The following is a 58,207-nucleotide window of genomic DNA, read 5'->3' as shown; positions in this document are numbered from 1 at the left end:
GCCTCCACTAATGTATGACAGTGATGCTGGGTGACACCCAAGGCTAGGTCATAAAAAGCAATATTGATTCCCCTTAGCTCTCTATCTCAGAATAATGCCCTTGGAGCCCTAGTCCTCCTTGTAAGAAGGCTGGCTACCCTGAACCCCCGTGCTGGAGAGACCACAAGGAGAGACCAGAGAGAGAAAGAGACTGTAGCTGTTCTGGACTCCACCTGCTTGAGTGTTCCCAGCCTCGGTGGCAGACATGTGAAGAAGACTTTGAGACCCCCGATCCAAACCTTGTCAGACTGCAACAGCATGAGACTGAGGGAAAATCACCTGGTGGAACCCAGTCAATCCCCAAAACCAAAAGCAGTCATTGCTGTTTTAAGTCACTGAGTATAGATAGTCGATGAATACACACATACCTATACATGCTTATTTACATAAATAGCCTATTCTATAGATTGCACTGAGAATTACTTTTTTCTTTTCTTTTTTTTTTTCTGAGACAGAGTCTCGCCCTGTCGCCCAGGCTGGAACGCAGTGGCACGAACTCGGCTCACTGCAAGCTCTGCCTCCCGGGTTCATGCCATTCTCCTGTCTAGGCCTCCTGAGTAGCTGGGACTACAAGCGCCCGCCACCACGACCGGCTAATTTTTTGTATTTTTTAGTAGAGACGGGGTTTCACCGTGTTAGCCAGGATGGTCTCAATCTCCTGACCTCTGATCTGCCCGCCTTGGCCTCCCAAAGTGCTGGGATTACAGGCATGAGCCACCGCGCCCGGCCTTTTTTTTTTTTTTTTTTTTTTTTTTGAGACGGAGTTTCGCTCTTGTTGCCCAGGCTGGAGTGCAGTGGCGTGATCTCGGCTCACCGAAATCTCCACCTCCCGGGTCCAAGCGAGTCTCCTGCCTCAGCCTCCTGAGTAGCTGGGATTACAGGCATGTGCTACCATGCCTGGCTAATTTTGTTTTTGTTTTTCTGTTTTTTTTTTTTTTTTTTTTTTTTTTTTTTAAGACGAAGTCTTGCTCTGTTGCCCAGGCTGGAGTGCAGTGGCTCGATCTCTGCTCACTGCAACCTCTGCCTCCTGGGCTCAAGCAATTCTTCTGCCTCAGCCTCCCAAGTAGCTGGGATTACAGGCGCCCGCCACCATGCCCAGCTAATTTTTTTTTTTTTTTTTTTTTGTATTTTTAGCAGAGACAGGGTTTCACCATGTTGGTCAAGCTGGTCTCGAACTCCTGACCTCAGGTGATCCACCCACCTCAGCCTCCCAAAATGCTGGGATTATAGGCGTGAACCACCACGCCCAGCCCTAATTTTGTATTTTTAGTAGAGACGCGGTTTCTCCATGTTGGTTGGGCTGGTCTTGAACTTCCGACCTCAGGTAATCCACCCGACTTGACCTCCCAAAATGCTAAGATTACAGGCGTGAGCCACTGCACCTGGCGGCTGCTTTTTGCTTTCTTTCTCTCTTTTTTTTCTTTTTTGAGACGGAGTTTCACTCTGTCACCCAGGCTGGAGTGCAGTGGTGTGATCTCAGCTCACTGCAACTTCCACCTTCCTGGTTCAAGCAATTCTTGTGTCTCAGCCATCCAAGTAGCTGGAATTACAGGCACCTGCCACCACACTCAACTAATTTTTGTATTTTTAGTAGAGACAGGGTTTCACCATGTTGGCCAGGATGGTCTCGAACTCCTGACCTCAGGTGACCTGCCCGCCTTGGCCTCCCAAAGCGCTGGGATTACAGGTGTGAGCCACCATGCCTGGCCTGAGACTTGCTTTTTTCACTAAATAATTTGTCTCTGGGACCATTCTGTCACTGGGCCCAGATCCAGTTCATGCCTCATAAGGCTGTGCAGCATTCCATAGCACAGATGTTCCATAACACAGCACAGATGATTTTCAAACATCTTTGGCTGTGGCCCGGCTCTTCAAAGGAAAGCTTAGTTAGAAGCCCACTGTGTAAACCAAGTGAACGAAACCATGGGGCAAAGGAGGCAGAACCCCTCCCTACACAGTGCCCCTCCAATCCTCTCCTGGAGGAAGAGGTTCCTGAAGGAACTCTTAGCTTTCCATGGCACCTTTACAATCACTCACCTACTGATAGTGTTCAAGAACAGATTACAGGCTGGGCACAGTGGCTCACGCCTATAATCCCAGCCCTTTGGGAGGCTGAGGCGGGCAGATCACGAGCTCAGAAGTTCGGGACTAGCCTGGTCAACATGGTGAAACCTTGTCTCTACTAAAAATACAAAAATTAGCCAGGCATGCTGATGCACCCCTGTAATTCCAGTTACTCACGAAGTGGAGGCAGGACAATCGCTTGAACCCGGGAGACAGAGGTTGCAGTGAGATGAGATCGCTCCATTGCACTCCAGCCTGGGTGACAGAGCAAGACCGTCTCAAAAACAAACAAACAAACAAAAACGAACAGGTTATGGCGTGCATCTCGGTCTTGAATGTACATGTGACTCATCTATGCCTCGTTAAGTGCAAACTGTGATTCACAGGTGCAGAGTGGAGTGGGATCCTCTTGACGTTCTGACAGTCTTCCGGGTGATGCCCATTCTCACTTGAGTAGTCGGGGATTAATTAGTGAACCCCATCTAGCTCCTGATGGTCCCTCTTTTTTTCTCTAATCTTCCACAACAGCCGTGGGAATGAAACCCCAGAATTTTGAAAATATCTTTCCCTCTTCTTAAAGATTAGAACCTCCTATTTTCATCTATAGTAGTTTTACACCTCTTCTATTCTCCAAAATTCCTCACACACCAGGGACAATGACACCACAACCATCTGGGCAAGTTCCCTTGGTGCCTCTGGTGAACTTCACAGGGTGGAGATAGGAAGCCACTGAACGAATGGGGCTGTAGATTTGATTCTCACAACTTCCGAACTCCAATTCTCTTATTTCCACTTTAAACAACTGTCTTAGGAGAGAAATGGGAAGAAAATAGGAGTTGGGAGTTCTATTCACTCTGTCATCTGTCACCATTACTCTACCTGCTTCGGCAGAGGTCCCTTTTTTGGCTTTTCTTGTTACTCTTGCTCCAAAAATGACTCCCCTCCCCCGGTGCTCTCCTTCCACCCCCCACCCCCATGCCCCCTCGAGAGAGAGAAAGGGCCTTTTGCTCTCCTTTGCCTGTTCTACAAACCTCTGCCAGGCTTTGGGCTTCCTGATACTATACCAACAGATTTGCACCCTCTTGAATTTGTTCTTGGTTACCTCTTCCTCCTTCTGTAGAGGATGGAAGGAGAGGCACCATCCATTGCTGCAAGGCAACGAAGTACATTGCACATAGTTTACATATCTATTATAATTTTGGTAGCACTTCATGAACATTGCTGTCACATCATCAGTGAGAAAACCGAGATTCAGAAAGGGTGAGTGACTCACCCAAGGTCACACAGCTGGAAATGACTGAGCTGGGATTGGATCTCAGGTCTGTTTGACGCAATCTTCTCCCCCCACCTTCTCCAAATCTGAGCAATTGAGAGGTCCCTGGGTGACCGGATCTTTCAGTGCCCTTTTCTGTCTCATTAGCACTTTATTTATTTATTTATTGAGATGGAGTCTCGCTCTGTCGCCCAGGCTGGAGTGCAGTGGCGCAATCTTGGCTCACTGCAACCTCTGCCTCCCGGGTTCAAGCGATTCTCCTGCCTCAGCCTCCCAAGTAGCTGGGACTACAGGCATGTGCCACCACGCCCGGATAATTTTATATTTTTAGTAGAGACGAGGTTTCTCCATGTTGGTCAGGCTGGTCTCAAACTCTTGACCTCAGGTGATCTGCCCGCCTTGGCCTCCCAAAGTGCTGGGATTACAGGCATGAGGCACCGCGCCTGGCCTTCATTAGCACTTTCAACATTGAATTTGTGAGGGTATTATCCTAACAGTGCTCTATGGGTTGAAATCTCAGAACCACTTTGTGCTGTATGAACATGAACATGCTCCTTCAGTTTCACCATCTGTAAAATGAGGCTGATCGTTCTTTGTCAGATGTCAGACAAAGTATTATGGGCTATTGTCTGATGATGAAAATAGTGCACACAATGCCTTTCAGAGTGCCTGGCATAAAGCAGGAATGAAAGCAAAACAAGCCTGTACCCTTCTTGTCCCCAACTTGGCATCTTTCTCTTGGGTCAGGAATAAGAAGGCCTCACATTGCCCCTGTGTCTTCTCGGCAATGCAGCCTCTGGGGTGTGTGAGATGGAAGACTCAAAACTTCCTAGCCCTTAGTGAGACAGGGAGAGGGCTGAAGCACACCCTGTTCCCTGCAGAATTTGGGGACCATGCCAGGATGGACTGCAAGAAGCTATTCACCAGTATGTGCAGAATGTGTGAGTGTAGCGTCTAATGGGAGAACGGGAGCCTGCCAAGATACCAGCAAGGAGACGGGCACTGTGGAGGAGGGGCTGGGTGTTGGCCACCACAGAACCCACCCCTCATCACTTCCCCAGCACCCTGGCTGGCACGTCACGAGTGCTTGATCCATGCTTGTTGAATGAAGGTGCGCTCTTCTGGATAGGGGTTGAGGTAATGGAGGAAGTGACAGAAAAATGGAGGCAATGGCCCTCTGTCAACCCTGAGCTGCTCCTCACGTTTACAGGCCTACAGGCCTGTTAGAGATGCAGTAAGGCGGGTGACAGGGTCAATCAACGAGTCTTTCCCTCTTGATCGTTACCTCGTTCAAACTCCAGTCCACCAAAAAACAATAATAAAAGAGAAGAAAAATAATGGCATACAGTGCAGCACTTCAGCTTTGAGGACACTGAGAATTCCAGCAGATGGCTGATGGGTGTGGGGCCCCTGCTGCCCTGCCACCTCCCTTCTGTGTAGGCTCCTTGGTAGCCTCTGTGACTGGGAGGCTGGCCCAGGGTCCAACCGGCTTCCCTTCCCATTCTGTCGCCTCCCTACTAAGTTTCCGCCTTTAAGCCTTTGCACTTCCACGGAAGTTCCTACCTTTTAGCAGACAGACAAGTCCTCGACCTTCCTCCGAGATTGGTGTGAAAGATGCTCACCCTTGTCTTTCATGCCCTAGCCCCTGCCCTCTCCAACTCTCAGTCTAGGGAACGTCACACAGGTTCTCATGCACAATTGCAGCCTCCTGGAGAATTGTGAGCTAATTCAACAGGCTTCTTGAGCAATGGGTACATCCCTCCTCTGTAACTGTCTTGGGGAGGATGGGAGAGGGAGCCTTGAGCTTGGTCAACCCTTTAATGTCTCCCTGCCTCCCCTATACCGATGGTGCCAGGGTCTCCTCCTAGGACCTCCAGGTGCACAGCCTCTTGTTGCTTAGCGACGGTGCACCTCTTCCCCATACCTCAGCAGCAACCTCCCCCAGCAGCTCAAGGAGCAGCCGTGAAAGGGAGAGCTGGGCTGGACCTCACAGGAGCTGCCACTGCTGCTGACGGAGATGTGTGGGAACAAGCCCCAAAATAGGCCTGAGTGTGAAACCCAAAGCTCTTTTTAAACACTCAGGTCCCACACTGACTCTTGGAAAGCCCTGCCATGCTCCCCTGTCCCCAGCTTCTGCCAGGCTGCTGCGTCCCCCTCCCACACTGGGCCTCTTACTCCACTTCTGTGCTCTCGGCTGTCTGCCCCTCTGTCTGCCCTGGGTCTCTGGGTCTGCTCCTGGGGTCTCTCCCTCTCTTGGGGCTCAAGTGTCACTTTTGCTGCCCCTTGTCCTTCTACCCATCCTATAACTCCTGTCCATGTGTGGGTCTCTGGGTCTCTGTGGCTGCCACAGCCTCTCTTGCCCTTCTTCCTGCCCAAGCTGTGTAACTGCCAGTCTCTCCCTCACTAGCAAGAATCCCCTCATTCTCACCCCCAAGGGCTGCTCATTGTGACAACCCCACATTTCTAGAGCCACCATGACTATAATCCTCTGTTACTACCTTTTTAGGAAAAGCCTGTGGTAGGAGGGTCACAGAAGTGGCCCTCAGGGAGACCTGCCTTTCTCACTTAGCCTGCCCTGTGCTTCTGTTTCAAGGGAAACTGACATTGGACTTCAGCCTAGTCCAATTAGAAGAGGACCAGGCCCAGAAAAGAAAAGAAGGACCGCCTTACCTCCATCCCTTTAGCTACCATGTCAGAGTTCCCAAGAGAAGCTCCTGAAGAGGCTCAGCACCCGTGACAGCCAAGAACTGCCCTACCCAGAACAGTGTTCTCCACCCCCAGCTGATGGTGATGCCACCCAAGGGCCTGGTGCCATCTCTGTGTCCACCAAACTAGTCCTCTGCCATCCCACCTCCCTCCACTGCTGATGTTTGGGTCTAACAATATTGTCTGTGGGTTAAGAATCCTGAACTAGGGGCCGGGCACGGTGGCTCACGCCTGTAATCCCAGCACTTTGGGAGGCCGAGGCGGGCGGATCATGAGGTCAGGAGATCGAGACCACGGTGAAACCCCGTCTCTACTAAAAATACAAAAAATTAGCCGGGCGTGGTGGCGGGCGCCTGTAGTCCCAGCTACTCGGAGAGGCTGAGGCAGGAGAATGGCGGGAACCCGGGAGGCGGAGCTTGCAGTGAGCCGAGATCGCGCCACTGCACTCCAGCCTGGGTGACAGCGTGAGACCCCGTCTCAAAAAAAAAAAAAAAAAAAAAAAAAAGAATCCTGAACTAGGGAGCAGGTTGGCAAAGGGACAGCTGAGAATAAGTATGGCCAGAGTCAAGCGGGGTGGGGTGGAGGACAGCTCCCAGGCAGGATAGGGGCTGGAGGGGTGCTGAAGTGAGGGCACGAGGGAGCTTTGGCAGGGAGGCCTGGGTTCTGCCTTCTAGCAGAGGAAGCAGCCAAACAGCAGAAGGAAATTTCAGGCCGGAGGCCGGACCAAGTGACCTCACCCAAACACTGTGGTCTGCTGCTATTGCAACCTGGCGAGTCTCCCAGCTCTCCTGGGTCCCCAAGTAGGAGAGCTTTTTATAGTTCACTCCCCAACTTAGGTTTGAATAATTAAACAAGATGGACAGAAATAGCAGCCGGACAGTGAAGGCAGGTTATTTTGGGGTTTTCTGGAACACAGTGCTCCCGGGTGTCACCCCACCCCTGCAGGGGGGCGGAGCTAACATCAAGGCTGATGGGAGATTCCTGTGGGGGGAAACCCACCCACACCCCCAGGGTTCCTTGTGTTGAGGAGGTTGCTCTCAGCCAGAGGAGGGTCTCACCACTTCTTCCTCCTCCTCAAGGAAAGAGAGGGCTCTCACTGCCTTCTGATCATAGCTATTCCCCTGGCAGGAAGTCCCTCCTGTTGTCTGTCAGGCCTTCTACTTCTGAGATGGTGACAGATATTGAAAATCAGATCGATTAGCAGCTGCAAGACAGGCTGAACAAGGACAAGGTGGCTACTGCTCCTCTGGCCAAGGAGCTGGAACCAGGTGATAGGAGGTCTTGTCCCCCCTCCACTATAACCACTGGGGAGCTGTGGAGGGAATGAAGGTTGGGGTAGGGAGTGGGAGCCAGAGCTAGGGACAGGAGAGGAACTGGCTTGGGGTCGGGGAGTAAGATGAGGCTCCAGAGAAGAAAAGCTCAAAGGTGGATTAGTGTTTGGATGAAAAGCTCCCCTTTTCCAGCTCTCTTTTAGTGTCCTCTGTTCTTGGCAGAAGCCCAGCCTGGGTTTCTTGGGACAGGGTTTCAGTAGCTAAGCCGGGGATGAGGAGAGGTCAGAAGCCCCCTTGCCCACCCAGGTCTTCATCGCAGACCAATCCTCTGTGACTTGTTTGCGTAATACAGTACTTTTGGTTCAACTGCAGAGATTAACCTCAACTCTACCTTGAGGTTCTACCACAGAGCCTTAAAACCTGGGGCACAGAGGGGCACAGAGGGGCACAACAGGTGGTAAGGGGGTATTTATAATGTTTTCTTCCTTTGCGTAACAACTTCAGATTTGAGTTTGGAGGTCAAATTTCAGGGAGTACTGAAATTGTTCACGTATTCATTTAATGTTTTAAATTTTTATTTAAGAGATGATGTCTCGCTATGTTACCCAGGCTGGTCTCAAACTCCTGGCCTCAAAGGATCCTCCTGCCTCTGCCCCTGAGAACCTGGGATGACAAATGAAAGCCACCCTGCCCAGCTTCACTCTTTCATTTTTATTCATTTTGAAAACTTTTCTTTTTCTCCTTGAGACGGTGTCTCGCTCTGTCGCCAGGCTGGAGTGCAGTGGCGCGATCTTGGCTCACTGCAACCTCCGCCTCCCCGGTTCAAGTGATTCCCTGCCTCAGCCTCCTGAGTAGCTGGGACTACAGGTGCGGGCCACCACACCTGGTTAGTTTTTTTGTATTTTAGTGGGGATGGGGTTTCACCATGTTGGCCAGGATGGTCTTGATCTCCTGATCTCATGATCCACCCGCCTCAGCCTCCCAAAGTGCTGGAATTACAGGTGTGAGCCACCGCACCCGGCCTTTTTTTTTTTTTTTTTAAATAGAGACAGTGTCTCACTATATTGACCAAGCTGGTCTTGAACTCCTGGCCTCAAGTGATCCTCCCATCTTGGCTTCCCAAAGTGTTGGGATTACAAGTGTGAGCCACTGCACCTGGCCAAAAACATTTTTAAAGCACCAATTACAAGTCTTTATCCCCCAGCTTGATGCTGGGGAATAATTCAGGATGGCAAGGTCCTTGTTCTCAAGTAGCTCACACTTTATTTAGTGGGGGAGAGGGCCATGTTAAAATCTACCCCTCACAATTATTGAATGCTTACTATGCAACAGGTACCATACTAGAACTTCACAGAAATGGTTGCATTTAATTCAAACAGCAAGTCTAGGTCTAAGTAGCATTAACCCCATAGGACAGTTATTACAACTAAGATGAAGAGACTTGTCTAAGGTCACTCAACTAGTAAACAGTATTAATGGAACTGGAACCCAAGTTTATATTATTCCTAGTTCTGTGCTCTTAACCACTGCTCTGCATGGTCTCTAATGCATGGAAGGAAGCAACAGGTTTATTAATTGCTGTGAGCGTTCAAAAGTTCAATTGTCTTTAGTTGAGCGTGTTTGTGCTACGCATGCTGGGTGGAGCAATCAAGGAAAGCCTCCTAAAGGAGGTGGCTTTGCATTGGACTCAATGGCTCAGTTCATTCATTCTACAAATACTGTGCATCCGTGGATTCAACCAACCTTGGATGGTGAATATTCAGAAAAAAAATTGCGTCTGAACAGACTTTTTTTTCTTGTCATTGTTCCTTAAGCAATACAGTATAACAACTATTTTCATAGCACTTCCATTGTATTAGATACTATAAGTTATCTAGAGATGATTTAAAGTGTATCGGAGGTGGTGCATAGGTCACATGCAAATGTTACATTATCTCACAGATTCAGCAGATTTTCCTATGGGAGATGTCCGGGAACCAATACCCCATCAGGTAATGAAGAAGGACTGGACTTAAATTGAGTCCCTACTACATGCTGCATTCTAGGTGCTGGCAACACAGAAGTGAACGAAGTCCTTGTGCTTATGCACATGCGGGGAAGGGATAAGGGAAAGGCTGAAATTATAACTGAGCGAGTCTTAAATGCCAAGCCTCCACTTTCACAGTGGTTCTGCTCCTCCTGCTCCTGGGTTTCTCTCCCATGAGCAAATATACTCTCCTACTCTGGGAAGTCCTTCTAAACGTCTACCCTGCATTTCCTTTTTCTTGTTTTTGAGACGGAGTCTCGCCCTGTCGTCCAGGCTGGACTGCAGTGGCGCAATCTCGGCTCACTGCAACCTCCGCCTCCCGGGCTCAAGCGATCCTTCTGCCTCAGCCTCCCGAGTAGCTAGGATTACAGGCGCGCGCCACCACGCCAGGCTGATTTTTGTATTTTTAGTAGAGACGGGGTTTCACCATATTGGCCAAGCTGGTCTTGAATTCCTGACCTCGTGATCCGCCCGCCTCGGCCTCCCAAAGTACTGGGACTGCAGGCGTGAGCCACCGCGCCCGGCTCTACCCTGCATTTCTTTCTGCTCCAAGACACTTCCTTACAACCCATTTCGTTCCTCCCAGGCCAAGTCTCATAGCCAAAACCTGGCAGGCCGCGAGCGTCTGGCCCTTTAAGTCTACCTTCTTCCCCCCACGTGCCGTCTGGTTGGGCTGGAGACGCTGACGCACGCGTGACGTCAATGGCAGCTGGTGGAGTCTGGGCACGAGGAGCGAAGTTGGGATGGGGGTGGGGGGGGGCGAGAGAGAAGGCGGTTAATTTGCATTTAAAGGGGCCACACCCTGGTTAGCGATCAGAGCTTTAAAGAAATGTGTATTCGGCAAACTTTCTGTCCTGGGTTATGAGGCAAGAAAAAGGCGTGGTACAGCTGAAGTCGGCGGCGACTGGAGTTTGCGATGACAATTATGTCCTTCCGCGGAAAGGGGGAAATAGTCCGTCGGTGCCCTGGCTGGGAGCACGTGACCGGGAGGGGGCGGATGTTGGGGGGGCAAGAGAGAAGGAGGGAGGAGCTGGGGAGACGACTGTCAGGCTGTGTTTCAGCTGCCCCCACCGCCACATCCTGCCCACTCTCCTGCAGCTGCCACCACATCCTGCCCAGCCCGGGGCAGGGAGCTTCTGTGGGGGTGATGCGCTGACCGAGGACCCGGCTTTGGCACCCCCTCCCTGCACGCTTCAGCTCCAGGGTGGGCCGTCTGCCCTTTGCCCCAGGCCTGGCCCCAGGCACACTGGCCCTGAGCTTGGGGCACAACTCTGCCAGTTCAGCCTGACACCTCTCTGCCTGACTCTGCCCTTTCCCCTCAATTCTGGCCTAAAGTGGGACTTGTGCGGGGTGGTAGGACAGGCCAGACCACAGCCCCATCCTCAGGCTAGCACAGTTATCAATGGACAAATGAAATGTTCAAGAAACGTTTTTAATAATCTGAACTCAGATACATAGCTGCACACACACGCACACACAAATACAGATTCATGTTAACACATTTGCTGAGCGCATTCTATGCCAGGTCCTGCAAGGCTCTGAAGACTCAGAGTAGAGTTAGATTGCTGCCCTCAAGGGGCCCAGGATCTGGTGAGGAGTGTGTACAGAGGAGGCAGATACACAGAGTAGAGTGCACTATACAAGCAGGTGCAGAATAATACCCAAGTCCACACAGAGCTTGTGTACACAGAACTGCTGTACACCTGCTGATGGCCTTTCCTCTCACAAGACAAGGTGGCAGATGTAGGGACTGCTGGGATCAACTGAAAACTGGGGGAAAAATGATCAGCTCAGTGGAAGGGATGAAGTGGATGGACACGGGGCTGGAGATTGTCCAGATGGCTATAGGGAAGGTGAGAGGGGGCCAACCAAGCTGCCAGACAGATTAGAGGCTGGACCAGTAGTAATGGCTTCCCAGGGCTATGGGACAGGCAGGCAGAGAAACGGCCCTTGGGGCATGAGGATGAGGAAGACTTTTACAAATTAAGTTGGATTAGGGATGCTTGGGAAGGGGTGAACAAAAGGAGTTGTCTATGTCCCTTTGCCATATAAACTTACAAAGATGATATGGTGGAGAGGAGTTTACACATACTTTTAAAAGACTTCAGTGAGCATATAAGTGTTTGATTCCTAAAGGATTTTATAGCAGCTTTGGCCTGTTAGGTAACTTTTCTCTAGAAAAGATGGATGGGTAGCCAGAGTGGGAGGAGGAAAAATGAGACCTAGGCATCTGAACTCGCTCAGGTATTTCCTACCCAGGGGATTCTGGAATGGGAAATACAGGGGCCAGAAGAAAAAGATTTAGTGAGTCACTTTCAGGAAGTCCTTATTTCAATCTAACTTCCAGCAACATTATTCCCTAGACCCTTTATTACCCCTCCATGGGAATTAAGGCCCCGTGTTTGTTACTTTTGCTCTCCCATTTAGTTTTCTCTATATTCTAAATTCTATCCCACTTGTAGTGTCTGTCTTCCCTACTCTGTTCTCTAGGGAATTATGGCAGCATCTTGGGGGTCCAGCACACTGCATCTCACCCACTGAGCTCTTCCCTCCTTTCCCTTTTCTCTCCTGCTCCTGGCCCTTTAAAACCCTCTCCAGGTGACTCACCTTCTTTCCTCATTCCTTTGTTAAGGACCCAACATTCCAAGACTGGGAGGATCAATCAGCCAATCATAGCCCTGGCAAGCCTACCTCAGGCTTGAGATTGGCTGGAGCTGTGGTTGGCGGGAGGCTCACCACGCTGATATAAAGGATGTTGGGGAGTGGGTTTCTGGGAATCGGCCCTGGGAAAGAATTTGTTCTAGGGTTAGTTTTTGGAGAGACTCCTTCAAGTAGAGCTGGAGCCAGAGGGTTCTTTGGCTTGGAGAGCCTCGAAACTGGAGGCGGCTGAGAACCCAGCTCTCTTGGTCTCCTGGGGGCTTGGCTGACCCCTGCCCACTTTCTTTTCTTTTTTTTTTTTTTTTTTTTTTTTTGTGATCTGGGACCCAGTGGTCTGACGGATGAATTCCCAGGCCTGATCCTAAGAAGTCTTTTCCAGCAGCCTTGGATCTCTTCAGTCTCAACATTCTGCTTTCCCGACGTCGGAAACAGCCGGAAAATAAACACCCTGATGACTAAACGGTTTCTCCAGCTAGAGCCTGGGGAAGCACTAAAAATAGAGGCCACAAGTGAGGGGAGGTTCCCCACTTGAGGGGGGTTGGCACTTTCCCATCCTGCTACTGCCACAGCCTCAAGCCTGGCACAGGGCTCTGTTCTTCTCTGTCCTTGGGGGAAGAGGCAGATGGGCTCCCCCTGCCTACCCTGAAGTCTTTTGGACAAACTAGCCCTGCCTGGCAGGGGTAACTCACATCTTCTGGTGTTGGGGGCCCAGCCTCCCAGATCCAATGAGGAACTGAGAAGCTATATTTGGGGACACGGTGGGACACTGTTTCCTGAAAGGGGGGGTCAGGTAGAAGGGTTGGAAACTGAGGCCAACGAAGTAGGAGCTTGCTGGCTTCCTGTCTTAGGACACACAAGATAAGTCTTCAACCTATTTGCAGAGCAATTCCACTAAACTCACCTCCTTTGAGGCTTGCGTGAGCCAATGGAGGCCTAGAGGGTTCTTTGCAGACCAGCCCTTACCCAACGGTCTGGTTTGGGTTATTACACAGCATAAGACACTGTACTAAGCAATCTGCTTAGAAGAACTAATTTAATCTTCACACTAAATTTGAGTTAGCTACTATTATCACCATCTCTAGTCTACCCATGAGGACCATGAGGTAGGGGAAAGTCAAATAATGTGCCTGTGTTCACAGTTAATGAACGGTGGAGTGAGGATCTGAACCACGGCAGCTTGACTGCAAAGTTGACATTTCTAACAACCATGAAATGTTGCCTCTCTCTATATATTGGAGTCTTTGTCTGGTAAATCAGATCCAGCCAGATAGAAACCAGGGTGTGTGTCTGGGCGCGGTGGCTCACGCCTGTAATCCTAGCACTTTGGAAGGCCAAGGCGGGCGGATTGCCTGAGCTCAGGAGTTCGAGACCAGCCTGGGCAACACGGTGAAATCCCGTCTGTACTAAAATACAAAAAATTAGCCGGGCGTGGGGGCTTGCGCCTGTCGTCCCAGCTATTCGGGAGGCGGGAGGGAAGGCGAGGCAGGAGAATCGCTTGAACCTGGGAGACGGAAGGTGCAGTGAGCCAAGATCGCGCCACTGCACTCCAGCCTAGGAGACAGAGAGAGACTCCGTCTCAAAAAAAAAAAAAAAAAAAAAAAAAAAAAAATCGGGGTGTGTGAAGAACTGAGTGAGTGCCCTTCTGTTCTGCAAGGTTCTTTGAGATCTAAGCCAGATGCCATCATTTCCTTACGCTCCTGGGAGAAAGCAGCACGACTTGGAAGTAACAGGGATGCTGAAAAGGAAGCCTGTCGGGTCAGTTGTCCAGTAGGCATGGCACCCACACTCCTGTTGTAGGGCACGTAAAGATTCACCACACCCTGGAGCAACCAGGAATTTAAAAATAAAAAATTTTAAAGAGCTACTACTGCTTCTTTAATAAGACATTTCTGGGTGTTTACTGTGCGACGGGAGGTGGGGAGGAATTAGGGTCCCGCCCCTTAAATTGCCCCCTCGGCAGTAAGTGCTGTGGGGCCCCGCAAGCACTGGAGATTAGGTCACCCAAGAACTATGAGCTGTCGCTTTAAATTGCTGGGCGTCTGCCGAGCCGAGCCCTGGGACGGGAGGGGGCCTGTCACAGGTAGAGGGAGCAACTGAGCTCCCTAGGTAACCCCCCCCAACCCCAAGAATGTCGCCCTTAAGTGGGGCTTTGTCACACACCAAGTGGGGGAGATGGGAGCTTTTCACCACTTCCAGTCTCCCCTTAATTTATCTACTTAGACTCCCACCTCTCAACTCTCCTGGGGCCCGGGGCCGCGAGGAGGAGCCGAGGTGGCGCGTGTTGAGAGTGTGCGTGCAGCTCGCACGGCCTCCCCGGAAAGGACCTCCTGGAGCACGCGGTGGCAGCAGCGCCAGGCGGGCGGGCGGTCGGCGTGCTCGGAGGGGCACCGTGGGAGCGGACGGATCCCTTTAAAGGCCTCTGGGTCTCGCCTCCCTACTTTGCCTCGCTTCGTCCCTTCCTCCCTCCCTCCCAGCAGGCGGAGGGATCCGCCGCTCGCGGTGCCGCAGCCTAGCTTGGGAGAGCGGTGGGGTGGGGGCCGACCCGGCCTGGCCCTGCCAGCCCTGGGGGAGCGAGGGGCGGGGCCGCGTCCTCGGGACCGCCCCAGCCCCGGCTCCGCCCCGCCACCCCCACAGGTGCCTCCCATTGGCCCCCACACCTGTCCGTCACCCCGTTCCCCCCACCCCTCAAGCTAGGCTGAGCTGTGCCTACGTCGGCCTCGACTCCCCGGGGCTGGAGGAGTTACCTTTGGAGCCCGAAAGGAGGAAGGAAGCAAAATATCAACAACAGTCGAGGCGGCTCGGGCGCTCGGCCCCGGTTCCTCGCTTGCCCGCCGCCCGCCTGCTGGCCCCCGCGCCCACGACGGGGGCCCAGGCCCCACGGCGCCGCCCAGGGCCCGCGCGGACGCCGGCCTCATTTATTATTCCCCCCGCCTGGAGCTGCGGCTTCCCAGTGTTGAAGATCCCCCGGACCAGGGGCGAGGGCTACCCGCTCTTTGCCGTGACAACACCGTTCCCCCAGCCGGGCTGGTAAGTAGAGAAAAATAATGCGTCTGCCACTTTAAGAGGCCCCCTCCCCCACCCGGTCCAGGGGTTGGGGTGGAGGGTGGTCTAGACCGTCCCCCTGAGGGGTGGGATGGGGCAGCCCCCGGGCCGGGAGGAACTCGCGAAGCGGGCCGTGTTTTCGTGTGGCGTTGGCGGGGATTACCTAGGGGACTGTTTGTGTCAGGGAGTCTGTCGTGGGGGACAAGTGGAGTGGGCTGCAATTCCTTTGGGTGTTGGGAGTACGGGGTGGGGACGGGCGGATCGGGGGCGCGCCCTCCTGTTCGTGTAGGGGGTTTACGACGGTCTCCGAGCGGTCTGGGACTGGGCACCATCCTCCGAGGGGGTCTCCGGTGACAGCCGGGAGCGACTGACATTTTAACAGCCGGCCCTCCCTCCCTCTCCCTCCTCTCGCCGCCTGTTCCCTCCTCCTTGGCCCGAAATGGTGCAGAAGGGGGCCTGGGAGGGCGGCGGGAGGGTGGAGGCGGGGGGAGCCGCAGCTGTTTGGGAAGCGGGGGAAGGAGGGGGGATGTTGTTCAGATGACACCGGGGTAGTGGGTTGGGGTGTGTGAGTGTGTGTGTCTCCGGGGCCCGTGTTTGCCGGGTGCCTGTGGAGTTGGGACGCGGAGTCGCCACGAGGTGGGCACGCAGGACCCTTCTTTGAGACTTCCTAGCCCCGCTTCCGAGACCGCTGATGTGGTTTTTCAGTAACCCCAGCTGGAGAACTCCCTGGCCAGAAGTTTGCAGCTGTTCAACATCTGGGCAAGAGTTCTCTAGTCCTCTCCACCTATGGCAGGCGGAGCTGGGCTGCGAGCGGGGGTTTAGGAAGTTTGGGGGGGCTTTTGGGAGGGTGGGCCAAGGAGACCAAAATGCTTTTAGTCCCCCACTCCAATGCCAGCCTCCCTCCTACCAGGTTCGGGTCTCAGGGGGTTGGGGAAAGGGGCCCCCTCCCCCTAGCAAATCACGCTGTCCTCTCAGCAGCCTTCCGAGGGCTCCTCCTGAAAGGAAGGCACTCTAGGAGCCACCGACCGGGTCATCCCAGGTTTGCCCTTCTGAGTGGGAGCCTCCCTCTGTCTCCCATTACTTGGTGCATTGTTGATGGGTTGGGGGAGGGTATAGCGGGTTGGGGGGGGGATCCTGTGTCCCTCTTTGCTGTGCCCAACCCCCATTTGAGTTTTCCTCAGAGTCCTGGTTTCTTTGCTTTGGGGTGGAGGTGGCCCTTATCCACTCCTCCTCCTATCCCTTCAGTGGGTCTCCGCAGCAATTCAGGGTCCAGCCTAGACTATGGGAAGTTTGCCGTCTGGGGCGGTGACCTTGGGCTGCTCGGGCCTGGAGATAGGAGGGGAGCGCAGGTCAGCCTGAGATTGGGTATTTTGGCGTTTGGGAGCTGTCCCCCTCCCACTCCTCTCCCAACCCCAACAGGAAGGTCTCAGTAGCTGAGGAGAGCATTGAAAAGGCACATGTCAGTGTTCACAGATGTCCACCCGCTTGTGGCCACGGGGTCACACCCGCCCCAGGACTTAGTCTGGCTCTCCCAGCTCCCACGGCCCTGCCTGGGAATGAATTTCCTTCCTGTGGTTTCCCAGTGTGTTGGGCAGAAGATGGGGGTGGGGTAGGAGTATTGTGGGAGTGGCTGAGGACCTATTTATACGGGGTGATTGGGGGACACTGGAGCTTATATGGAGCTCCTTCCCCACTTGCCCCAGCATAGGCATTTGGGCCCTTGGGTCTCAGTGATTATATTCTCTTTGTTGTAACTCCCTTGCCCCCGCCAATACACCCTGTATGTTTGCATATATGTGTATATGTATGTGTGTGCATGTACATTTGTAAAGGGAGGGGTCTCTGGTCTCTCTGGGGAGAAGTGGGGGAGGGGGGAAGGGAGGAGCTTTTACTCACTCCTGTAGGGACCCAAAAGGTTGAGTTTTTTACCTGAGATCACACAGCAAATCTGTGTCAGAGCTTTCGTCTTTCCACTCTTTTAGGCACAACTTCATAGTAGGGAGGGATTCTGGGAAGGGAGACATACAGTCCGTGTTCATGGAAGCCCCAGTCCAAGGGGAGAAGCAGGACCCAGAGAGCCTCATGATCCTTGTGTTGGGGGATGGGCATGGGGAATTGGCTAGAGCTTCTGTCTGCTGTACTCAATGCCTGAAAGATTGGTGGAGGACTTGGAGGGGTGGCAGGTGCTGTCCGTGTCCACCCCACTCTGTGCTTGGTGTCCCTGGGCTGGAGGGCCTGGGCATCCTGGCTCTGCCCCCTTGGCTCCTGGTTCTTCTCATAGGCTGGGAGATATGATAGTCTTTCTGGCTGCTGTTATATAATCTCTCTGTAGCAGGGTTTTTTTTTTTTTTTTTTTTTTTTTAATCTTTCCTGGGAGATGTGATAGGGAAGAGGAGGCAGAGGGAGACTCTTCAGGTTGGGAGGGCTAAAGGAGCAGTAGTAAGGAAGCTTGGGATGGGAGGTGCCTTGGCCCCTGAGGAGGCCTTGGGGATAGGCCCTCATTGATTATGGCCCAGCCCCTCAGACCCTTCTCCTCTACCGTGCCCTCGGAGGGTCCCTCTGCTGTGGTTGTCCCTGGCTCTTATACCCCCAGAGAGGCCTGGACCTCTCCCTATTTTGTCAACCTTCTCTTCCTGACCAGCTGGGCCCCCTGCTCTCCCTGGTTGGCACTGGATCCAGAATTTTAGGACTTACGCTGGCCTGGTGTGGGCCCTTGGTTGGACACTTTGCCACACACCTGAGTACCTTTATGGGGACAAGGGAAGTCCAGGAGCAAATGGGTGGGCCCAACATTTCCCTAGTTGTATTTGAGCCAGGCCTCCTGCTTCTTTGCCCCTCTAGTCCAGAGAGTGGTGGCCTTACTGGAAAAGAGGAGTTGAGGGCCTTGACTTAATACAGGCCTTGACCTCTTGGACACAGGTCATTGCTGGTATTCATCAGGTTCTGTAAGTGGGTATGAGGATCCGATGTGAGCCTGGAACCCTCATCAAGGGTCAGGTTCTGAGTCTCATGGCACGGTGGTGCTGGGATTCTCCCCATCCCACGGGACTGTGGCTGGGACTCTCGAGGCTCTCTCAGGCCAGCTGGTTTGAGGCAACTGTCTCTTTTTTATAGAGAAGGAGGAAATGGTGGCAGGCCGGCACAACCTCAACATCACTGTAATTGCTGGTGGCTTTTATGAGCCAGTCATGGGGCCGGAGTCCGGCCAACTGTCTGTCCTGTCCCAGTTTGGTGACTTACTCATGGAGGGAGGGGCGGTTAGGTACTAGAAGCTGTGTTCTAGAAGCTGGACGTCTGACTGTATTGTGGTTGATGTCGCTCTGTCTATCCATGATCACAGCAGGTAGGATGGAGCTTAGACTTCAGGAAGAACTTCCCAGTGGGGAAGCTGGGGGGAGAGAGATGGCTCTAATTTGGCATAGGAAGGGAGGGGAACTCAAAGCACTTTCTTTTCCAGTGGCTCTCCCGGAAGGAAAGGCCTTGACCTTTGGCTTGATGGGGTCGGTGCTGTTTGGATCTTGGAATATTTATTTTCTTTTTCCTCTCCCTGCTTATGGCTGAAAGTATTCTGAGGCGTTTGTCCTAGAGCTGTGGGAGAACTAGCCATTAGGCCCCTTTCCCCTAGTAGTGGGAGCTAGATAGGGGTCTCATGTAGACAGGCATGCCCAATGCGGTCCACAGCATTTAGTGGTACACATGCAGGAGGTGTGCAACGCATACACACTGGTATGTAGACACCCACAGAGCAGCTGCTGCACTGCGGGAGGTGGGGGGTAGTGAATGGCAAAGATGATTAAAGGATTGGAGAGTTGGGATGGGGTTGAGGGGACCAGAGGCAAGAAGGCGAAGGGCATAGCAAGAACTTTGAAGAGAGAAGGGCTGACTGGAGCAGGAGGGATTAAGGTTAGACCACAGATGGGCAGGCAGAGCCCTGTCTGCAAAATAAAGAGCATGGCTTGTGAGTCAAGGAGCCTTGGCTGACTTCCATCCTTGCCCCTTACCCCTCCCCCACGTGCCCCTCTCTGTGGTCCTGGCACAGCCTGCCTCTGCCCCTCACACTGACCTTGTATCCCCGGGTCCCTCCTCTTGGGCCCCAGCTTTCCAGATGTACAGAGTTTCGCCTTTCGGTGATTAACACCTGGGTGTTTTGGTGGTTTGTCGCTGGTCTCTGTTGCCCTCCCCACTCACCCTGATGAGCAAGGCCACTGTGAGGCATCAAGACTACATCTAAGCCCTCAGGCATCTGGGGGTAGATCCTTGGCCTAGGTGATCCCCAAGGCCCTCTTCATCTGACATTTTCCTTTTCCTGAGGCCGAGGCTACAAGCCTCTCTTTTCTGAGAGCCAAGTCATGCTTCTGGTTAGTCCTGGCTGGTGTGGAGACAGGGGAATGCATTCATTGATTCTGCACAGGACCCTGATAGCCAAGGGGGCGGGAGGCACTTATGCCTGTCTGACTTCTCTTCTTTCGGCTGTGGGCTGGGAGGGGAGGGACATGTCCGAAGCTCTGGCCTGTCACTGGCCACACCCAGGTGGGACCATATTTACTCATTTAAACTCAACCCTCCCAGGAGGCTCTGGGCTCTAGGCCTGGTCACTGACCTTGGCTTGGTGCCTCTGGCTGGGTGCTGTGGCCACTCTCCTAGGAGCTGGGCAGACCAGGAAACCATACAGAGGGAGCTTTTTTTTTTTTTTGCCCCGTGGTCAAAGGAGCTTTACCCTCAGCATTACCCCTCTTGCCCAACTTTCCAGTATACTTTGAAGACCAAAAACCACAACTTTTAATTTTTTTGAGGCAGGATCTTGCTCTGTTGTCCAGGCTCGAGTGCAGTGGTGCCATCATGGCTCACTGCAGCCTCCCATTCAAGCAATCCTCCGGCTTCAGCCTTCCAGGTAGCTGGGACTCCAGGTGTGAGCCATCGTGCCCCGCCCAAAAACCAAAACTTTTGAGATCCCAATGAAGAGAGGTGATGGGTTCTCAAAAGGGAGGAAGGAAACTTCCATTTCTTATGTTCCTGTGTGCCAAGCTTTGTACTGAACATGGGAACATAAGAAGAATGTTTCTCTCTAAAACTGTTTTTTTGAATTGGGAAACTGAGTCTCGGAGATTTGAGTGACTTTTAAGCTTTCCTAGTTATGAAGTGTAAAGGGCTTTTGTCTGAGATTAAAGGAGAGATCCTGCCCTGCAGGACGGGGCAATGGAAAGGAGGCCCATGGACACCTGAGAGGAGGAGGAGAAATTGAAGGGAAGAGAAAACCAGGATTCCTCAGCAGAAGGCAGAGAATCAGCCTTTGGTGGCAAGGTGAGGGGGGTATTGCTTTGACTTGAGTGTCATGGAGAAAGCCCCCAAAGCAAGGGTGTGAGGGCAGGAACAAATGATACTCCGAGACCCCTCCTGCTATCCCTGTTAGCTGCCGCATGGGATGAATGAGAAGAGACACTAGAGTGGGAAGGCTTGGACCACAAGAGGCTGGGCTTGTCTCAAGGCAGACACAAGGCCAGTGTGAGCCTCCCAGGCCCAGACCTGGGGAATTGGCCCTGGAAGGAATGTGCTAGAACTCCCAGGTGGAGGGAGACTCCCTCTCACTCCCATCCAGGTTGTAAGCAGAAGCCCTGTGCCCAATAGTCAGTCTGCCTCTGCCCCTTATTTCTGATGACCTTGAGCAAGTCCCTGCCCATCTCTGTGTGAGTTTCCATACCTGTGAAAGGGAGGTGATGCTACCTGCCTCACATGGGAAGGGAAGGAGTTTCTGCCAGAAAAAGTGTGATGGTTGCATCTTTTCTCTCAGACCTTCAGCCCCAGCCTGGCCCAGGACTTGCCTGCTAAGGCAGCTACCCAGAAACAGGGGTGGGGGCAACGAATGCCTTTGGTGTCCAGGGTAGGGATTGAGGAGGCCTTGAGGGTTCTTCCTGGCCTAGGGCTCCGTTTGGCCCTGGGATGGGTTGGGAAGCTAAGCCCAGCCCTCCCCTCCCCATCCAGCCATCTCCTTGTCTCAGAACCTGCCTCCTCCACATCTTAGTCCCATGAGTCTTGCCAGATCCCTCTGGCTGCATGCTTGCTTACCCCTCATGATTCTCTCATCCTCAGCCCACCAGCAAATACCTAGGGTTGAGGGTTGAGAGAACAAAGAATACGGGGAGAGCCCATCCCTAAGTTTCAAGTAGAAATGCGCGGCAGGAGGGTGGAGTGAGGAGGGTGGGGCTTGGTCCCTTTTCCTGGGGTCTTCCCACTCCAGTTGGATCAAGTAACAAGGCAATAGAGCAAGGGGTTTGAGGGATGACCTCAAACCTTGAGATTTTCCCTTTAAAGCATGCGTGTATTGTGTGTTCGGTGAGGGATGATGGTTGGGGTAGACCAGGAGGATGGGATGATCTGAAAGTGGGTTTTTCAGACCTTCCCATTGCCTCTCTCCTTAACCTATGGGCCCTTTCCTCCAGCCACCACCACTGCCTCCTCTATGCTGAGTCTCCTTATGCAGGCCTCTGGGGCCCATGATGGCTGGGTGGGGACAGGTGTCCTAGCCCAGCTGCTCCCTCTTGTCTCCCCCACCTGTCAGCCTGGGGGTGGGGAGCTAAGAAGGAGGGGAGTTAGGGGAACTGCTTAGCCCCTCACCCGTTCCGAGGGGTGGGTTCCTGGTTGTAAACTGTAGCAGGGGAGTCAAGAGTAGACAACAGGCAGGGACTTCCCCTCAGAGGAAGGATAACTCCAGATCATAGTAATGGCAAGGAAAACTTGGTAGGCAGAGGTTCTTGCTGGCAAAAATCTGAGGGGTCCCTGCACGGCATCCTCATGAAAGGGTGAGAAGCCAGGTATTGGTAAGGAGCACGGATTTGGCGACATGTATCTGCATAGCCTTGTGCAGGTACTGCTCTCCCCACCCCCTTCCTTCTGGGCCCCCCCTCCATCTGGCTGGGCATCTTAGCCTCACCTGGCACCTTTCCTGAAAGCAGCAAGCTAATCCTGTAAGAGCTGCCTGGCTGGCCGCCTCAGCAGGCCCACGCAGCCACGATGCCCGCCCTCCCTCCGCTGCCAGGGGCTTAGAGGACTGTCCTTCGAGTTAGAAGGAGACCCAGCCATTGCCCTGAACGGCCCCTTTAAATCCTCAGTGGCTTCTCGAGGTCATGATGTCTCTAGGAGGATTTGCTTTTCCTGATTGGATTGGCCTCTTTCGGGTCCCCTGTCATCACTGTAGGTGAACCCTTCATGTTTTCCACCTCCCCTTTCCTTATAATTGGTACTGTCCAGTCTGAGGACCCAGGCCTTGGACTCTGTCCCCTGTCTCTTTGCTCTCATGTCCCAGCAGTCAGGGCTCAGACCCCCTTCATCTGCTTCAGCCAGAGCAGCCCTGTCTCAGTTCTGTGGCTAAGAAGAAAGGATCTTGCTGCTTTAAAAAAGGGGACGAACACTGCCCAGGAAGAGAATGCCCTTCTGAGACTGTCTGCTGCCTGCCTCTCTCCATTTTTTTCTCTTCAGCCTGCTCTTCCTTTGGCCAGGGGCCCACACTCCTCATTACCCCATGCCCTTATTTCCATGGGAAGTCCCTCCCCTGATCTAACCATTAGCCTACCCGCTGCAATGGCAGGCAGCCCAGACCCAGCACTGGTGGCATTATGCTCATTCCAACGGCTCTCAAGCCGACCCGCCCCCGAGGCCCCAGCTGCCACTTTCACTTCTGTCTCCTGAGACCCCAGAGGGAAGTTGGGTTGGGGACACACTAACCGTCCCAACCGCCCCCACCTCTCCTCAGCAAGGGCTTCTGATAGCCAAGGGCCCCTGTCCATTGTTCTTGTCTAGATGACCAAAGTGGGTTAGGTAACAGTGGAAGATTGGCTGCAGTGGGAGGGATGGCAGTTAGATAGCAGGAAGGACTTCCTAGGATTGGAGACCACTGCTGGGCTTCATTGTTTCAGAGGATCTGGGAGAGGTGTAGATACTCTGGACAAATGTAGGTCAGACTTAAAGGTAGGTAGGAGATTGGTTGTCTGCAGCTCCCATTGGTTGGCATACAATACTGGGGCCTCCATGCCCTCCCACGTGTCACCAGCCTCACATACTTGGTTGGAGGGCTTCTGACAAAGCAAGTTTGAGCCCCAGAGACTACTTTGAGTCCAAGGACTCAGCCCTGAGAAGTTCTTTCTGTAGTCTTGTATCTATCCTACCTGCTGTCCTGGGCCATTTCCTCCCCTGCCCTGTGGATGGGTTTTGGAAATGGAGATAGAAATGGAAGTAAAGGACAACTCACCTCCATCCTGCTGCTGCTGCCCCAACCTTGGCACTAAAGAGGGGAATGGGATTCTTCTCCTGCGATGCCCCAAGGCAGTGACAGAGCCACACTTCACCCTGTGAACCTTACCAAACTCCTATAGCTGCCATGCTTGCTTATTCGTTGTGATTTCACACCCCTTCCCCATCTCTGCCTAGACAAGAGTAGGGGACCCAGTTGGACTGAGAGCTCTAGACTGTATCACTGGGAGTTACTATAAATCCAAGAATGCTTTCTGGAGGGGAAAGATGGGAACAAAGGCCTGAGGTACCAAGAACTCCACTTGGTGTCCACAAGTGCCTACGGATCCTGGGTGGGGGTGACCCAGGTCCTGGAATGGGAAGTTGAGCCTGAAGGAATAAGGTCAGAGACGCTATGCAAATCCTCATGCAAATGAGTGGTGGTGAATCATTGCAGCTCGGCCTGCTGGGATGGAGTATGAAGACAGCCTTAGGCTTGGGTTCTAGAGCCGGTCCCACCAGGGACCAAACAGTGACCTTGGGCTAGTTGGTGCTGAGCAACCACAAGAAGGTGGGTCTGATAGGTATTCCCAGTGTGTGAGGGGATGGGGATGACTGAGTCTCTGCCACAAGGGCCTTGTTTGCCCCACTTGGTACTTGTTCTGGCTGACCAGAGCCTTTGTCAACCCCCTTGGCCATCTTTTGGGGGGTTACTGTTTAGAAGGCACCTGCCCCTTCACCAGCCCCATCCTGACTCTCTTCTAGTGCCCTCATTGCCTTTCCTCCCCAGCAGGAGGATGACAGACCCAGCCAGGCCATCTCTTCAGTTCGTCTCCCTTCCCTTTGGGCCTCCCCTGAGAGCACAGGAGCCATGTGTTTGGGCCAGAAGGGCATTTGGGTACCTAGTCCACCCAGCTACCCATCATACTGGCCAGTGGGGTGAAGCCTGTGGAAGGCAGTGACTTACTCAGGATCACATCTTAGACCAGAGCAGGGACTAGAACCCAGGTATCCAGAATCCCAGCTTAGAGACCCCATATTTCCCTAAGCTGTTCATTGCCCTACCTCACCCATCCCTTCTCTACTGGGACGCAGTCTCCTGTTGCCCCCAAATACTTCCTGAGATCAGTCTGGCTAGCTCTAGGAGCTTGTTTTGTGGAGGGGGCGGGGTAGTTACCTAGGAGCCAGCCCAGAGGCCATAAGGGGAAGGTCAGAGCTGGAGTGGGAAGTGCTGGACCCTGGGGGACAGGCTGCTGCTTTGTAAAGAGCCAAATGGCCTCACAGCTGCTACAGGAAGGATGAGAGCTAGACTACAGGAAGGACAAGCTGGGGTGGGGAAGACATGGAGGAGGCTCAGGAGACAGACCCTCACTGGAGAGGCATCTCCTGGGCAGAGAACAGGATGACCCCATCCCAGGAGACTTGCCAGGGAGAAGAGGGCGGGAAGCCTAGGGTGGGGCTCGGGAGAGTTGTCCAGCGGAAGCTAGGGGGAGGGCTCAGCCCTGCTGTCCATACTGGGTGCTCCCCTTGGCAAGTCAGTTCCTGTCCCTTAAGCTGAGACTGCAGGGCTTGCCCCCAACTTGAGTTCCTAGGGTGCCTGGGGCCTGAGACCACCCCTTCCCCAGGCCCAGCTTTCCTGGACTGCCTGCCCCCACAGCCCGACAGCCCGCCCCCAGGTCCCCTGTCAGTGAGTTAAAATTAGCTCAGTGCCCAGGCTAAAAATAGCCCCTGCCCAGCCCTGAGGCTGCTGGACTGGGGGAGGGGAGTCCCCGAGGGAGGGAAAGACGGTGGGAACCAGGGATTTGGGTAGTGAACCTGCCAGACAGAACTTTGAAGGGTTGGGGCTGGGTCCCTGCCTTTGAGATCAGACCCTAGAAGCACTTCTGGGGTGAAGAAAAGAGGCTGCTGTGGGAGGGGGCGGGGACAGAGAGGGGGCAGAGGGAACGCAGCATGAGCGGGAGACCCAAGAGGGGCCCAGGAGCAGGAGCGTGGGGAGCAGGCCTCGCAGGAGGGGGTGTGAGAATTGGGCTGTGTGTGGGATGGGGAGAGGGACAATGAGGCTCCTGCCTTGGCTCAGACTTCAGAGGGGTAATGTCCCCCACTTCTTCTGTGAAGGAAGAGCTCACTATGTGAACCACAGAATGATCCTGGACCATCTTGCCTGGGTGTTTGGGGGCATCACCGGCTTCACCTTCCTGCCCTGTCTCCCAGAGCTCCTTAGCCTGTGTCTCTGTACTAGGGAAGAGGTCCCAGGGCTGAAGTTGGGAGAGAGAATGACTAGGAAGGTTGTGAACCTGGGGGTAGACTGGGTAATAAGGCAGGGCCTGGGGATTGAGCTGGGCAGCCATGGTCCTTGGTCCTCGGTCCTCACCTCTGCTGCCTCTCAGGGCCGGCCTGCCTGCTCTGGGATGCTCCTTCCAGGGCTGTGTCTGGGTCCAGTCCAGGCCCCCAAGGGCCGCCTTGCCTCTCCCTGCCTTTGCCCTGGGTGGGACCTGCCCCTCCCTTGTCTGTCTCTTGGCTGGACTGCAAGTTCTCAGAGGGCAGAGGTGGTGTCCTGTTGAGTTATTCCCCCAGCGCTGGGCCAGGAGTCAGTCCTGGAAGCCGTTGTTGAACCTGTCTCTTGTTCTCTACCTGCTTCTCTCTGAATCTTTGTCTCTGCGGGTCTCCTACCTCTCCCTCTCCTGTAGCCCTCTCCTTGTCTGTCTCCGCCTCTGCCCCATAATGCCTTCTGGCCTCGCTGCCTCTTTTTCTCTGTCATCTTTCCTGTGTCTGTGTGTCTGTCCCCCCTCTGCCACCCTCTTCTGTGTCTGCCTCACCCACGCCTCCTCCCTCGTTAGTGAGCAGGCTGCTTGAGGCTGCCTGACTGTGGGGGTGACAGGTGGATTGGATTGTCACCCCCTCCCCCAGCGCCTGCTGCTTATTTCATGCCCTGCAGCCCAGCCACAGGGAAGGGGTGGGAGGAGGGATGACAGCTGTCTCCAGTGCCTCCTGCCTTCCCCTCCAGTCCTCAGCCTGCAGCCCGGAGCAGCCTGGGAGGAAGAGATGAAGGGCCCGCCTAATGAGACCCTTTCTCACGATGAGGAAGAGCAGGTTGAGGCCCACTGCTCTGTGATGCGAGGCTGCTCACTCAGCTTCTCTGGGCGTCTGCTCCCTTTTGACCTGTGCTGGTATGGGAGCTCTGGAAGCAGATGCCCTGTAGTTTCTTTGAGCCTTGGGACCACTAGGATGGGAACAGATATGGGTGGAAGGGTGTAGGGGAGAAGGAAAGGTAGGTACTCCCCTGCCAAGAGCAAGAAAGAGAGGATAGAGGCTGGCCACCGGAAAGGAATTCCCCTGCAGCTCCATGGGAAGGACAGCCCTGCTCAGCCCTGCTGCAGCTGCAAGGAGGCTGCCCTGACCTCTCCCCTTCACCGCTCTTCCCACTGGCCCCAGGCCACCTTCACACAGGAACTGAGATAGCATCATTCTGAAACCCGAAAATGGTTTGAATATTTCTCAGGTACCCAGAGGTGTTGCAAAGGGGGAGGCAGGGACCCGTTTCTTCTCCCATGCCCCCTCCAAACCAGTCCTCTTTAGGGTACATTTTGCACATCATGTGTAGCTCATTTGCATGTAAACACAACCCACAGGTTCTAATTGGGTCGGTACCTGGGCTTGGAAAAATGGCTATCAGTGGGGTCCTTCTGGATTCCCCCTGGTCCCCTCAGCTCTCCTTCTTGTCGAGGGTGTTGTCAGAGGGGCCTCCTGCCCTGCATCCTCCCCGCTGTCCATTTGTGAAGGTTTCTCCTCAACCACCCTTCTCCACAGTTGGTGAGTCTGTGCCTGCTTCCCTCTCTGGGCATCTGCTCCCTTTTGACCTGTGCTGGTATGGGAGCTCTGAAAGCAGATGCCCTGTAGTTTCTTTGAGCCTTGGGACCACTAGGATGGGAACAGATATGGGTGGGCATTGCCAAATGTCCTCCCCATCTTTGCTTCTCCCGTGTCCACCAGGAAGGCCCTGCCTCTGCCTGTCCCAGCCCCCTGCCACCCACGAGGTTCACTCCGCCCCACTCTTGTCCTGTCCACGGAGTCAGGTGAATCAGAGTCAAGCAGCCAGAGCCTTGAGAGCCTTTGAAGGGGAACTTTTGGTGACATAGAAACTGTCAGCCTGAGGAGTCATAGTTGTGGCCTGAGATCAGGATTGGGCAGGCCCTGGGGCCATCAGAATAGGAAGGCCATCCTGGCCAACCCCCTGTCTCTTTGGTAGCCCAAGTCCTCCCAAGCCCTGGGCTCCAGATACCAGGCAGAGTGAAGGAGAGATGGTTAGAAGAGAAGCAGCCAAGGGCCAGATCATCTGTGAGGGCTCCTAGAGGAGGAGTAGACCAGACAGGAGAAGAATGGGGCCAGGCGAGGCTGGAGAGGAGAGACTCACATCTGGAGAACAGATGCCCAGGCCTCTGGCTCCTGCCAGTTGGTTAGGTAATTAGGCAGAGGGCTAATTAAGGAGGTCCAGGTGTTCATTAAAACCTCCCTAATTGGGTAGGAGGGAAGTTTAGCCAGGATAGGCCTCCCAACCTTGGATAGGGTCAGGTTAGGGTATTTTGTGCCTACCTAGGCCCCAGCTACCCCTTCTTCCAAAATCAGGATTGAGTTCATGTTCTTGCCTCAGGGCTTTCAAAGACCCTGCAGCAATGTGGAATGGATAGCAGATGGAAAAAAGGTCAGTATAGACTGTGCCTGCTTTGTAGAGGGGTTTGTGGTTAGATGGGAGGAAGGACTGCCTAAGGCAGGGGCATCTCTTCCTCTGGCAGTGTTGGCACAAAGGTGGCAGCAGCAGTGGGGAAAGGGGCCTGGGAAGCATGGAATTATAAAAAGTGCTTTGGGCTACCTTGGTAGGGAGTGGGAATAGATGGGGCCTAGTCTTTTTAACCGTGACTTCTCTCTGTCAGACGATGCTCAGTGAATCTCTGTTGCTTCCCTGCCTTCTCAGCCCTGATCCCTCTCTCGTCCCAGCTCCCCCAGCATGAGGCGGGGGTGGGGGGGGGCGGTGTAGGAGATCAGCCAGGGAGCTGGTTGCCAGGCGACAGTTGCCTAAGCAACCCCATCCTCTCCATCTCCATGTGCTCAGGGCTGCTCCTTAGAAGACTTTAGAGTCTCACCCTCTGCACCAACCAACCTGAGGGTGGGGAGGGTTGAGGACTGGGATACCAGGGGTGGTTGGAGGGTGGGTGGTGTCCAAATCTTCAGGGGCAGTTGGGAGAGGAAGGGTTCTAGCTCCATAGAGGATAGAGTGAGAGGAATTGGTACTGCAGCACGACTGTTGGAGGTTAGACTGCAAGAAGGACTTCTCATAGCACCACAACAATGAAATAGTATTTTCTTCTTTTCAACAGACATTTTCTCAGCTCCTTCTTACAGGAGATAGAGTAGTGAAAAAGACAGATGTGATTCCTGCCCTCATGAAACTTTAGCTTCATAGAGGAGCCAGGCGTTAAATAGAAGCACAGAATCATAGTTATTCACAATTGTGATAAATGCTAGAAAGATTGCAAGAGTGACTTTTCTAAGGGTCATGAGAACAAAGGGAGGCTTCTCTTCCAGTTTGGAGGAAGAGGCAGTATTGGTCATCAGCTGACAGAGGTTACATTTCTGCAAGAATTTGGTTATGAACTAAAGGTGGTGAGAGGGAGATAGTAAAGGGGAGAGAGGGAAGGTAGATGCTGTAAGCCAGAGGAGCCCAGCAGTTCCTGCATTTACCAGTCTAGATTTGGTTTTCAAGACTAGGCCAGAGAATCCCATTTAAAAAGCCAACTATTTGTAGCCCCCTCCCCTTGCCCTCTGTGTGCCCTCCCCTACCTTCCCTGCCAAAGCCCATACCACTGTAGCTCTAGAAAGCACAGTCTTTGGATTGCACTGGGAAGCAGGGGAGCTGAAATCCCTGGGCTGGAGCCTTTGCAATGGGAACTTGGCAGACACTGGGGTCACAGGTGAGGAATGGGGTATCTAGAGCTGGTTTGGGGCTCAGGTGTCTGCTGGGCCACTCAGGACTGGCTGGGCTGGTGTTGCTCTTGTCCCAGGGTACCAGTAGGAGGCCCAGGGCCCATGGAGCACCTTGAAGAAAAGGAGGAGGGGAAGAGGAGGCCGGACAGGTGGCTCACACCTGTAATCCAGGCACTTTGGGAAGCTAAAGCGGGAGGATTGCTTGAGTCCAGGAGTTCAAGACCATCCTGGGCAACATAGGAGGAGACTCTGTCTCTGCAAAAGTCAAAAAATTGGCTGGTCAGCCGGGCGCGGTGGCTCACGCCTGTAATCCCAGCACTTTGGGAGGCCAAGGCGGGCGGATCACGAGGTCAGGAGATCGAGACCATCCTGGCTAACACGGTGAAACCCCGTTTCTACTAAAAATACAAAAAAAAAATCAGCCAGGCATGGTGGCGGGCGCCTGTAGTCCCAGCTACTCAGGAGGCTGAGGCAGGAGAATGGCGTGAACCCGGGAGGCGGAGCTTGCAATGAGCCAAGATCGCGCCACTGCACTCCAGGCTGGGTGACAGAGCGAGACTCCGTCTCAAAAAAAAAAAAAAAAAATTGCCTGGTCGCAGTGGCTTATGCCTGTAATCCCAGCACTTTGGGAGGTTGAGGCGGGCAGATCACGAGGTCAGGAGTTCGAGACCAGACTGACCAACATGGTGAAATCCTGTCTGTACTGAAAATAAAAAAGTTAGCCAGGTGTGGTGGTGGACACCTGTAATCCCAGCTACTTGGGAGTCCGAGGCAGTAGAATCACTTGAACCTGGGAGGCAGAGGTTGCAGTGAGCCGAGATCACGCCACTGCACTCCAGCCTGGGCGACAGAGTGAGACTCTGTCTCAAAAAAAGAAAAAAGTCGGCTGGGCACGGTGGCTCACGCCTGTAATCCCAGCACTTTGGGAGGCCGAGGTGGGCGGATCACGAGGTCAGGAGATCGAGACCATCCTGGCCAAGATGGTGAAACCCCGTCTCTACTAAAAATACAAAAAATTAGCCGGGCGTGGTGGCGGGCGCCTGTAGTCCCAGCTACTCGGAGAGGCTGAGGCAGGAGAATGGCGTGAACCCAGGAGGCGGAGCTTCCAGTGAGCCGAGATTGCGCCACTGCACTCCAGCCTGGGCGACAGGGCGAGACTCCGTCTCAAAAAAAAAAAAAAAGAAAAAGAAAAAAGTCAAAAAATTAGCTTGGCATGGCGGTACACACTCATGGTCCCAGCTACTTGGGAGGCCGAGGTAGGAGGATCACTTGAGCCCAGGAGTTTGAACCAGCCTAAGCAACAAAGCAACACCCTGTATCTACAAAAAAAAAGAGAAATTATTAATAAATTACCTGGGTGTGGTGGCATACACCTGTATGATCATCTACTTGAGAGGCTGTGGCTGGAAGATTGAAGCTGCAGTGAGCTGTGATTTGTACACTCCAGCCTGGACAACAGAGCAAGACCCTATCTTAAAAAACAACCACCACCACCAAAAAAAAAAAAAAAAAAAAAAAAAGAAGAAGAAGGGTAGGGAGTCGTTTGAAGAGCAATGGGTTTATCTGCATTGTTTTCTGTAGGTATCCAGGCAGAGCAGAAGCTCTCCAGCTAGGCTGGGGAGCAGTCTTGGTAATGGGATGGGGCCAGTATCCCAGCTCCTCCCAAATTTATAGATTCCTTGCCTTCCCTCTCCTCCTTCCCTCATGAGCAAGAGACCAAGGCTGAACTTTAGCATCTACTGTGGTACCGTAGGGGCCATGTTGAGTTGGGCCGGAAAGGCTCCAGGGAAACTCAGCAGCCATTGGCAGTGGGAGCTGGGGGGTAGGGGTAGGGGTTGTTCTCTGTCATCAAATACCTCTCCCCAGGTAGTGGGCAGTGGGTGCGGAGGATCAGACAGTGGCTGGGGGTCTACATCCCTGGACTCTGCAGTAGGGTCTCTGGGCATGGAGCTCTATGGAAGGGGAGCTCTGGAGGGGAGGGCGGGCCTTCTCTGGTCCAGGCTCCTCCCAGGACCCAAATAGAGTGGCTTTAGAAAGCATGGGCCCCAGTTCACTATCCTCTTCTAACATCTTCCAGAAAGCTCCACTTTTGATGCAAGGACTCCTGGAATCAGAGCTAGAGGGGCCCTGAAGTCATTCCGTGCCTCCATCACATCTTGGGCCCTTCCAGTCCCCAGGGACTCACCCAGCCTGCGTAGGCACTGCCCACACCGGAGAGAATGCACCTTTTCTGGCCCAGGCTGTGCTGCCATCCCTTTTTTTTTTTTTTTTTTTTTTTTTTTTTTTTTTTTTTGAGACGGAGTCTTGCTCTGTCCCCCAGGCTGGAGTGCAGTGGCGCGATCTCGGCTCACTGCAAGCTCCGCCTCCTGGGTTCACGCCATTCTCCTGCCTCAGCCTCCCGAGTAGCTGGGACTACAGGGGCCCGCCAACACGCCCGGCTAATTTTTTGTATTTTTGGTAGAGACAGGGTTTCACCGTGTTAGCCAGGATGGTCTCGATCTCCTGACCTCGTGATCCGCCTGCCTCGGCCTCCCAAAGTGCTGGGATTACAGGCTTGAGCCACCGCGCCCGGCTGTGCTGCCATCCTTGAGCCCCCTCCTATCCTATGGTGCCTCCTGGAGTTGTGCAGTGCAGGGGCTGTTTCTCATCCTGGCTTTGGCATGGAGCTGTTCAACCAGTGGGCTGTGAGGGGGTTACACGTGTCCTGAGACAGCAGGTTCTCTGCCTGGTGCCTGCATCCGCCTGGCTGCCAGTGGCCTCCCCAGTGTATGTCATTTGGCCCTGTATTTTCTCTGTCTGCTTCAAGATGTACAAGGTTGGGAAGCACTACTCTTAGACTGAGCTTGGGTTCTAGATGTGGTCCATACCTCTAGAGCAGGAATCAGCGAACTATGGCCCGTGGACCAAATCTGGCCCATGCCCATTTTTGTAAATATAGTTGCATTGGATCACAGCCATGCTCACGCTCATTCGTTTATGTGTTGCTGTCTGTTGCTTTCATGGTACAATGACAGAGTTGAGTAGTTACAACAGAGACTGTATGGTCTGCAAAGCCTGAAATATTACTATCTGGCCCCAAAATTTCCACCTCCTGGTCTAGAGGAATGGTTTCATTATTTTAAGCAGCACAACTCTTTCCACAAACAAAAATCTTAGGCTGGGCGTGTCCGAAGGTAGCGAGTTAGCTCAATTGATTGTTCACAGTCAGTTACAGATTGAACTCCTTGTTCTACTATTTCCTGTCTTCTCACTACTGCACTTGACTAGGCTTATAAAAATAAAAAGAAACCTTAGGCTTAAGCTCACTGAGTAAAACAGATTAGTGTGGAGGAACTCTAGTTGAAGGGAGATGTGGGTGCTACAACCCCAAGCCCCGCTACCGGACTCCAGGCCCCAGAGTTCCATGAGTTGGTATGAGGCCCACTGCTCTAGACCTGCTCTAGTATGTTCTTGAGCCAGGGGCACCAGAGACATCCTGTCCTGGCACCAGGTATACCATGCTTGTTGTTCACTGACTGGGCAGATGTCCTCTCAGCATTGTCTCTTCTCCAAGCTTCAGAATGGGAACCATAGTTCTAGGCCAGAGGAGCAGCTGGAGCACCCAGGTGTCTATAGTACAAGCAGGTTCTAGAGAGAAGAATGGGCCATGGGATATTCTCTGAGACCCAGACCCTTGGAAGCCAGGAGGTCCATTTACTCTGACCTGGAGCCTGAGGACAGCAGTGACCGAGGGGAAAGAGTCTGGGCCTTGGTGTGAGCTCCAGCTTGTGCCTGGCTGTGGCATACCATTGCCTCAGGCAGACAGCATTGCCTCATGTTGAGAGTGGAGCTCAGATGCTGCCAGCCTCTCACAGGGGTGCTGTGAGCCTGGCCTGTGTGCCCAGGGAGCAGGGCTGGGGGTTTTGGGGGCTCACAGTCCTCTCATGACCCTCCCCTTCCAGGAGGCTGTGCAGAAGGTATCCTGCAGACCATGAACTGAGCACTGTTCCCAGACCGTTCATGAGCACAGTGTAAGGTGTGCCGAGACCCACCACCCAGCGAGCCCCTCCCCTCCGTAGCACTGAGGACTCCCGGAGAAGATGGGGAGGAAAAAGATTCAGATCCAGCGAATCACCGACGAGCGGAACCGACAGGTAGGGAAGTCCTAGAGCCGCATGAAGCAGGTGATGGCAGGGAGCAGGCCTCTGCCTTTACTCCCTCCAGGCATTCCAAGAGGGCTTTGTGGAAGAGGGGAAACTATAAGCTATTACAGAAGGGGAAGGGAGATTGGGAGAAGAGGAACCCTAACCTCTTTGCAGCTCTTGGAGCTCCGCGTCCCAGAACTCCAAGGCTCTTCTGCTGCCACAGCTAGATGAGCCCATGTTCCCATCCCAGAGCCATATGCAAGCCTTAGGTCATACCCCCAGGCACCCCTCATTTCCAACAGGAATCCTCTCCCTCTTCTTCTCCACTGACCTCTTCATAGCCTCCAGCACAGAGGTGTAGAGTTCTGTCCACCTGAATCCTGCCCCTTCAGTGAGTGGGCTCTGGGCTGTATCTCAGCTGTGTGTTGGCCTGCAAGCACTAGCCTGGTCCTTACCCAAACCAGGGACTCCTGAGACCAGGGCCTGTGTCACACTGAGAATGGGGGCTCCTGAGGGCAGGGGCTATGTTCAGCCATCTGTAGGCTGGGACTCCCAATCAGGCCTTAACTGAGCCAGATCTGGCCACCCACCCATCCTTCTCTGCAGGTGACTTTCACCAAGCGGAAGTTTGGCCTGATGAAGAAGGCGTATGAGCTGAGCGTGCTATGTGACTGCGAGATCGCACTCATCATCTTCAACCACTCCAACAAGCTGTTCCAGTACGCCAGCACCGACATGGACAAGGTGCTGCTCAAGTACACAGAGTACAATGAGCCACACGAGAGCCGCACCAACGCCGACATCATCGAGGTGGGCCCATACACACAGGCACCAGGATATACCCCCGCCTGCATCCACATGGACACATGCCCACGTTGCATGTACACGCAGACCTGCCTATGCACACACACTGGTATACATGCCCCTTGTAGCCCCTCACCTGTGTGCACACACATGCAAACCCTCCTCCCATCATATAAACCCAGGGCCTGAGGAGGAAGGAAGAAGGGCAGTTCAAGTGAACAGGCCAGTGCCAGGCTGTCAGCCCACACCCACCCTGCCCTCTCCAAGAGTCTATCTTCTGTCATCCAGTGTGATGTAACATCTCTGTCCTGCCTTCTTGCATCCTGTCTTTCTCTTTGTCTCTCTTTCCCTGCTTCTGCATCTTTTGGTGTGCTCCTGCACCTGCCTCTTCCTTTTTTAAATCTCCCTCTTTGTTTCCATCTCTCCTGCTGTCTCTGTCTGTTTGTGGGCCCGGTGGTTCTATTTTTTGTTTCAAAGAGAGCCAACATTGTGAACTGTTGAAGGACATGAGCTTTGGAATTCAGCTCTGACCTTTACTGGCCACATGGCCTTGGGCAGGTGCTTAGGCTTTCCCGAGCCTTGGTGCCCACCTCCACAAAACGGGGTCAGTGCCTGCTTTGAAGGGTGCTGTGTGAATTGAATGTCCCTGCTTCTCACACTGAGGTGTGTGCACCTTGGGGATACAGAACTTGTGCTGACGAAGAGGGCGCCCGAGAAGCCACAGGCCTACTCAGAGATTTGGAGGAAAGTCCCTTATTTTTATGTTAGAGAAGACAGATTTACTCTAGACTAGAAGGTAAAATTTGCATTCATTTTAAAGACAAAGCAAGTATCTGTTAAAGCTATTTTGAGCATGAAGAGGGCAGCTTTGGGGTCTACTGCAGATCCCCTAGCTGTGCCTCCACTAGAATGTAGGGTGGTCACAGTAGGGACTCAGTCAGTGTTCATCCCCTTTCCTTTCCACATCCCATTCCCTGCTCTCTCTGTCTCCATCTCTATTTCTCTCTTCCTCCTATTCTCCTAAGCAGAGCCCAGGGACTGGGAGCAGAGCCCCCCTGCCTACCTCCCCCTGGAGAACTCAGTGCCTTCTGGTCAGGGCTTACCACAGAGTGGTCGGGCAGGGACTGGTCCGGGACACCAGCTCCTTAGCCCATCCCCTGGAGGCCCCATCCCCTGGAAGCCCCCTCCCTGCCTGTCACTTTGGAAGTACATGTCTCCCTGCCAGGTGCACCCCCAGGTTAGGCTTACCTTCCAGCCTTGTTCTCTGTGTTCCAATGGCTCCCACCAAGCCCATCTTCAGATCTTCACACGGTGCCCCAGAAGGCACTGTCAGTGGGGAGGGGCGGGTTACATTGAGGGAGGGGCCAGGGAGATGCTGGGAACCCTGAGGAAGGAGGTCAGGGAAGAGTAGGGGGCTCTCAGGGAGGGGCTGGAAGGAACTCCAGCGAGGCGGGCGCGGGAAGGACTCTTACCCAGCTGATGGCAGTGGTGCGGTTACAGACCCTGAGGAAGAAGGGCTTCAACGGCTGCGACAGCCCCGAGCCCGACGGGGAGGACTCGCTGGAACAGAGCCCCCTGCTGGAGGACAAGTACCGGCGCGCCAGTGAGGAGCTCGACGGGCTCTTCCGGCGCTATGGGGTGAGCCCCACTCACTCTGTCTCTGTTGGCCCCCCCTTCCGGCCCCTTCCCCCCAGGCGCTGCACAAGAAGCACAGGGAATGTGAGAGCCCTGAGGTGGACGAGGTGTTTGCCCTGACCCCCCAGACGGAAGAGAAATATAAAAAGATAGACGAGGAGTTTGATAAAATGATGCAGAGTTATAGACTGGCCGTGAGTAGTCGCATGGAGCAGAGCCTCCCTGTGGTGCATGGTGTGGCTTCGCGCCCTGGCTCTCGGCTGCCCTGATGGGTGCTCCGCTCTGAGCCATGCTCGGGTTCTTAGTGACCACTGAGGAACCTCTGACCTTGGTCATGATAAACCTGCATCCCTGCTGAGACTCTACTGGGATGGAGCATAAGTTGGAGAGGCCTGGAGTGTCCGCCTCTCCAGCAAGAAGTGTGTAGATGATGTGAGATCCTTAGAGGACAGCAAAGTGGAGTGTGCTCTTTGTCCAGTTGTTTTTTTTGGGGGAGAGGCCTGCTTGGGCTTGCTCTGATAGCCCAACCAGAAACACTCAGCCTTGTGTAGGGAAAGCAGAACTGCTGAAGGGGAAGGCAGCAAGGTGGGGGTGAGCTCTCTCTGCAGCAGGCCAGATGGGGGGAGACTGCAAGTGAAATCATGTCCCTACCCGTGGTGCAAGCCTTTAACAGCCGTGTGTGAATTTGGGTCTGTTATCAGGGCCTCTAACCTGCTCCCCGTGTGTCCTGCCTGGCTGAGGACTAACCCACCTCCACTAGGGGGTGTCCCTGGTCCTGTCTGCAGTGAGCAGAGCCCTGTTCTCATTCTCTGGGCCAGAAATGGACCCAGAGCTTCTCCCCAGAGTTCTTCCTTGGTGGGAGTGACAGGCAGGACTCCACAAGGGTACAGGGCAAGGAGCTTGAACTGCTGGCCCTAGGATGCGTAGCCCGAAAATGAGAAGAACCCTTGCCTGCCCTCCCAGGAAAAGTGGGCTCCATGGAAGGGGTCAACCTGGCCTGATCCTGCCCTTCCATCTTTCTGTCTAGTCAGCTGTCCCGGCCCCCAACTTTGCCATGCCTGTCACGGTGCCCGTGTCCAATCAGAGCTCACTGCAGTTCAGCAATCCCAGCGGCTCCCTTGTCACCCCTTCCCTGGTGACGTCATCCCTCACGGACCCTCGGCTCCTGTCCCCCCAGCAGCCAGCACTACAGAGGAACAGTGTGTCTCCTGGCCTGCCCCAGCGGCCAGCTAGTGCAGGTGAGTGGGCTGGCAGGTGGGTAGGTGAGGTGGAAATGAGATGTGATGGGGACTTTGGGATTCCATTTTCAACGGCAAGTATTTCTCTCCACCCACCACAGCATTCCCCCATTTGTATGGCTCCTGAGGGAAGGGAGTATGACTCTTCCTTCTGGGGTCCCCTCTTCATGTTCAGTCCCCAAGACTCAGTCTTGAAGGGGGAGTGTTGTCAGCTCATCCTGGTTCTGTTTTTCCTCCAGGGGCCATGCTGGGGGGTGACCTGAACAGTGCTAACGGAGCCTGCCCCAGCCCTGTCGGTGAGTGCGGTCATCCTTCTACCTGGAGGTGGGGAGGGGTGCCCGCTCAGTGGCCTCAGGGGGTCCAAGGACCAGGAAGGACCTAGATGAGAGGAGAGGAAGATCCCAGGGCCAGAACTGGATGAAGAGTCAGTCAGAGATTTTTAAGCCCCTGGATTTTGTTTTCTGTAGCAATGATTGGTGTAGATGATCAGCAGAGATGGAGGCTCAGGGAATTCTGGGCAAACTGTGAGAATGGACCAGCATTTCTAGTTGGAAGGGAAGACCCAAGTTTTTGCAGTTGAGTGTGGTTGGGATCTGGAGGATGAGAATGCTGGGCATTCCCTAGACAAACAACAGGGACAGACTCACATAGACACTCACACAGGCACTCACACACATACGTGCATTCTCCCTCTTACAGAAGTATCCAGATGTTAGATGTGCATTTGTGAGCATATATACATAAGCCACAGAAGAGGCCAGGCACGGTGGCTCACGCCTGTAAACCCAGCACTTTGGGAGGCTGAGGTGGGCGGATCACCTGAGGTCGGGAGTTTGAAACCAGCCTGACAAACTTGGAGAAACCCCGTCTCTACTAAAAATACAGAATTAGCCGGGTGTGGTGGCTCATGCCTGTAGTCCCAGCTACTCAGGAGGCTGAGGCAGGAGAATCACTTAAACTCAGGAAGCGGAGTTTGTGGTGAACTGAGATCATGCCATTGCACTCCAGCCTGGGCAACAGGAGCGAAACTCCATCTCAAAAAATTAAAAAATAAAAAAATAAGCCACAGAAGAAAGGCTGCCCCCCTACGCCTGGCAGCCGACAGCCCCTCCTACCCTGTGCCATTGTCCCGCTGGGTGACTGTGACTTCGAATGTCACGATTGACGTCACGCTGACATTCCTGCCATTCCCAGAGTGATCCGGGAATTGGGATAGAGGCAGGCACACACTTCCAGGGCAACAGCATGCTCTTAGGGGACAGAGCAAGGAAGCATTTCTGACTGTGGTCACTCTCACATCCTTGGACCTCAGCATCCCCCAGCTCAGTTTTGGGGCACTATATAATACCTCCCTGGTGATAATTGTGTCACAGGGTCAGGAAATTAAAGGAGTGGGTGAATATGTCACCCTCTTCAAGGAGAAGGCCAGAGAAATGCTTGTAGACCTCAAGTGAGCGGTGATACTTAGAGACCCTTGAGTCCAGCATGTGGAAAGTGGGAGAGAGCCCTCACTTGGCCTCCAGCCAGCTGTGTGGCCCTGGGCAGGTCATTACACGTCTCCCAAGCAGGCTCTAGTTTCCTCTTCTGTGAACAGGGCTAATGTCCTATCTGTTTTGCAGAGTTAATGTGAGGATTAAATAAGATAATACATGTGTGAAAGGCCTGTGTGGATTGTAGAATATGGAGCAGATATAAAAGATAGTTATTAGATTTGTTATTACCAGGCTAATTATGATGGTGGCTGTGTTATCTGCCTCCCAGTGCCAATAACACCATCACCAACAGTGAATGGCTTGTTTCTCCCAAGCTGTGGGCAACTTGTCACATGTTGATCCAAATCACATCATCCACCCCCAGCTCACGGCAAATGGAGCAGTCCGAGTGGTTGTTGGTTTGTCATGGTGACCAGGCTTCTCAGTGAGGCCCGGATTCCAGGCTGCCACCCCTTCCACATCCTGGTCATGGTGGGTCCTGTCCAGGGTAGACTGTGGGATCTAAAAATCCTGGACTTCCTGCCTGTGGAGACTAAAGAAGAGAGAAGACAGGGAGAGGCTTGGGTACAGAAGAACCTCTTGGCCGTCGCAGAGCCTAGAGGCAATGGTTGCTTTCCAGTTCTTCCCACTGACTTCAGAGTCCCATCACCAAGCCCTATCACATGTAGCTTGGAGTTAGGGGAACGAACCTAAAGATTCAGGAGTAAGGAGTATTTGCCTCCCATTATTCCCAAGATATGAAGTGTTTAGGGAATATCAGATAGCTCAGCCCCCACTCAGAGCCTAAGCATGGCTTTGAGAGGTTCTGGGTAACAGGAGTATTGGTGTGGGGAAGTTAATAGGGCTGAAGGATAGGCCCATGCTTTTCCTTTTACTCTCATGTTGTCACTTCTCCAGGGAATGGCTACGTCAGTGCTCGGGCTTCCCCTGGCCTCCTCCCTGTGGCCAATGGCAACAGCCTAAACAAGGTCATCCCTGCCAAGTCTCCACCCCCACCCACCCACAGCACCCAGCTTGGAGCCCCCAGCCGCAAGCCTGACCTGCGAGTCATCACTTCCCAGGCAGGAAAGGGGTTAATGCATCACTTGGTAAGTGGGTGTCTGGGCCAAGAGTTGGGGCTGGGGAATGGAAGAGTAGGGACAGGGGAAAGAGCAGATCTCTAGCAGGAGAGATGAAGGCTAGCCAGCAGTTAGGACTTCCCAAGAGAGATCATGGAAGCATGGCTTTTTATGAGCTTTTTCTTCCCAGAGGGCCTTTTAAGAGGTTGCAACACAAGAAGTACCAGCCTAAGGCAGTAAAAAGGGGCAGGAGGTGAGAGAGAAGGTTCCGTGATGGGGAGGATCATAGAAAGGATTTGCCGCTACAGCAGGAGGGATGGGGATTAGATTGTGAGCATTTCCTAACTAGTGGAGATTGGGATGGAGCATCTCTGGAAATGAGTCAGGACAGTGAAGAGCTCTGCCTTTGTAGGCTGGGTAGAGCCATCCTACTCTTATGCAGAGAGGTGACTGGAACAGCTGTGGGGACAGAGGTGTGGGGGAGGGCAGCGGCCAGAGACTGAACATCCCCTTGGTTTTATTTCTGCTCTCAGACTGAGGACCATTTAGATCTGGTAAGTGAGGCTGTGAGCTGTTTGCTCTGGCTTTGAATTCTGGGTATTGCTCTGCGGTCCCCCAGCATGAAGTACATGTGCGTCCTTGGCCTGTCGCCTGTTCGTGGACTGTTGCTGTTTCTTTGCTTAGTTGCCAGGAGCTGTGCTTAGGTGCCAAGTGGGATTCAGAGGTGAATGGGGTGGGGGTGAGAGGTCAGGCGTGTGTGTGTGTGCCTGTATGTACATGAATGTCTGCATGTGGTGTTACATTCATTCAGACACACCTTTCTCTGTATGTACGTGTGCGAGGAGGAGTGGGCCAGCCCAGGGCTCAGAGGTCCCACCCTGATGCCTGGACTAGGCCCTGGACTAGGGGACTGGATCCCACTAGTCCTCTGACTCCACTCAGGCCCACACTGCATTCTCGGGATCCAGGACAGGATCCTTCTCAGGAGGGAGGTCAGCTGGAAGGAGAAGTTGGTGTTTCAGGGGAAGCCAAGGCCCCGGCCCAGGCTGGACTTGTCCTTCTTGGTGGCGGCTTCCCACCTCCCCCGTCTCCCTGTGCTCCCTCCTGCACTTAGTCCATGACACGGGCACTCAGAGGCATGCACAGCTGCTCATTTTCCTCCTCTGTCTCACACACTTACATACTCACCCCCAGCCAGGAGTGGGGCGGGGGCTCCTCCCTCCCCAACTCCCTGACGGGAGGCCAGAGAGGCTGGAAAAGGCAGGCAGGCTTTGGCGGCCAACACGGCGGCAGTTTCGGCCCCAGCGTGGAGTTGGAATAAACAAGTGACTCAGCGGCAGATGGAGCTGACAGCCCCACACACGTGTGTGCATACGCGCAGGCACACGCCACGCCAGGCCCCACATTCCCCTCGCAGATGCCAGCACGCCTCTGCCGGGGCGTGTGCTGCAGTGTGATGGATGGAGAGTGGGCTCCAGAGAGACAGGGGATGGACGATGTCTCCCTTCCCTCACTCTGCACTGGGAGGCTGGGCGAGTGTTGGTGCTGGGGCCACAAGGCCAGTACACGTGCCTTCATCTTTGCACGTGTGTTGGTGTCAGTGAATCTGTGTGTGCATGTTTCCCTCCATGGATCTGAGTGTCTCTGTGAATGCACCAACGTGTTTGTATATCTGTAGGGGCCTCCGTGCTAAGGCAGCCCGCCTTGGCTTTGGGATTCAGGGACCCCACCTTGGCCTTGGGATGGAGGGCCAGCATAAAGCTGCCCACCTATCAGCCACTCCTGATGGACAGTTTTCTCCTACAGAACAATGCCCAGCGCCTTGGGGTCTCCCAGTCTACCCATTCGCTCACCACCCCGGTGGTTTCTGTGGCAACGCCGAGTTTACTCAGCCAGGGCCTCCCCTTCTCTTCCATGCCCACTGCCTACAACACAGGTGAGTGTTCATGTGACATGTGCATGTGTGCACGTGGGCTTGGGGCAGGCAAGTGACCAGACAGAAATGCTAGATATCCCCTGGACAGGCCCCATCTGAGGAGGGCTATTGATTTGGGGGAGCCCCCACCTAATTATGGTCAACAGGTTTAGCAAACAAAAGCACAGAATGCTTTTGAATTTGAATTTCAGGTAAAACAAGTAGTTTTTTAGTACAAATATGTCCCAAAGACATTCTTCTGCTAATGTATGTCCCAAAGACATATTTAATTTTTGGGTTTTTTTTTCTTTTTTGGAACAGGGTTTCACTCTGTCACCCAGACTGGAGTACAGTGGTGCCATCCTAGCTCACTACAGCCTTGAACTCCTGGGCTCAAGTGATCCTCCTGCCTCAGCCTCCTGAGTAGCTGGGACTACAGGCACATGCCCTCATGCCTGGCTCTTTTTAAATTTTTTTTTGTACAGACAAGGTCTCGCTGTTGCCCAGGTTAGTCTCAAATTCCTGGTCTCAAGCAGTCCTCATGCCTCAGTCTCCCAAAGTGCTGTGTTACCGATTGTGCCCAGCACCAAAGACATACTCATGCTAACAAATTGTGCATTGTTTCATCTGAAATTCAAATTTAACTAGGCATTGGTTTTTTTTGTTTGTTTTTGTTTTTTTGAGATAGTCTCACTCTTGTCACCCAGGTTGGAGTACAGTGTTGTGACCTTGGCTCACTGCAACCTCTACTTCCTGGGTTCAAGTGATTCTCATGCCTCAGCCTCCTGAGTAGCTGGGATTACAGGCATGTGCCACCACGCCCAGCTAATTTTTGTATCTTTAGTACAGACCGGTTTTTGCCATGTTGCCTGGGCTGGTCTCGAACTCCTGAGTTCAAGTGATCCACCAAAGTGCTGGGATTACAGGCATGAGCCACCGTGCCTGGCCAGCATTGTTTATTTTTTAAATAGTACTTAACGGAGGAGGGAGCCCCTGTCCTCAGAAAGCCTGCAGCCTGAGGAGGAGACAGGACAGAGGCAGGTCTGCAGATCATTCAGGCTGACCAGTCTCTAGGCTCCAGGTATGGGGAGTGGTGAGGGGGACATGGTCAGTTCAGAAAAGCTTCCTGGAAGAGAATGAACAGGGAGGCTGAGGAGGCCAGAGAGAAAGCACAGTCAGGGTCAGTTTGCTAGCTTCCTGGGAAAGCCAAATGGGGGCTCCAGGGCAAGGCGGAGGGGGAAGAAGAGCGTCTCTCCTCTAATTTTGTCATGGTGGTGGAATGATGATGGGGGAAGGAAGGAGGAAGAGGGAAGAAGGTTAGAGAGGGGATCTGAAGGTAAAGAGTCACTTAAGGACATGAGAAAGGTCTCTGGATAGAAGAATTCAGATAGGACACCCAGTGCGTGGGCTGTCCTGGGTCCCTAGGGCCATCCTGGCCTGTGTCACCCACCCACTCACACCTGCGCAGGAACAGTCTGTGATACTCTCAGCCATCCTTGCCTGTACTCTAAGCCACTGTGTCAAGAAGGACTTGCCAATAAGGAAACGCCTTGTCCCCTTGTTTCTGAGCATTCATGTGGCTGGGGAACCTGGGCTCTTTCCAGCTAGAGACCTCTGTCTTCCTCAGGTTCTCTCACATGTGAATGGTTATGTCAGGCCAGTTCCTATGATGAGTTTAGTCTGGACCAAAAGACTCATAAACCTCTCCCCCTTCCCCAAGCCTCCCAGAGTTGAACCAGCCACCAGTGCAAATACCCAAAAAATCCCACCTCCTCCCCACATGTAAAAATCCAGAACCCAGGCCAGGTGTGGTGGCTCACACGTGTAATCCCAGCACTTTGGGAGGCTGAGGCAGGAGGATCACGAGGTCAAGAGATCGAGACCATCCTAGCCACATGGTGAAACCCCGTCTCTACTAAAAATACAAAAATCAACTGGGTGTAGTGGCGCATACCTGTAGTCCCAGCTACTCTGGAGGCTGAGGCAGGAGAATCACTTGAATCCGGGAGGCAGAAGTTGCCATGAGCCGAGATTGCACCACTGCACTTCAGCCTGGCGACAGAGCAAGAGTCCGTCTCAAAAAAAAAAAAAAAAAAAAAAGTTCAAACATAAAAAGGCTGGGCGCGTCGGCTCACGCCTGTAATCTCAGCACTTTGGGAGGCCGAGGCAGGTGGATCACGAGGTCAGGAGATTGAGACCATCCTGGCTAACACAGTGAAACCCTGTCTCTACTAAAAATACCAAAAATTAAGCGGGGTGTAGTGGCATGTGCCTGTAATCCCAGCTACTCGGGAGGCTGAGGCAGGAGAATCGCTTGAACTTTAGAGGTGGAGGTTCCAGTGAGCCGAGATCACGCCAGTGCACTCCAGCCTGGGCGACAGAGTGAGACTCTGTCTCAAAAACAAAAAAAAAATTAGCCGGTCGTGGTGGCACATGCCTGTAGTCCCAGCTACTCGGGAGGCTGAAACAGGAGAATTGCTTGAACCTGGGAGGCAGAGGTTGCAGTAAGCCGAGGTTGCACCACTGCACTCCAGCCTGGGCAACAGAGCGAGACTTTTGTCTCAAAAAAAGGAAAAAAAAAGAAAAATCCAGAACCCAGCCCTCTGTGTAGGAAAGCCCCTCGTGGCAGGTAAGAGAACTGGAGGGACTGCCTCATGTTGAGGGACCAGACTCTGGCTTGTGTGTCTGTGTGTAGTTACCACCCAGGTGTCTTTGAGCCCCTTCTCTCTTGCATGTGCGCCCATGTGTGTGCCCAGCCCCAGGCTACTATGTCCTGGCAACTTCACAGATGGCTGCTTCAGAAGACACACCCTGTGGGCCCATCTCCCCACCTGTAAGAGGAGTGGGTAGACAGGAGGTCTATGAGGCTTTTCCAGCCCTGCCACTGGGCCTCTGGGGCCCAACCAGAAAAACCAGCCCTGAGGGTGGGGTGGCCTGGGGACAGGGACAGTTGGCGGAGGGCAGCTCAGACCACTTTTCTGGAGCTGTTTATCAGGGACTCTATAAGGGTGGTTTTCTGTTTTTCTGCCATCTTGTTGGGCCCACAGTTTTTGTGAAGCAGGAGGAAAATTAGTTGGTGTCAGCCGACCTGGGACAGGCACTCAGGAAGGCTAGACTTAAAGATTCTCATCTGTCACTCTGGCATGAAAGCAGTTTCTGCCCCTGGGCTGCCCTTGGAGCCCTGCTGGGAAGTGTGTGAGATTTCTCATCTCCTCTCAGAGACCACAGGCTCCCTTTCCTCTTGTTACAGGAGCAGCTAAGCAGATCTCAGTTTAAACAGCAGGTGTTTTCAGGTGACCCTAGGTGTATAAACAAAACCCCAGTGAACACATTGCTGTTTAGTTGTTCACTGTTTACAGTCCTTGGCTGCAGTTCAAGTTCCGGCTGGGGGTAATCAGGCTATGGTAATGCCTCATGTGAGGGCCTTGCCCCTTGTTGACACTGGCCGCAGAGGCCTGGCTGTGGTGGCTCTGGGAGCAGACCAGTAGGCTGCCAGGTGGCCTTGGGCCATGGTCCTCCTTGGGGAGCCAAGCCTCCCAGTAGATAGGGCTGGAATCTCGTAGGACAGTGCGGGGCTGGGAGCTAGTCTCCACCACTCACTCACTGAGGGACCTTGGGCAAGGGACTGTACTGCTCTGGGCTTGGCTTCCTAGTTTGTAAAACAAGTGTTAGAAATAGTTGATTCTGGCCGGGCACGGTGGCTCACACCTGTAATCCCAGCACTTTGGGAGGCCGAGGTGGGCAGATCACGAGGTCAGGAGTTCAAGACCAGCCTGACCAACGTGGTAAAACCCCGTCTCTACTAAAAATACAAAAATTAGCCGGGAGTGGTGATGTGCGCCTATAATCTCAGCTACTCGGGAGGCTGAGGTAGGAGAAGCGCTTGAACCTGGGAGGCAGAGGTTGCGGTGAACCAAGATAGCGCCAGCTACTCGGGAGGTTGAGGCAGGAGAATTGCTTGAACTTGGGAGGTGGAGGCTGCAATGAGTAGAGATTGCACCACTGCACTCCAGCCTGGGCAACAGAGCGAGACTCTGTCTCAAAAAAAAAAAAAGAAAGAAAAGAAAAGAAATAGTTGATTCTAGGGCCCGTTCCTGCCCTTGCTCTGCTTTTTTAATAAGCATTTCAAAACTCCTGACCAATGTTAGGAGACTAGAGCCAAGCACATATCCCCCTCTAGAGAGATTTAAAGGTAATAGAGTCCTGGGGTCCTGTCTTAGCTCTGCCACTGGCTTTCTCCATGAGCTGGAGCCTGTTCCTCAAACTTGAGGCTGCAGTTGCCTCATTTGTAAAGTAATAATAGGTAAATCTTTTGATTATTTTCTATGGACCAGACACTGTTCTACATGCTTTTGTGTATTAACTTGCTCAGTCCTCACAACAGCTGTGTGATGTAGGTAGGATTATTACCTCCAGTTTATAGGCAGAGTAAGTAACTTACCCAAGGTCACATGGCCTAAGTGGAGGTAGCCTGGAAGTTTGACCTCATAGCTCATGCCTTTTACCTTATTGCTATATTGCAGAGATAATACTATCTTCCCTGCATAAAAACAAAGGGCTGGAGCAAATGACTCCTTGAGTAATAGCATAGTGGTGGGGTATTGGGATGATTGAGGGGTGCGTTCCCTATCTCAGCACTCCCACTACCACAGTACAGCCTCAGGGAGGACATTTTCTTTTCTTTCTTTGTTTCTTTTCTTTTCTTTTCTTTCTTTTTTTTTTTGAAACAGAGTCTCACTCTGTTGCCCAGGCTGGACTGCAGTGGTGCAATCTCCATTCATTGCAGCCTCCACCTCACAGGTTCAAGCAATTCTGCCTCAACCTCCCGAGTAGCTGGGATTACAGGTGCGCGCCACCGCCCAGCTAATTTTTTGTATTTTTAGTAGAGATGGGGTTTCACCATGTTGGCCAGGCTGGTCTTGAACTAGGGAGGACATTTTCTAAACTGTCCCAAACAGGATACAGCATGAAACAATAGTGCTGTGTAAATCATGAAACATTCCTTGATTCTATTTATTCTGTGACAGTGCAAACATCAGTTTCTTCTTTAAGGTAGACATTTTATGACATAATGAATACCCCCTCATGGGGTTATCTGCTGGAACCTTGGCCAGCAGTGCTCCCAGCATGGTACCCTTGCAGCCCCTCTGCCCCTTGGGCATACGGCCTCAGGGGCTAACTTGTGTCCTCTGTGTTTACATGTGTGTGTGGGCACAGCAGCTGAAACCTGCTGCTATAAATTTTAGGTATTGACAGTTGAGGAGGCTTGGGGGCTGTGCTGGAGGTAGAATAGCAGTTGCAGTGATTTGCCTCTGAAGCCCTATTCACCAAGCTTTTACCAGGGCTCCCCACTACCTTAGAAAGGCAATTGGAGCTTTGGGCCGTGGGATATCATAGCCGATGAGGCTTATTCAAGGTGTGATAGTTGCTAATTGAAAACTTTACCAATACCCACTATGATGACTTGAAATATAATTGGCATTGGCAATTTTTGACAGTCTCTACAGAGACTGAACCAAAAAAAAAAAAAAGGCAATTGGAGACTTGGCAGGTGAAAAAAGATGATGGTTAGACATAGACCTTCTCTACTTATCATTTTCCATCTTTTTATTTTTTTAATTGTTATTATGAAAGTGATACCTACCCATGATTTTTTTTTTTGAGACAGCATCCCACAGGCTAGAGTGCAATGGCATGATCATAGCTCATTGCAGCCTCAACCTCCCAGGTTCAAGCAAGCCTCTTGCCTCAGCCTCCTGAATAACTGGGACTACGGTGCACGCCACCACCCTAGCTAATTTTTAAGTTATTTGTAGAGATGGAGTCTCCTTATGTTGCCCAGTCTGGTCTCAAACTCTGGGCTCAAGTGATCCTTCTGCCTTGACCTCTCAAAGTGCTGGGATTATAGACATGAGCCACTCGCCCAGCTGATGTTGTTGTTGTTGTTGTTGTTGTTGTTGTTTTAAGTCCAACACTATTTTTAAAAACCACCTTTTGGTCGGATGCGGTGGCTCATGCCTGTAATCCCAGCACTTTGGGAGGCTGAGGTGGGCGAATCACTTGAGGTCAGGAGTTTGAGACCAGCCTTGCCAACATAGTGAAACCCCATTTCTACTAAAAATACAAAAATTAGCTGGGCGTGGTGGCGTGTTCCTGTAATCCCGGCCATTTGGGAGGCTGAGGCAGAAGATCTGCTTGAACGTGGGAGGCAGAGGTTGTAGTGAGCCAAGATCGCACCACTGCACTCCAGCCCGGGCAATAGAGTGAAACTCCATCTCAAAAAAACAAAACAAAAACCACATCTTTTCATCCTGTTAAAACACAGCACCTCATGGTTATTATGACTTAGGTTTCTTTAACTCTGAGTACCATCTTCACTGAATTTTTGTGGTCTTCTTGAATTCTTTACATCTGTCATTACACACTCCCTGTCCCCTCATCCCCACAGTCCTCCTGGAGGCAGCTCCCTCATAGGAGCCTGTGTGCTCTCCCCAACTCCAGGTTCATCCTCACTTTTCCTCCATGCAGATTACCAGTTGACCAGTGCAGAGCTCTCCTCCTTACCAGCCTTTAGTTCGCCTGGGGGGCTGTCGCTAGGCAACGTCACCGCCTGGCAACAGCCACAGCAGCCCCAGCAGCCGCAGCAGCCACAGCCTCCACAGCAGCAGCCACCGCAGCCACAGCAGCCACAGCCACAGCAGCCTCAGCAGCCGCAACAGCCACCTCAGCAACAGTCCCACCTGGTCCCTGTATCTCTCAGCAACCTCATGTGAGTCCTGGGGAGACTCCATGTGAGTGTGTGGGAAGGGAGAATTGAGGAGCGGGAAGAGGAGGGACCTCTTGGGAGCTGTGTTCCCTGCACGGTTCTAGTGGACATCCTGTGAGGCTGTGCACTGCACAGTCTGTTAGGCAACAGTGGCACCCGTGGGGTCTCTTGTACAGACCGAAGAGGCTCACCCTGAACCTCTTCTGAGAGCCAGCCCCAGGGTAGGGGGTGGGAGGTGGGGGGGCCCTGGGTTGCAGAAGATGACATGGGATGGAAAGAGAACTAATATTTCTTATTTCCCTTCTCTTCCCTTCATTTGACCCCCTTCTGATCACTCTCCATCCAATTGCCTCTCCCCAACACCCCATCCCCCATATTCTCATCCTCTGTTCTCTGTCACTTTCTGTCTGGTGTCCTATCACTTGTTCTGTCACTCACCGCCTCTGTTTTTATCCCTTGTACCCCATTTCCACTGCCTGCCTCCAGCCCGGGCAGCCCCCTGCCCCACGTGGGTGCTGCCCTCACAGTCACCACCCACCCCCACATCAGCATCAAGTCAGAACCGGTGTCCCCAAGCCGTGAGCGCAGCCCTGCGCCTCCCCCTCCAGCTGTGTTCCCAACTGCCCGCCCTGAGCCTGGCGATGGTCTCAGCAGCCCAGCCGGGGGATCCTATGAGACGGGGGACCGGGATGACGGACGGGGGGACTTCGGGCCCACACTGGGCCTGCTGCGCCCAGCCCCAGAGCCTGAGGCTGAGGGCTCAGCTGTGAAGAGGATGCGGCTCGATACCTGGGTACTGTAGCATCACCTCTCCTGTCTGCCAGTGTCTGCTACACCCAGGGACTGTCCCACGTGCCCCCTAACCTGTTTTATTTCCCATCCAAGAGGCCTTGTGGCCGGCTACCCCTTCCGCCAGCCCTTCTAGGGCAGCAACACCCCTTCACCCCTGCCAAAGGCCCATCTTCTCCCTCCCTCCAGCATCAGTCCTTCTGCTCGATGACTTCCTCCCCTCACAGCTGGCCCTGCCACTAGAATCCTGGCCCTATGGGGAGAGGGGAGTGGGGGGTGCACACCCATAGCCTGGGCCACCCCCTCACACCCCCTTCTCCATCTCCTCTCTTCACAGACATTAAAGTGACGATTCCCACTCCCCTCCTCTCAGCCTCCCTGATGAAGAGTTGACAATCTCACCGCCCGCCCTTCCCTGCCCCGGGCTCCTCCCGCTCGACCCCCACTTCCTTTCTTGTGCTTCGTGTCCTGTTGACGGTTACATTTGTGTATAATTATTATATTATTATTATTATTATTATATTTTTTTTTAATTTGGATTCTCGCTTTGGAGAGGGGGATGCTCTCATCCCCTCTTTCTCTACCCCCCACCATTTTCACTGGCTGGGGGGCTCTCTTTTTCGCGGGAAGGGGGGACACTTTGCACGTTGTACACATATGCTGCAGGAAGGGGGTGGGGGGCCCAATAGGCCTTTGGGAAAGGACAGGTGCCGAGCCCTGCATGTGGAGCCCTCCCACCCCACCCCCAGATAGAGGGAAATAACCAAAAAACTACCAAACAACAGAAACCCACACTCTAGACTGAAACCCCAAAGTGGGCTTGATGGGTGGGTTTGTGTTTGAAGGGGAAAGTGAGGCAGAGGTTCTGAAAAGGGTCTCTGTTTTGGGGTTCATGTAGCCATAGGCACATGGAGCAGAATACCTAAGCCTGGCCCCCAAATGCCCCTGCACACACACGTGCCACACCTGCGCTGATTCTTGTGTGTGCTGCACCCCCAAGGTGTGTGGGTGCTGGCTGAGCTTTGGGCTGGGAAGGCAGCCTGGGAATCTGAGGCTGGGGGCAGGGGTTTGAGGTGGGGGCCTCTCTGGAAGCACATTTGGAGAGAAAGACAGAGAGCCATGAGGAGAGGGCTGAGGAGGGCAGAAGGGCTAGGCAGGGGGCAAATTGGGCCCCTCCCTTCCCCAGCTTTTCTCTAAGATATACAGTGCAATAGCTCCCCACCCCTCAGTTGACGCCAGCCCTGTAAAGCTGGCCACAATGTGCAGGGAGAATGGGGAGAGGGTCTTCAGTGAGGTGGCTGGGGCGAGAGTCGGCCTGGACTTCCCTGGGGTGCTCCAGGCCAGAGCTCTTTCATCAGGGCGTGTGTGGTGAGGGGATGTCCTTGGCCTTGCACGCACACTACCTGGGGGAGTCAACACTGGGATGGTCTGTGGGGTGGGAGGGCCTACGGATGGGTCCGTAGAGGTCCCACTTCCCTCATTCCTCCTTGGCCCCTCTCCCTAGCTTCTCCTGTTAGCTCCTGCTGCTCCCGACCCCACCTCCTTGCTCTTGGCGCCCCCATTGTCTCTGGCTACCTCCTTGCCCCACCACCTCCAGGCCGCATCCCACCTTCCCTCTTGGCTACTGTAATTGTAAATAGCGACCTTTGGAAAACGTTAGCGGTGTAACAGTCCAGGAAACTGTTTTTTGTTGTTGTTGTTGTATTGATATGAAATGAGATTCTATTTTTGTCAAAGTATATTGTAATAATAATGACTCAAACGGCCCGTACTGTACAGACGAGATTCTTCTGCTGTTGTTCTTGCTCCCCTCCCCTCCTCTGAGTCCGCCCCTCCCTGCTGCCTCCTCAGTGGGGCAGTGGGCAAGGGCCCAGGGGCAGCCGAAGCACGGGGTCCTGAGACCTCAGGCAGGATTGGAGATCAAACCAGAGGGGGCAGGCCCCCAGCCTGCTCTCTAGGATCACCCCCCGCCCTAAGGGGCCTGGCCTGGAGTGACGTGGGCAGGCAGACTGTCTGCCTGACTCCTTCACACAAGCCCAGCTCCTCTGCCCAAGGGGTGCAGTGCTCCCTTGGGGTTTCCTCCCAGTTGGAGAGTAGAGTTAGACAAGGCCCAGTTTTGTGTTAGCCGACCATCTTTGCCCACCTCTATGACCCAGCCTCTTGCAGTATTCCAATACTTGATGCAGGGAAGGAACCAGAAGCAGAGGGGCCTCTACGCAGGCAGGTACACACGTGTACCTGAGTGTGTTCATGAGGGCATCTGGTGTTTATGTGTCTGAATGTAGCTTTGTATTTATGTGTGTGTGTATGTGTATGTCTGATTGCATGGGTGTACCTTTGTATTTATGTGTGTGTCTGGTTGCACGGGTGTGCCTCTGTGTGTCTCTGAGCCTGGCTGGGTGTGTATGCAAATCTGTGTGACTGGAGCTCTAGGGGCATCTCTGTGTCTGAGTGTGCCTGGTGTGTGTTTACGAAGGGAGAGTTGGCTGCTCCAGCTCCACAACCCTGGGACCCCAACTCCCGTCTTCCCTGCTCCTTTCCCTGTGTTCACCCTCAGCTCTGATGCATTGAACTGCAGTTGGGGGGATTGGCAGTTAGCCCTCTGTGCTTCTCCCTGCAGCCCTACCTCTGCCAGGGCCTCTCCATGGACCTCTGCTTCCACCCACATATGTCCACTTAGTCACCCACACTTGGCACACAGTTCCTGGAGTACCCTCTTTCCCCAACCCCAGACCTGCTTTCAGAGCAAAAGTCAAGTCCCTCTTCCTCCATGAAGCTTCTCCCTCAGCTGAGCAGTGATCCATTCTTACTCACTCTTAACCCCGATCTGCTGACTGGGTGGGGGCAGCACGTCCAGCCTTCCCACCTCTCCTGCAGGCTTCTAGAGGGAGTTTCAAAAACTGATGAGCCTCGATCCAGGGCTTGAAAGAAGCCAGAGTGTAATCTTGTTCATGCATGCATCCCCAGAGCCTTGCCTAGTGCCTGGCACATAGTAGGCACTCAATAAATGCTGAATGGGTGAATAGTTGAATGATAGGTGCTCAATAAATGAATGAATGGCCTTCCCTTCTCAGGCTATTCCCACAATTAGTCTGCCCACCTTTCTAGGCTGGGCTTGGCCACCATTAAACACGGGGTGGGGGTGAGGGCCCCTGCAGTTCATGGTGCAATATTCACCAGTTTTGCCCTCTGCCTCATAAAGGCAAACCTGGCTTTTGATTACCATGTGTGGATGTTTCAGTGTCCTTTCTTCTCTGTCCCTGGGGACGGGGTGGTCTGTGAATATGTGACATTTCTGCAGTTCAGTATCCGAAGGTTTCTCTTGGGGGTAGGGGCTCCTGGGCAGCCAGATGAATGGGTCCCTGGGAACCCAGACCTCAGATGGGGACTTAATGTCTTCTTCCTCTCAAGCCAAATTCGCCTCCACCCACTCCCTCTGAAGAACTGGGCATTTGCCAAAGTAACCACTGGAGTCATCTAATGGCCCTCCCCCTCCCCAGGTTTCCCACAGCTTTCAGGGACAGTGGGCAAAAGGACCCCCCCTTCACCACCTCAATGGAACACACCATCCTCCCCCCTCAACAGCACACTCAGTGCAGCAAGACTGACCCCTGACCCCCTCCCAGCCCTCCCCACCTTGGACAGGAAGGAAGTAATGCACCTTCTCTTGCTGATTATTTATTTGTTTGGAGAGACAGAAATGTAAAAGTGTATCTAGAAATATCTATATCTCTATATATTTTTAACTGACTCTTTGGAATCCCCTGGGGTGGGGTGAGGGGTAAGTTTAGGCATTCGCAGAGGGGAGGAGACATGGAGCCTGGGAACTCCTTGTTCTCCCCTCTGCTGCCTCTCCCCACCCCTTAAAGCAGTTGGTAGAAGGAATGGTATTTGTATGGGGGGAGGGAGGCTGGAATGGAGAATCTGGATTCTCTCCCCTTCCCCATTCTCCAGAGGGAGGGAGGTGGTGAGGAAGAGGAAGGGAGGGGCAGGACGGGCCATGGAGGTGCCCCACCCCCACACCTGACAATCACCCACACTCCTGGGGCTCTTCCTGGGTCCTGGGGCAGGGCGAGTCCAAGTGTGAGGCTGTTGATTTGTTTTCAATATTTCTTTTCGTGCTGTATGGTGATGCTTTCTTAGTATTCTACACAATAAGAAAAGACAAAGTCCTCGAGATTCTTATGAGTTTTGTTTGAAAACTCTTTCACTATATTTGTTGTAAAGAGGTTTACTATTAAAAGAAAAAGAATACACGTTTCTGATACTTCGGCGTGGGTTTTGGTTTCTTTGGTGCCGCGAGGATGGGAAGGAAGGACTGGTGTGGCCCCATCAGGGTGAGAGGCTGCGCTTCATCTCAGCAGGGAAGAACGGGGAGCGGCCTGCGGGGCGGGGCACTTGCACATGTCTCAGGTGGGGTTTTCAGGTGAGAATTTGTTCTAAGTGTTCTGTCGGAAGGAGGCAGCCCCAGCCCACACTAAGGAGGGGTTGCCCAGCTAGAAGCCTCAGGAGGGATTCTGGGACACAAAAATAGAAATGCCACCCAAGGTTGAGTTCAAACCAGAATGGTGTTGGGGTGGGAGTTAGCACGGTGAGGACCTTTGACTGCTGAAAGCCTTCCTCAGCAGAGACTTGCCCAGGCACTATGTTAGGCACAGGTGGATTCCATCCTCGTGCTCCTCACAGCATGCTTCCCTCCTGCAGAGGAAGCCACTCTTGCCCTTTTAAAGTGCTTTAACAGTGCCAAGGAGCCTCTCTCTCCCCACCTGACACACCCCACAGGACCACCCCACCCCACTCCGCCATGCCTTCCAGCCAGGGTGGTCTTCTCTTAAACTTGCCTCCTTGGCTGGGCACGGTGGCTCACGCCTGTAATCCTAGCACTTTGGGAGGCTGAAGCAGGCAGATCACCTGAAGTCAGGAGTTCGAGACCAGCTTGGCCAACATGGCGAAACCCCATCTCTACTAAAAATACACAAATTAGCTGGGCGTGGTGGCGTGCATCTGTAATCCCAGCTACCTGGGAGGCTGGCGCAGGAGAATCGCTTGAACCCAGGAGGCGGAGGTTGCAGTGAGCCGAGATTATGCCATTGCACTCCAGCCTGGGTAACAGAGTGAGACTCCATCTCAAAAAAAAAAAAAAAAAAAAAAAGTCCAGGCGTGGTGGCTCACGCCTGTAATCCCAGCACTTTGGGAGGCCGAGGCAGGCCTCGGGATCACCTGAGGTCGGGAGTTCGAGACCAACCTGACCAACATGTAGAAACCCCGTCTCTACTAAAAATACAAAATTAGCTGGGCGTGGTAGCACAGGCCTATAGCTACCAGGGAGGCTGAGGCAGGAGAATTGCTTGAACCTGGGAGGTGGAGGTTGCGGTGAGCCAAGATTGTGCTATTGCACTCCAGCCTAGGCAACAAGAGTGAAACTCCGTCTCAAAAAAAAAACAAAAACAAAAACAACCCTGCCTCCTCATACCCAGCACAGCCGTGCCCTGGGGCAGATGCAGCGGCTGTGGAGGAAAGCAGATCCGGCTTGGCTTCCTCCGAACAGGGTGTGGCTGCTTCTCTGTACCTAGCTCAGGTGCTGCAGAGGCGAACGTGGAGTGTGAGGGGCCATATACAATGGCAGAGACAGGCCTACCAATGCCTAAAATCCATGAAGCATGGTTAAGGCTGTGGGTGCTACACATGTAGGCTGTTGTGAGAGCACACAGGAGTCAGGCTTCGTGCCTTGGGTTTCCTCATCTGCAAAATGCCGATGACCATCTGTACTGGTCCTGCTTCCCTCATAAGGTCATTGCAGTCTTCCCCTCACTTCTCCCCCAGCAGGGGCAGAGAGGAACGATGAGCTGAGCAGGAAGGGGTTAAGAGGATACCACCCTCTAGATGAGGCTCCCTGTTGGTTACCTGCTCCCCTGTAGCAGCTTCCAAGATGACCTCCTATTATCCCTGCCTGGTATTCATGCCCTTGTGTGATCCCCTCCCTCAGTGAATCATGGTTGGTGTCTGTGTCCAATTAAAAAAGGCAGAGTGATGGCATGTGACTTCCAAGGCTAAGTCATGGCTCTACTCTCTGTCTCTCGCTAAGTCATGGCTTCTCTCTCTCTCTCTCTCTCTCTCTCTGTCTCTCATTTGCCCTGGAGAAAGCCAGATCCCACACTTAAGCAGCCCTATGGAAAGGCCCACGTGGCAAAGAACTGAGGCCTCTTGCCAACCGCCATCTGAGTGAGGTCATCCTCTCCTCTGTCCTTGTAGTTCCCAAAATTCTGCAGACATTGGTACAGGTGAGAACCCACTGGTACAATGTACACTGTAGCTCAGCCACAGCCATGAAGAGAGGACCACTCTCTTCGGCACATCTGCTGTTGGTTCCTCAGACTGGCCTGGCCTGTACCTCCTTCCTTATAGGCATCATTCCATGATGTCTTGGGTAGGCATTAGTATTGCCCACACATATTTCCTGTTCTCTTCCCTTCCTGGACACACAAAAGGCCGTGCATCCCAGTCCCTGTATAGTCAAGTGGGGTTGTTGGGCTAGTTCTGGGCAGTAGCCTATAATGGGAAGTAATGTGTGTCCCTTCTGAAATGCAGCTAGTGCCTGATTCTCCAAACACTCTTTCCCTGTTGTGGGAATTGCAGAAGCACGTGTTGAGGAGGAGCGCTAGCAGATCAAAGCAGCCTAGACTGCTAAGCTGCCCTAAGGTTTTGTCCAGCACGAGTGGACTTTCTGTGAATAGAAAATAACTCTGTTTTGTTAAACTACAGTGATTTTGAGTACTGTTTCTGCAATATAACCTACCCTGACTGATACAGTATCCCTCTCACACTTGGGCAACCTTGAAGCCTGATCTACTGTATACCCCTTGTTGGTGTGGCACAAGGATCTCTGAACTTGGCATAGTCCGGAACTAACTGGTTCAACTCCTAGTTCTGCCACTTACCAGCTGTGTGGTCTTGGGTAGTCACATTCTTCTTAAGCCTCTGTTTCTATAAAACAGAGCTAATAGCTGCTTGTTTTCTCTCACCTCCCACCTTCCCCCTCTCCAGTCCATCCTCCCCATCTTTGGCCCAGCTCTGATAATCTAACATGTCATGGTTCTCCACTGCCCACCATCTAAAGTCCTAACTCCTTGGCCTTGCTCCCAAGGCCTTCAAAGAGCCAGCACAACCTCTTTTCCAGGCTTAGTCCCTATGGCTCCCTCTGCATCCCTTGGACTCTAGGCAGACCAGACAGCCCTATCAATTCCCTGGCAGATCCTTTGTGGTATGGCCCACGCCATAATCTGTCTGAAATCCAACAAACATCAAGCACCTATACTGTGTGAAACCTTGTGTTAGGCACTGGGGACACAGGAATGAGATAGCTCCTACCTCTAGGCAATTCACAGTCTAATGGCCACAAGAGACAAGTTAACCAACAGTTTATACTTGAGTCTGTGTTAAATGTCACACAGAAAGAATGTAAGTGGGCTTTTGGGATCAGAGATGGGGTACACCCAAATCCAAACTAATGAAAATGAGAGGAGGCTTCTTAGAGGAGGTGCTTGAGCTGGATTTTGAAGACATATAGGAGTCGCCTGGGCAAATGAGAGTAAGGAAGACATTCCTTATGGCAGGAATAACACATAAGGTATGGAGAGACTATGGTGGCTTCAGGAAATCAAATACGGTGGTGCAGGTCAAAGGAACAGCACATAGAACCGAAGAGGCAGGCAGAGGCCCCATTATGAAGGGCCTTGATTGCCAAGACTTGGACTTTATTCTGCAGAAGATGTTTGGTCATCAAAAGATTTTAAGCAGAGGAGGGATTTGACCAAACTTGCACTTCAGAGAGCTCCTGCCAGTAAAAGCTCCCCTCTGACAGTAATGCTGAAAATCAGCTGGAAAGGAATGCCGCATTGGAGGCAAGCGGCCTGTCAGGATCCTCTACAAGTAGAAATAGTGAGAGCCTACACCCAAGGAAGGCGTAGACAGAAGGATGGAGAAAAAATGAGTTTTGTAGATACTGAAGAGAATACTTACTACTGCTACTAGTCAAAGACATGAAAATAGATGAACTTACTTGGTTTAGGTAAGAAGAGGTCTAGCAAAAAACTGCTCTACCACACCTATTTCTATCTTTGCAACCCTTCCTGTCTTTAAGGTTTTACTCCTACAATTTTCCCATCATGAAACTTTTCCTGATTTCTCTCCCTCCCCTGTCCTGCCCAGCTGGCTGTGGTATCCTCCAATGAAGTGTCTTAGGAATCTGCCCCCCCCCCTTTTTTTTTTAGACGGAGCCTCACTTTGTCAGCCAGGCTGGAGTGCAGTGGCATGATCTAGGCTCACTGCAAGCTCCGCCTCGCAGGTTCAAGCGATTCCCCTACTTCAGCCTCCCGAGTAGCTGGGACTATAGGCGCCCACCACCATGCCCAGCTGATTTTTTGTATTTTTATTAGAGACAAGGTTTCACCATGTTAGCCAGGATGGTCTCGATCTCCTGACCTCATGATCTGCCCTCCTCGGCCTCCCAAAGTGCTGAGATTACAGGAATGAGCCACCGCACCCAGCCAGGAATCTGCCCCTTCTTTATAGCACCTACCTCATTTTACCTGGAAATGTAGGTACCAGTTTCTGTTTTCTCTCTACAACCATACTGAAGCTTCCTTTTAAAAATGCACTGCCGGCCGGGCACGGTGGCTCACACGTGTAATCCCAGCACTTTGGGAGGCTGAGGCGGGTGGATCACCTGAGGTCAGAGTTCAAGACCAGCCTGGCTAACATGGTGAAACCCTGTCTCTACTAAATATACAAAAATTAGGCCAGGCGCAGTGGCTCAAGCCTGTAATCCCAGCATTTTGGGAGGCCAAGCTGAGCTGATCACAAGGTCAGGAGTTCGAGACCAGCCTGACCAACGTGGTGAAACCCCATCTCTACTAAAAATACAAAAAATTAGCCGGGTGTGGTGGCGGGCGCCTGTAGTCCCAGCTACTCGGGAGGCTGAGGTAGGGGAATCGCTTTAACCTGGGAGGCAGAGGTTGCAGTGAGCCGAGATCGTGCCACTGCACTCCAGCCTGGGCAGCAGAGCAAGACTCCTCAAAAAAAACAAAAACAAAAATTATCCGGGT

At 53.0% G+C, this 58,207-nt stretch overlaps 1 protein-coding gene and 1 non-coding gene across 6 annotated transcripts; both read left to right on the top strand.

Moving 5' to 3' along the window:
• The first annotated feature begins 14,696 nt into the window (after positions 1-14,696).
• On the top strand, positions 14,697-53,370 carry MEF2D (myocyte enhancer factor 2D). Of its 5 annotated transcripts, none has more exons than XM_063624858.1 (12): positions 14,706-15,064; positions 33,223-33,414; positions 34,012-34,215; positions 35,710-35,847; positions 36,872-37,082; positions 37,322-37,378; positions 39,473-39,663; positions 40,167-40,187; positions 41,440-41,569; positions 48,077-48,317; positions 48,801-49,107; positions 49,441-53,370. In XM_063624858.1, the coding sequence occupies exons 2-12, from the start codon at positions 33,361-33,363 to the stop codon at positions 49,450-49,452; spliced, it is 1,566 nt and encodes a 521-aa protein (XP_063480928.1). In that variant the 5' UTR covers positions 14,706-15,064; positions 33,223-33,360; the 3' UTR covers positions 49,453-53,370. The 5 variants fall into 5 exon arrangements, with proteins under 5 accessions (XP_063480932.1, XP_063480928.1, XP_063480931.1 ...); XM_063624860.1 differs by lacking the exon at positions 14,706-15,064 and adding an exon at positions 17,422-20,380; XM_063624859.1 differs by lacking the exon at positions 14,706-15,064 and adding an exon at positions 25,371-27,112.
• Positions 46,921-47,058, top strand: LOC134734945 (U4 spliceosomal RNA). The gene has a single exon (XR_010117815.1). It is a non-coding gene; the product is annotated as a U4 spliceosomal RNA (small nuclear RNA).
• Positions 53,371-58,207: the final 4,837 nt, after the last annotated feature.

Source organism: Symphalangus syndactylus, chromosome 12, assembly GCF_028878055.3.
Source record: "Symphalangus syndactylus isolate Jambi chromosome 12, NHGRI_mSymSyn1-v2.1_pri, whole genome shotgun sequence".
Lineage (NCBI taxonomy): Eukaryota > Metazoa > Chordata > Mammalia > Primates > Hylobatidae > Symphalangus > Symphalangus syndactylus.
This window is presented reverse-complemented; position numbering and strand designations above follow the sequence as displayed.

What these genes read in the sequence shown, in the direction of transcription:
- MEF2D (XM_063624858.1), top strand. Translation starts at nt 33,361, where the DNA reads ATGGGGAGGAAAAAGATTCAGATCCAGCGAATCACCGACGAGCGGAAC. An exon ending in CCGACGAGCGGAACCGACAG is followed by an intron (nt 33,415 to 34,011) that starts GTAGGGAAGTCC and finishes CCTTCTCTGCAG; the next exon opens with GTGACTTTCACCAAGCGGAA. An exon ending in AGCCTGCCCCAGCCCTGTCG is followed by an intron (nt 37,379 to 39,472) that starts GTGAGTGCGGTC and finishes TCACTTCTCCAG; the next exon opens with GGAATGGCTACGTCAGTGCT.